The sequence below is a fragment of the Petaurus breviceps genome, unplaced genomic scaffold (assembly GCF_028583685.1).
Source record: "Petaurus breviceps papuanus isolate PSGF00001 unplaced genomic scaffold, PetGlider_PUasm1.0 90779, whole genome shotgun sequence".
Taxonomy (NCBI): Eukaryota; Metazoa; Chordata; class Mammalia; order Diprotodontia; family Petauridae; genus Petaurus; species Petaurus breviceps.
This window is the reverse complement of record NW_027187344.1, coordinates 5,312,639-5,379,892: the sequence shown is the minus strand read 5'-3', so window position 1 is coordinate 5,379,892 and position 67,254 is coordinate 5,312,639. Positions and strand designations below refer to the sequence as shown.

General features: G+C 38.9%; 3 protein-coding genes across 12 annotated transcripts in view; 1 reads left to right on the top strand and 2 right to left on the bottom strand.

Annotated features, from left to right (window-relative positions):
* The window catches only part of AK8 (adenylate kinase 8), a 159,532-nt gene extending 154,401 nt beyond the window's left edge, over positions 1-5,131 (bottom strand). The window contains exons 1-2 of the mRNA XM_069069175.1: positions 5,048-5,131; positions 3,324-3,408 (exon numbers count right to left, since the gene is read on the bottom strand). Coding sequence (XP_068925276.1) covers positions 3,324-3,408; positions 5,048-5,131 — 169 coding nt within the window. The remainder of the gene's footprint in view (positions 1-3,323; positions 3,409-5,047) is intronic.
* An 8,882-nt stretch (positions 5,132-14,013) lies between these two features.
* Positions 14,014-20,412, top strand: SPACA9 (sperm acrosome associated 9). The gene is made up of 3 exons (XM_069069597.1): positions 14,014-14,196; positions 17,465-17,667; positions 20,079-20,412. The coding sequence occupies exons 1-3, from the start codon at positions 14,053-14,055 to the stop codon at positions 20,410-20,412; spliced, it is 681 nt and encodes a 226-aa protein (XP_068925698.1). The 5' UTR covers positions 14,014-14,052.
* Positions 20,413-22,821: 2,409 nt separating this feature from the next.
* On the bottom strand, positions 22,822-61,746 carry TSC1 (TSC complex subunit 1). Of its 10 annotated transcripts, none has more exons than XM_069069283.1 (25): positions 61,510-61,634; positions 60,769-60,939; positions 52,786-52,921; positions 52,176-52,235; positions 46,372-46,558; positions 45,883-45,986; positions 44,739-44,891; positions 42,743-42,887; positions 41,560-41,714; positions 41,005-41,078; positions 40,704-40,879; positions 39,886-39,998; positions 39,409-39,520; positions 38,989-39,101; positions 38,658-38,727; positions 37,990-38,094; positions 37,143-37,701; positions 36,451-36,494; positions 35,647-35,813; positions 33,658-33,840; positions 33,223-33,333; positions 32,456-32,578; positions 29,513-29,700; positions 29,248-29,406; positions 22,822-28,521 (listed from the first exon to the last, which is right to left on the bottom strand). In XM_069069283.1, exons 5-25 carry the CDS (start codon positions 46,475-46,477, stop codon positions 28,002-28,004), a joined length of 3,480 nt encoding a protein of 1,159 aa, XP_068925384.1. In that variant the 5' UTR covers positions 46,478-46,558; positions 52,176-52,235; positions 52,786-52,921; positions 60,769-60,939; positions 61,510-61,634; the 3' UTR covers positions 22,822-28,001. The 10 variants fall into 10 exon arrangements, with proteins under 10 accessions (XP_068925384.1, XP_068925387.1, XP_068925385.1 ...); XM_069069286.1 differs by having other exon boundaries at positions 52,786-52,890; XM_069069284.1 differs by having other exon boundaries at positions 61,539-61,612.
* Positions 61,747-67,254: the final 5,508 nt, after the last annotated feature.

Genomic DNA, 67,254 nt, shown 5'->3' with positions numbered 1-67,254 from the left:
TATGGTATGGTATGGTATGGTATGGTATGGTATGGTATGGTATGGTATGGTAAATATAATGAGTTATTGCTACTATCCCATAAGAAATGAAAAATATTTAGAATTCAGAGAAGCATGGGGAAGACAAATGAACTGATAGATGCAGAATAAAGGAAGCAGAATGGGGGAAGGTGGAAGGGAAGCTATACACAAAGACTGCAACACTGCAAATGAAAACAACAAAAACTGAATGCTATGGAAATTAAATGAGCTTGATCCTTGAAAAGAGAAGAAAAAATGCACCTCCTCTTCTTCCTTAAAAGGGTGTTGAACATCACATATACTATCTAATTCAGTTGATATGCTGCTTAGTTTTACTAAACTGCTTTTTTCTCTTTTTTATTCTTTGTTCCAGGGGATGGTTCCCTGGATAAGGGAGGGGGAAGAGGTATATATGTTCAGAAGGTGCTATAAGAACAAAAAACATCAGTAATTTTTTTCAAATGAAGGAAATAATTTTTGAAATCCCATCCAGGTTTTTTAGTCTATGATGTCAAGTAAAGGGAATTTATAGTTCCTATAGGATTCAGTATCCAGAGTATTATTTTGGTACTTTTTTTTTTTGCTTTTTGGAGGCCAGTTGGGGTTAAATGACTTGCCCAAAGTCACATGGTTAGTAATTTCATCAAGTGTCTGAGGCCGTATTTGAACTCAGGACCTCCTGACTCCAGGGCTGGTTCTCTATTCACTATGCCACCTAGCCACCCCCCTTTTGGGGTTTTTTTGGGGGGGAGGGGTTGGTTTTGTTTGTTTTTTGGTCTTTTTTGGTACTTTTTTTTTTTAAGCAATCGGGGTTAAGTAACTTGCTCAAGGTTACGCAGCCAGTTATTTCTGGGTGTGGTGCTAAGTATCTGAGCCCGGATTTGATCCCCAGGTCATCCCGACACTGGAGCTGATGCTCTTACTCACTGACCTACCTGGCCACCCCTTGGTACTTTTTTTTAATGTGTTCTTGTTTCTCTTCAAGATTGTAAGCTCCTGTAAGACAGGGACTTTGTCTCAGACTTGTCCTATTTCCCATACTGTATAGCACAGTTTCTTGCAGTCATGCTCAGAAAGTGACTGTTGTTGGTTTTTCCTTTTTCCTTTTACTAAGCTGATAACCTCTTTTCTCAGCTTGTCCATCAGGGTAATCCTATTAAAAATGGTAATATCTCACTTTTATGGAATCTTTAAGGTTTATAAAAAATAGGCTAATAGAAGAATGTCAAATACCATTCATTAGGTAAGAGAGACAAACATTTTTGAAGGAAAGAAGGGTGGAACATCTTCTTGTGATACTTACTAGCTGTGTGATCCTAGGCCAGTCACTTAACCCTGTTTACCCTAGTTTCCTCATCTGTAAAATGATCTGGAGAAGGACATGGCAAACTACTCCAGTAACTTTGCCAAGAAAACTCTAAATGGGATCTCCGAAGAGTCAGACACCACTGAAACAACTCAACAACTCCTCCATTCAAAATTCTATAAGGGCTCTTTATTACCTGTGAAGGAACCTTCAAACTCCTTTGCCTGGTATTCAAGGCTTTCCCCAGATATGGTGCTACACTAACTTTGTAAATTTTTCCTCTATCTACTTCTTGTCATGTCTCCTTCCACAAACATGCCCAGTATTTTCCTGCCCCCATGTCCTTTCTCATGCTGTTACCTATGCCTAGAATATTTTACATGTTCCTCTTCATCTTTTAATTTTTTAAGCATTTTTAAAGCCCAGTTCAAACACTACTTCTTCCCTCTGTCAGTAAGTATCCCTCCTTAGGACTCACATAACAATTTACTTTCACACTTTTCTAATGCAAAGACTTTGTCCCATCTCCTAAAGAAGTATCAGAGTATAAATACTTCTTTGCACTTTAGTGAACATATATTGTTCTCTCTTACCTACCCCTTATGTCCTATAAGTTCATCATTTTGGCTTGAGGGAAATCAGTTAATCAGAGGTCTCCTGATAACCCACCCCTCCCCCACACTATACTTTTATCATGTGATATTGAGTATTACAGTTCTCTACAAGAAGTGTTAGGCTCCCAACTAGGCCCTAAATTCCATGAAGTAAGAGATCAGGTCTTATATAAAACTTCAAATCTCCCCCAGTACCCAGCACACAAAAGCTCTGCTCATAGTAGATGCTCAGAAAATGATTATCGAATTGGCACACAAAAACCTTTCTAAGAGGAGTAAGGTTCAGTCAGACCTAAAAGCAGCAAGATAAACTAGTTTCTAGATTAGAAGAACTTTCCTGCCCTAAGAGTATAAGATTGATTTGATAGGTGATGATGGCCTTGGGTTATGCTAGAGGCCTGAAAAGGAAAAGAACTTGGTTTTCTCTTCGAACCACACTTTCAAGAGATATGAAATAGAGTTTGGACAACTGACAATACCAAACTACAATTCCACCTAGGACATCCTGGGAGTACATTTGATTTGTAGGCCAGGCATGATAGAATCAGCTGGACACAATTTGCATGGTAAGAGAATTTCTCACTCTCCCTTGTTCTTCCCCCTTTGCCCACTATTACTTAAGAGCATTTCACATTGACAGCCATCTCAACACCACCCCGAAGCATCGATGCATAAAGCCCCTCTCAGAATCTCTAAGCCCTAATTTCACTGATGCTCTGGTAGGTCTTTCATAATGGCTTATGTTCTGATTTGAAAGAAACATCAAAGCACCATGACACCAGTTCATCCTGACAGCTCATGCAGAACAGAAATGATAGTTCACTTGTGCGTAGCCAAATATAATCTGCCTAAGGGTGAACAGTTTGTAAATCAAATAATTTGAGAGAGTGTACAAGCATTCCTTGTTCCGGGTACATCTTTCCTCACCAATTCATCAGCTTAGGATTTCTGTTCATGCAGATATGTTCTTTAGCAGAAGTGCTCCTAGCCCTGGAACTCATTAACAGATAATGAACTAATCAAAAAAGCAGAGATGCTGCCTATCCAGGTAGGACAGGAAGCCAAATTTACACCTGACAAGAGGGGTAATTAGAGAGCTTTAATGACAACAGGAAATATCTGATGGGGCACCAGAAGCATTAATAATTGATACCAGGCTCCAACATTCTCATTTTTATAACTGTTCAAGTGCATTTTTATATATGCTATCAAAGAAATTAAAGCATCTAATTAATTAACTATTCCAAATCTCACCCATTCAATGCTCCCCTCAAACATAAAAAGGAAAATTAAACTCTCAATTTTTCTAAGAAAGAAAGATCACCATAATTATAACTACTGAGTTGTAGTTGTTGAGACCTTACTCATAACATTGTCCTTACCCCTATCATTGTCTCGTTGTAAGTGATTCAACATAAACTGAATGGGTTCTTCAGGTTGGTGAATCAAGAGTTCCTGTAGCATGATCTGCAAAGAATTGGGGTCAGATCAGAAGGAAGCAAAGTTAGCATCTCATGAGACTGAAAGAACCAGGATTTTGAATGCCCAGCCACAGACTCTGGGAAGCTCTAGTCTGACAGATGCTTCCACAGATATAATTGATCATAATTTTCTATCTTGCTACCAAACTCTCCTCTTCCCCTACCTCCTACAGGCTCACCCAAAATGCCTAGGGCCCAACATGCCAGTTGGCAACTACTTGTGTCTAGATGGGCAGAATGACAAGAGAGATGGCTTTTGAAATTTTGTGCATTTTGGATGAAGTAGGGAAATGGAGACCAAGAGACAAAGTAAGTCTACTTCTTGTCCAGTGAACCTTTTCCAACTTTAGGCCTGAACAAAGTTTCTGAGATCTAGTAACAATGTACACAATATTATTAGTGGGATAAGCATAGGAACAGGGAAAGTAATAAGCAAATATTGCTTTAGATCCACCAGGTCTCTGTCTCTTTCTCTGTCTCTGTCTCTCTGGAATTCTCCTGAGCAGTGCTGTCTACTAAACTTCACTAGTCTGAATGGTGTCTGGTATTACCTAGTCATGTCCAGGAAAAAAAAGAAACAAGGAGAAAAAGCATGAAAATTAACAAAGTTTCTTATGAACGCTGAAAATGCATGTAGGTCAACAAGGATTTTTTTTTAAGATAATTACTAAAGAATTTTAAGTCATATCCTAGAGGAAGCCAATAGGAAAGTTCTGGGGATTACTCTGGCCCCCAAGGCAATGTCCAGCTTTGGACAAATCATTTCTTTCTGGGCCTCAGTTTCCTCCCCTAGAAAATGAAGGAGTTGGAATCAATGACCTCTAAGGTCCCTTCCAGCTTGATATTCAAAGATTCTAGTGTTTCCATAACCATTCTTCATCCCCATAAGTAGTATGCTAAACTCACTGAATATAACATTTCCTAATAGTTTAAATTAGTTCATCTATTTATAAAAGTTGATTTAGCTCTTTGTCTCTTCCCAGTCTTTTGGTGTTTTTCAAAGGTGTTGGCTATTTTTACAAGTATCTGTTTGCAGATAAACTTTTCCAAAGCCAACTCTCCTTTTAACTTGTCAAGAGAAATAAATACAAATTACTGCAAACTTCTAAGTACTAATTACTGCAAACGGGGGGGGAGGGGAAGAACCCCATCAATCCCAATTTCCCATTGGAGAACCTTCTAGGAATCCAGATTGAGTTGAGTCCTTGACGCCCCTAAATTTGGTCCTGAATGTCTCTGATGGGAAAAGCCCTTTTAGTGGGACCCATTCATCCTGGGCCCTTCGCTGACCCTTGTCTGACCCAGGCCAAGGTCAGAGTGAGGGAAGCCCTTCTATTTTCTGTGTCCTGGCCGAAGAGGTGAACGAGGGGAAACAATCCAAAGACTGTCTTCCGACAGACGACCCAGCTGCAGTAATCTCACTCTATAAGGAATCGCGATCCCCAACTCCTAATACTGCGATAGAAGCTAATAAATGATAGATGCCGCTCCCACCCAGTCATTCCAGTCTATCTACGCCTGTCAGGACACACAAGATTTGCGCGGCCCCGAAAGTCGAGATGTTGCCCACACCCAAGTCGAGACAGGGGAGAGATGGGGAGCCCTGAAGGAGCTTCCCATGGCACCTGCATCAACTCGAAGATATGATGGCGTTCCCCATATTTGGGCATTTCCACCGGGATGTGGTGGGGGGCTGTGGTGGCGTCCATGTCGCCGACAGTTGTAGAAGGAAGAGTTTTAGCAACATACTCGTCGCTAAGGACGCGAACGCGCCGTCTAGTGCGTCATCAAGCCGCGGCCACCTCCTCCCTCCCCCGCCTCCACGCCCCCTCCCTCCCCCGTACCCCTCTTTCCCCAGGCTGGGCTGAAGGTTCGGATGGCCGCAGGTGTGCAAGGGCCCTCGAGCCCAGACCTGCGAACTGATCTGGACCTGCCCCATTGGCTCGCACTAATTAATTCCCTTTGCCTTCCGACTGCCCCGCCTCTTCCTTACTTCCGAGTGCCCCGCCCCCTGCTCTGCTGACACCCCCTTTTAATTCCCCGGGGCAAGGGCACTGGTCTGAGCAGATGACCTGACCCCATCCCTCCCCACGACTCCAGGTCTGGATAAGGAATCCTCAACTTTGCCGGCGCTGGACCCTGTACAGTGCAGGAAAAGCACACCATCAGGAGATTTAGTAGAATACTGTTTTTGCAACTCTGCCACTATGAAAACTCAGCTAAATTCCTTTCCCTCTCTGGGCCTCGATTTCTCCATCTGTAAAAGGTAGTTGAGGTAGATGATATCCTTCCAGAGTGACCTTAAGCAAGTAATTTCCCCTCTGAGTCTCAGATTAAATGACAGAGCTGGACTAAGGTACCAGGTGATCTCCAAGATCCATCCAGCTCTAACATTTTAGAATAAAGTATTTAAACCCCGCGCTTCGGATTGACTCAGAGCTCAGGACGATTTTCCTTTTCGGAGGATTCCAGAAAGGGAGAAAGTTTCACGTATCTCGTGGAGGGTCAGAGCTAGAATGAAACTTTGGAGATCATTTAGGTCTAATTCTCTTGTTTAAAGTGTGGTCCTGAAAGCTTCAGTGACGCGCTCAAGTTCACACAGGGAATCCGTGGCACCAGTGGAACTGGAAACTACGTCTCGGTTTCCAGTCCCATTGCTCACAAGTTACATAGCTACCTCAGGAAAAACTATGCTTCGAAAGCCCTTCCACCTGCTCGAATGGAATGGGATCTCCAGTGCACACAGGCGCACAAAAAAAGACCATCCCCTTTCACTACACCCAAATTCAGAAGCAAGATGCTGGAGTAGGGTTGCTTACTGGAAAGGGATTGCCTCGTGACTCAATTGCCATGGTACCCACAGTAACAATAGTCCTCTAACCCCGCCCCCTTCCTGCCTCAGTCTTTCCCCCTCCGTCTTCCCCCCTCCCCCCTCCCACCCCGGGCAATGCCCGGGGCCCACAAGCACCCGTGGGGTCGCAGCAGCTCAACTGACTCCAGGCAGGCGGCCGCAATTTCTGGACATGAAAGGTTAATGAAAATTCCTGGGGGGTGGGCTTACCCCAGAACCGGGCAAGGTCTAGTTAGTCCCCAGCATCAGTTTTCCTTCCTCCTGTCTACCTTACTAGCACAGGACAGGACTGGTTAGATGTATAGGATTAATAAGAGGAGGGGGGTGAAGATGCAGATACATAAGGTGTCCGCAGCTGGGCACTAAATCTCCTCTACTGGGAGCATGGTTTCCATGAGTGCTTTAGACCTGTGGTCTCTGAGTCCTGACCTTGAGCAAATCATTTCCCCTCCCTGGATCTCAATTTCCCAATCCATAGAATGAGGAGTTTGAACTAGATAATCTGGTCTCTAAGGAAGGACCTTTCCCTCCAAATTTTATGGTTCTGTGAATTCCATATATATTAAGGGGATGAAAGTGAAGTCACCGCAGCCTAGAAGTGGCCCTTTTCTGGGGAATCAAGCACAAGATTGGATGTGGTGGCCCCTTTAAGCCTGGGGAGACATCTCAGGGAAAATTAGAACATCTGTTTAAGTTGGGTTTTTTTGTTTTTTTGCTTTTTGGAGGGGGGAAGGCAGGGCAATTGGGGTTAAGTGACTTGCCCAACGTCACACGGCTAGTAAGTGTTGTGTCTGAGGCTGGATTTGAACTTCAGGTCCTTCTGACTCCAGGGACTGTGCTCTGTTCACTGTGCCACCTATCCACCCCAGGGAGAATTAGAATTAGAATCTCTCCAGCCAGTCCTTCTGAGATAGCCATTTGGCTCAATATCCTGGGCAGGGGTTGAAATCTTGGAGGTTTTTAGTTGACTGTTAATGCTTTCTTCCTGCAAAACTTGGCTCCACCCATGGATTTTTTGGATTTTGCAATTGTCAATGTAACTGCTGAGCCTGATCCCCCAGAGGGTTCCATAGGGTCTAGAGTTACCCTAAATCAATTTCAAAGTAGTTTACCCCAAAGCATTCTCTTTATAGTATTTAGGGCAGTTCTTTCATTATTATTCTACAGACCAGCATTTCCCATACTGTTGTTCTAGGAAACTCTGTAATCAATAAATATTCTATGGGAAAAGTTTGATGCTAGTAGAGTCTGTTACCTCCACCCCCAATTTCTAAGTGGAAAATAGTGTACAATGAAATTCCATATTTATCAGGCAGTTTTTTTTATATGAAAATGTTTCCTATATGTAATATAGCCTCTATTTTGTTCTAAAATGTCTTCAACCCTTATTTTTCCCTTCAGGGAAGGGAGGAGGGGATTCCTGGCACACACAAATTGCACTCTTCTCCCCCTACTCCATTTATTTAGTTTGAAATTTTCAGTGCTTTGGGTCTTATGCCCCCACTTCTGAAAAAACTCAAATCCTTCCTGTCACTGGTCTGTTTGTTAGAAACCCATCTACTGTGTGTACACATTACCCCGAGAGCCTGAATTCTAGTCAACCAAATTGTATCTGTTGAGCCTTAGTCAGCAAAGACAGTATGCTGAGAACCCACTGTGTGCAAGACAGAGTGAACACGTTGGGAAAAAAAAATCAGAGAATCAAACTTAATTCCAACCTTGAACTTTAGTTCTGTATCCCAGGAAACACTTTCTACTACAAACCAAATCATGAAGCCAATGCTAAACCATGAACTAAGAACCGAAGAAACTCATTTCACTTCTGGGTTGTGCTATTGTGTGTATATCTATTATGTTTTCTTTTAAACAAAAATTATTCAAGGGATTTAAGAATATGTGATCTATGTTGAGTATTGCTTAAACAATTCAGTAGACCCCCAGTGTTCCCTTGTGTTATTAACAGCTGAGTAGCCATGGAATTAACTTCTTAACTCAGTAGCAGAAGGTGAATTCTTATCTCCAGTTGTGAAGCAATTTTCAATGAGCAGTAGTGTCTGCTGTAATTTTAAGGAGGTTTTTTGGTTTGTTTGTTTGCTTGCTTGGATTTTTTTGCTTTAGATTGTGGTTGTTGAAAACTTTACCTAGGGATTCTTTAAACCTACAGTTGCCACCCCCAGGCTTGGGTCTCTCAGCATTCAGACAAGATTTACAAAAGAGAGGACCCTATGACCAATTCCCCATGTGGCCTTGGGCAAATAAATCACTTCCCTTCTTTGGGTCTCAGCTTCCCCCTCCGTAAAATGACAGGTTTGAATTAGATGCCCTCCAAGCTCCCTTCCAGCTCTGACCAGCTGGAGGTTTGGGGGGTGATGGTCCTGGCTCTGGCATGACTTAAGGAAGACTCTTGACTTCTTAGGTTTTCCGTTTCTTAACATACAGTTTGTCTCTAAAGCTCTTTGCAACCCTAAAACACCATGATTCTTTTTCTGGCAAGCTGTTTTCCTAAAGTGTACCTAACTTTGTGGGTTCATCAAACCCAAATGAAAAGAAAAAAGGGGGAATAGGGGAGAAGATACATACCATTGCTTCCACCACTACCTTTCCTTGAACAAAGAACAAAAGAAAAGCTGCAATTTGCACTGGAGAGGTTCACTTCCCTCCCTGGACATTTCTGAAATGGCTTGCCTTTCTCCTCGTTTATTTTAGGCCGTAGGCACTTTTCATACCATTATTTAATCTTCTTTTGCAGCCTGGAAAAATACAAATCAATTAAAGCCTAAAACCTATTGGGTAATCATTTTTTCCTCACTCACTTCTCCCCACACATCGTGGGCGTTGTGACTTTCATCCATACTAATTTGGTTGCAAGTGACTCTTGTACAAGGAGACATCACTTTGGATAGCTTATTACAGCTGCTCTCTTGACATGGATTCTGTGTGCATGTCATAAGTCACTAGGATCAAGAGCAGAGGCAGCTTTCCTCTCCAGGGCTTCTGGAACCACTAGACAAGGTGGCTTTCACATCCCAAGAGAATTTTACATCCAAAGGAAAACATTGTTGGGACCTAAGCTCTTTATTTGGTAGCCAAACTTGACCCCTGTCTCTTTTAGAGCTGGGCAGTCAGAGGCAAAACATAAGGCAATTCCAATCATAGCTACCATGTGTGGGATTGGGGGGGGGGGAGGAAAGTAAGATTTCACTAGAATTGACTGATAGGGCAAGAAATGAATCCTCTGTGTAGGTGTAGAAGGAACCCTATCTATGTACAGCCTATGGCCTTTGTCTACAGTCAACTGGAGGACCGAAATGACTTTCTCCCCACTTTTGCATTTAGCCCATATAATCCTGGAGGTAGATTTAAGTAACTTTTCAACATTACCACTACTTCTGGGATCCACTTGTACCTGTGGATATATTTACAGAATGAACTCATCTACCTTCATTCAACACACATTAAGTGCTTGGTATGTTGCCACAGTTAGGCTTTAGAAGATATATTCTTGAGTAGATTATAATCTGGTTAGGAAGACAAAATGGGTGTGGATAAATGGAATACAAACTAGAATATTCAGGTATTAAAGTCTGAAATGTTATAGATTGCAGGTTGGGTGTTTCCTTGTTGCTCCTGCACACACACACACACACACACACACACAGTTTTTTGCCTAGATCAGTGAGTTCATGGTGATGGAAACTCCACTAATGCAGAAAGGTCTGCAACTCAGTCTTAGAGAGTTGGGGTGGGAAGTAGAACTAAGAGGTAATAAACCACACATCATACACCTAGTACATAAGTAGAAGAGAAAAAAAGCTGGGTCCCAGTTTTTCTGCCTGCAAGGTCTGGTGTCAATATACTACACAGAGCTGCCTGTCAGATGAGATTTTCTACTTCCTTGTATATATCCTGTTTTTTCACTCAAGTCATCTCCTGTCTGAGAATGGCTTGATATAATTGTTGCTGTTGTTAAGTCATTTCAGTCATTTCCCACTCTTCTTCACCCCATTTGGGGTTTTCTTGGCAAAGAAACTGGTGTAATTTGTCATTTCCTTCTCCAGCTCATTTTACAGATGAAGAACTGAGACAAACAAGGTAAGTGACTTGCCCAGGGTCACACAGCTAGTAAGTGTCTAAGACCACATTTGAACTCAGGAAGATGAATCTTCCTGATTCCAAGCCCAGTGCTCTTCACTGTACCACCAAACTGATCTGACCCTATATATCACCCTTAACCAAATTTTATTAACACCCAGGGGAAAACTGTCTTTTTTTTTTTCTCAATCATCCCAGTATAAAAATTTCCTCCTAAGCTAAATGACTAAAGCATTTAACTGTTACCTCCTTTTGGCACCTGACTTCCTACTTCCTTCTATCTCCTGTCATGAACTTTTCCTGTCTTTATTTCTTATTTGTTTTTATTTTACAGGAATTCTATAATCTTTTCTAGGGCAGGGTCTGTCTTATTTCTGTATAAAGCACAGCCTTGTGAATGGCAGGTATTCAATAAATGTCATTTGATTGATTCATAGCTGACCAGGTCAGTGGAGGTCACCTAGTCACAGGCCTTATCTTGTTCCTTCACTATTTTCTCTTGTTCCAGGGCTAGGGAAAGGTGCAAGGCCTACCATGAGTCCATTTTCCTTTTTTATTATACCCATCTAGCCCCAAATCAGACTCCCATTGCACTTCTCACCAATCTCCCAAGGTCCAACTTCCCTGGCCCACCCCTAACCACAGCCCAAGCCCCACTCCTCTCAACACATACCTATCCTGCTATTAGAACATCACTAGTTAAAACAGACTCCTTCTTGATGCAGGAACATTGAAGTTTCCCTTGTACCCCCCAAAACCAACCACCACCACAACAACCATCCACCTGACACCAAGAGCCAGAGGTTAACCTGAAGCCTAGCTCTCCCCACCAATCCCCAAACTTCAGAGAAGGTGGCATCTAGATAGCATTTCCTGCAGAGAAGGTATTGCTCCCCCAGGCAGCTTGAGGACTTAATGGTTGATGGATTATTCCATTATTTTTACAACAGACTATGGCACATGATCATCAATGTCATTTCTTATTGTTCCCAAGATTCTGGGGAAGTCTATAGAGTAATCTTTAAAGAAGTCTAAAAGAAAGAATCAGAAGCTTTTGTTTTTGTTTTTTAGGATAAGGGAGACACAGAGTGAATGATTTCAGGTAAAAGAGAAAAGGCAGGGGTGGCTAGGTGGTGCTGTGAACAGAGCACTAGTCCTGGAGTCAGGAGAACGTTTGTTCAAATCTAACCCAGACAATTAGCACTTACTAGCTGTGTGACTGTGGACAAGTCACTTAACCCCAATTGCCCTGCCTTCCCCCCTCCAAAAAAAAAAGAGAGAGAAGGGAGTTGCAACAAACTTTGGGAAATATTGTAAAAAGCAAGATCCTGTGGCAGAGAAAAAAGGGGATGCATGGGAGATATAATTGAAAGTATAAGTAATATGGGCGGCTAGGTGGCGCAGTGAGTAAAGTGCCAGCCCTGGAGTCAGGATGACTCGAGTTCCATTCCAGCCTCAGACACTTAACACCCACACACACCAAAAAAAAACAAAAAAAACCCCAAACTAGCTGTATAACCTTGAGCAAGTTACTTAACCCCAATTGCCCTCCAAAAAGGCAAAAAAAAAAAAAAAAGTATAAGTAATAGTAAGGCTATTAATGACTTTAGATGTCTTCTTGTCCAACTACCTCATTTTTCAGAAATGGAAACAGGACCAGACACAGGAAGAGATTTGCCCACGGTTACCCAGTCAGTGGCAGAACTCAAAGTCTCCTAGACCCAGATCTTCTGAATCCCAGAGATCAATGCTCCTTGATTATACCAGTTAGAGGGGTTTAGCCCTGGCAATGAAAAGGATACTTCTTTCAGGGTTGGCTAGGTGGTTCAGTGAATAAAGCACCAGCCCTGGAGTCAGGAGGACCTGAGTTCAAATTTGACCTCAGACACTTAACACTTACTAGCCGTGAGAATTGGGCAAATCACAACCCCAATTGCCCTGCCTTCCCCCCTCCAAAAAAAAAAAAAAAAAAGGATACTTCTTTCTTGGAGAACAGAAGTGGCTACAGGAAGAGAGAGAAGAAAACTCTAAAGACATTATGGGGTGTGCAGAAAGGGAATGAATGAATTTCAAGTTGTACAATCTCTGTATTTCCAGAATAGAGGGTGAAGATATTTGCCAAGAGTGAGGTAAGGGGAAGTTGGGAGTTGGGGGCTAAGAAAGTTGAATCAGATTTAAGAAAGCTTGGGGGCGGGAAGGGGGGGGGTTTAGAGGAGAGGAGAGATAGAACAGGTAACCGAATCCACAGGAGATGAATGACAAGATTGATAAGCAACTGTGAGTCAGATGGCTGCCCCAGAAAGTGGGCAACTGACAAGCAAAGACTAAAGTAAAAGATAATGAATTTGGTATCAGAAGCTTGGGTTCCAATCTTAGCTTTATTATATATACTAGCTATATGACCTTGACTGAACCATGGTCCCTCACTGGTTCTCAGTTTCCTTAAAATGGACTAGATTGTTCCTAAGGTACCTTCCAGCCAAACATCTTTATGTTCTGAGAGCCCTTCTAATTCCAACATTTTGTGTTCTAAAGACCCTTTGTATGCTAGAATGTTATAAAGATGTTTTTTCCTCCTTCTTTCTTATGCAGTCAGCCTTCTCCCAGTCAGTCAGTCTTTCAACAATCCACAAGCTTTTATTAAGGGCTTGTCAGGCACCGTTAAGAAATGGAGCTGCAAAGAAAGGCAAAAAATAGTCCCTTTTTTCAAGGAATTCCCAGTCTAATGGGGGAGGTGACATGCAAAACAACAATGTAGAAACATAAGCTATATAGGATTAATTGGAGATAATCAAAGAGGGAAAGCACTCGCATTTAGGGTGATCATGAAAAGCGGTTTATAGAAGGTGGGATTCTAGCTGGAACTCGAAGGAAGCTACTAGGGAGGTCAGGAGATGCCCATGAGGAGGGAGAGTATTCCAGACAGGGGGCAGCCAGGGAAAATGCACCAAGTCAAGAGATGGAGGGGTTCATTGTTGTTGTTAAGGAGCAGCAAGGAGATCAGTGTCACTTGATTGCAGAATATGGAAGGAGGGGAGGGGGAGAAGCAAGGAGTAAGAAAACTGGAAATGGGAGGAGCGTGGCAGGTCATAAAGGGCTTTGAAAGCCAGATGACTTTGTATTTGATCCTGGGGACAATAGGGAGCCAATAGAATATATCAAAGGGAAGCAAGGGGAGCTGAACACATATAGCCACCATTCATTTCTTCACAAAAATAGAAAGGAAATATGTGTGTGTGTGTGTGTGTGTGTGTGTGTGTGTGTGTGTGTAATACATGACAAGGTAGTCTGTTAGTGTGTAGCCAGCAAATCCCATGAGGGATCACGTTAGGTAATCTTTGTATTTCGCTCCTAGGACATAACCTAGGTTCTTCCTAGAGTAAGTGGTTGTTTACCAAATGGTGCATGAATTTTTAAAAGGTTCAATTTAGCTTCTACTTGCTGTAATCCCCCAGAAATTATTTCTCAACTCCAGAAAACTAAAGTAATGCATTGGGCCTCTGACATTCAGAATTCAGTACCCTCCCAAAAAAAGAGGATGTGGATGATCTTCTCTCTTTGCTTTTGAGCACAGGTGGGGAAAATGCCCACCATGTGAATTCAGGGCTCTAACCAATAGAAGACTCATTCCCTCTTTCTTACAGCTCTCCTAGGATTTTAAGACTTCTTAAATGACCTTCAAATACAATGAATGAGGTGAAAGAATTACTCAGGAACATAGAACAGACTTATAAACTTTTCCAGCAACAGCAGTTCACTTTTATTGCCGCCTTGGAGCACTGCCGAGAGAATGCTCACGACAAGATCAGACCCATCTCGAGCATTGGTCAGGTATGGGGGTCTCTCCTAGGATATGTTGGAGGTGGGGGCAAGGTAATGAGGCAAGGAGAGAGAGAATGAAGAAGCCACAGAAAGTCACAGAGAATAGCCCCAGATCATAAATCAGGCCGGCTCGCAGGTCAGATGTTCTGCAGGTCTGTTCTAAATAGTAGGGGCAATATCTTGTGCAAGCTTGAGGAATCCTGAAGGACCTATGCAGGAAGTCAGAGGAGCAAGATGTTTGTGGTGAGTTCTTAGAACCCTTGGCCAACGTGGTGTTTGCTGGAACTTCACCCATTGCTCTCTTCAGATGAACCTTCTAAACTTCTAAGCCGGAAGGAAGGGACTCCCTTACTGAAGGCTCCATTCTGATTAGGCAGAAGAGATTGGTGGGCTTTGTGCTTGATTTCAAATCTAGAGTTAGCTCTCTCTGAGCTTTGTGGGGCGACAGACCCTTCACAAAGCCTTCAGAGAGTTATGATCTAGTGAAAAGAACAACATAATTGGAGTCCAAGGGCCTAGGGCCACATCTCTCTGTCATGTTACCTTGAGGGTCTCAGGCCTGTCATTTCATTTGTAGACTAAAGGGGTTGAAATAGATTGTTTCTAAGACCTTTTGCAGCCCTAGATCCTATGGTCGGTCTCTAGGTCACTAGAGATCTGTGGGTTTGGCAACAAAGGGTAAGGAAGACTCCCTGTTTCTTAGTTCTATATACCTTGTCTAGGATCCTCTGTTAATATTCAATTAATGTTCAAGCTTATACCAAATTGATGGCCTTCCTAAGTGCCTGGACTTCAGATAGGAAATAGCTATGAGTATTCTTGGTAAGAAATGTTTGGTTCTGTTTCCAGCAATGTTCAACTTGACAAGCCCTGCCTTTCTTAAACAGAATGAGGTGCTTGGGAAACAAGGCCCTTCTTAATCACCACACATACACACCTGGATACCAACAATCTTTCCTTATAGTTACAGGGGACTGGCTTAGGTTCCCCCTTTCACCACCACCCTATTCCTATAGGCAAGGATGTGCTGAAACCTGCCCCAACATGCTAGAGTCTATTTTTAAGTTTTCTGTGTGAACATTTACACCTCCATGGCAAACCCTACAAATCAGGGTTTGCTTTATTGTTTTGTTGATTGCTTTAGTGGTGGGGAAAATGTTAACAATGCAGATTAAATTTTAAAGCGTGTAATATGTGTCCCCACCCTCAGTCCCACCCCTAGCCTGGTGTTAAACTTTCACCAGCACTGCACTGGCTGCAGGTTTGGCAATTGCTTTGTGTTACTATTCCCAGCCCCCAGGCATGCTTAGAGCAGACTAAGATTGGGGCAATGGTCCAAGGTTATGTTCCACTCAAAAAGTAAAATCAGAAGGTAGCTGTTTTATGTGGAAGAAACGAAAAGGTATGATCTGAGGGGAAAACAGCTTCCAGTTAGGAACAAAAGGCAACTGCATCAAGAAACATTGAGGCTAGACTTTAAAGGGAGGACTGGATGGGTGTAAGCTCACACTCCCTAGAGAGGAGTAGGAGTAGAAGAAACTCTTGTGACTCTGGAATGGTGAGAGTAGCAGATCTTTCTGGTGGAAAGAGAAAGGGTTGCTTAAACCCTGGGGTCCTGTCCAACCAGGCCAGCTCCTATGATTGAGCTGACTGGAAAATTTTCAGTGTGAGTGTTTATTCCTCAGAAAATCACACTGATGGAGAAAATGTTAATAAATACAGATTAAACTTCAAAGTGTCTAGTGTTTAGCCAGATGTTAAACATTCACCAGGATTATGTTGCTTCCAAGACTAAGAGCTTTCCATCCTTACACTTCTCTTCTGTACTTATGTTCTATTTTGTACTGTGGTTACTGGTGTTAGGTGGCAAAGCACACCTACCAAGTTGAGCCCCATCTTACCCGTTTTTGTATCATCCCCAATGCCTAACAAAGTTCTCTGACCAGAGTAGGTATTTTACAAGGTTACTTGAGTCTCATTTTAGCTACAAGTGAACTGCTGAGTTCAAACACTTGAAAACTTAATGGTCTTTAGCAAATTTTCATTACCAAGGAAAGATTGTCATCCAATATTACTGTTCAGTAACCGGAAAGTGAAAGTTTCTAGAAATTTTCTAGGGAAAGAGGGGAAAAAGAAAATTTTCCCCATTCCAACTTAAAAATACAAAGCCTCCATTTACTGTTTAAAGTTCTTGGCTCCATTTTGCCAGAGAGAATACCATTATTGCCAAAATGATATTTCCTCTTTAAAACACTTAGAAAACATTGGAATTGCAGGTTGAAATGCTGAACATGTGTATGGCAAAAATGTTTGAAAATTCAGATGATTTGTGGTGTAAAATTAAAACCTGGAGCCTGGATTAAAGAAAGAGTGCCTGCCTCTAGCCCCTTGCCCTAATATGAACTCCAGAGTGCTTCCTCATGTGGACAATCATGTCCTCTCTATGAGTCCCTGGTCCTTTGCTAAACTTCAAGACAATCCCATGACTGAGTTGGCCTAAAGTAGTGGTTCTCAAAGTATAGCCATACTGCTAGAAAAATTCCTATAGCACTCATGGCCATAACATGACAATTTGTATTTTATTCCTGTCCCTAAATAATTATTTGCTTAGTATATAAGAGGTAGATAGGTACATATCAGATGGAAGGCTGAAAAGAACTGAGTTCAAATACTGTTCCAGGCACTGTGTGAGAGCAAGCAAATTATTTACTCTCTCAGCCTCAGTTTTCTTATCTGTAAAATGGAAATAATAATAACAGCACCTACCTCCCAGGTAGGTGCAACAACAATCCTTGTTGTGAAAATTAAATGACAAAACATTTGTAAATCCCTTTGCAAACCTTCAAGTATTATATAACTCATAGCTTATTGTGACTATATTTTAAGAAAAACCTCTCAACTAGCAGAATAATTTATTAACATCTGGGAGCAGAGGTATGCCCTCATAGGATTTAGAAGTAAAAGCACCTTAGAGATAAATTTTACAGCTATGGAAACAAAGACTCAGAAAAGTTAAGTGACTTGTCTAAAACCATTTAATTACTCAGTTACAAGGATTCAAACTCAAGACCTATGACTCCAAAAGCAATATTCTTTCCATTATGACACAAAAGAGATGGAGCCAAAGTTTGAGCCTTCCAATCCTAAGAAATTTCGACTGGAAAAAATACCAGTTGGGTTGTTTCTGGGTGTCCCCTGCTGGGGTGTGGGTGTGGGGAGGAAGGTATCCATTACTGGGAATACCACTGACCTATATCACACTCACATGCTCCTACAGGTGCAGAACTACATGGACCATTACTGTAACAACAGCACTGACAACAGGATCCTTCACATGTTCCTGAAACTCTGCACCGAGTTGAACAAGCTCTGCCAACAATTTGAGTCCCTGCATCCTGGCACCCCAGCCACCAACAACATCTTGGAGAAATGCAAAATCCTTGTCAGCCAAAGCAATGACCTGAGCAGCCTGCGGGCCAGGTAGGGCCTTCCTCATTCCCATCTCTGAGACTTTGTGAGTTTCTGCAGAGTCCTGCAGGACTAGTCTTTGTTCTTTCTTCCTTTCTGAGGTTGGAAGAGACAGGATGTATTCTGAGCAAACCCAAGGATGGTAACTTGTTTTGAGCTAGACTTAAGATCCCTGAATTCAAGTCTTTTTTCTCTGATGTTTACTAGTTGTATAGTCAACTAAAACTCATCAAGCCCCAGTTTCCTCCTCTAAATAAAGCCAATATTTTTACTATTTACCTCCCAAAGTCATGGTGATCCAAGCATTTTGCAAACTTTAAAGACCTACATAAACACTAAGATTACCTGGGGATAATCTCAGAATTGCCAGTCATCATTCCTATTTCTTCCATAGCACTGCATAGTGAAATTGCTCAAATAACTTTCTAGAAAACCACAGGCCAAAGGAGGGACAACTTGGAATCTCAAGATTCACTAAATGAAGCCAGCACCACCCTGAGGGGGAATGGAAAATAGAGGCCTTAGAAGTGCTCAATAGAAGTGCTCCAAAAGGTCCCAGGCCCATAAATGGCAATGCTATCTGTAGATTTCTTGACCCACCCTCATTCTCCTCAAAGGGATTTGTCTATAGAATAGGTTTGAAAATAAAGTGAATCAAAACTAATTTGATCTCCTTTCCGAAATCTTCAAGGTCTTACTAACCTAAGGCATTCTTCTAAGGTTCTGTCCTGGGCCCTTGTCTAATCTCTAATCTCACTTGGTAATTTCAACAGCTCCCTCAGGTTCATTTATCATCTTTATGCATTTCATTTGCAGATTCCTACATCCAGCCATCCCTCTTGAGCTCCAGTCTCCCATCACCAACTCTAGACATCTTGTAACTCAGTTCTCAAACACATGCCCCAAATATATCTTTGCCCCCAAATCTTCCCCTCTTCCAAACTTCCCTTTTGCTGTTGAGGGGCCTATGATCGTCCGGCTCCTCCAGATTCGTGACCTCAGTGTCACTTTCAACCTTAAAGTGCTATAGAAATGCTGGCTGCTATTACCTTCAAAATATCTCTCGTATACGTCCCCTTTTATTCACTCTTACAGACACCATCATAATTCAGCCCTTGCTGCTGCTTCTCCCTTGGCCTATTGCAATAGGTTTCTAATTGGTCTCCCTGACTTAAGTCCCAATCCATCTTTCACTCAATTGATTTCCCTAAAATATAGGTCTGCTCATGTCACCTTCCTACTCATCTTTTGTTTGGCATTCATAGCATTTACAACCTTGGCCCCTTCCTACCTTTCTAGTCTTCTTACATTTCACTCTCCTCCACGTATGCTACACTGGCCTTTCTTGATGATCCTTGCATGTAGCACTCCATCTCCTGACTCTGTCTATGACTTTTCATTGGCTATTCCTCGTGCTTGCAACGTCCTTCCTCCTCCCTTGCTTCAAAACTCAGCTCAAATCCTATGCCATAGATTGTCAGTTCTCAAAGGTCCTGCCTATATCTGCTATACATCCCCTAGCATACAATATACTACCATTCATTTCTTCAAAATGTGTCATTCTTACTACTAACCAAACACCTCTAGTTCCCTGCCCCCACCCAGTACACATGCATCTAGACAATGGATTGGGGAGCCAAATAGAGATAAGGGCCCATGGGAGCAGCTTAGGGCCAGTTCCCTCACATACATTGTTCTTCAGTCATTTCAGTTGTGTCTAACTCTTCACGACCCTATCTGGGGTTTTCTTGGCAAAGATACTGGAGTAGCTTGCTGTTTCCTTCTCCAGCTCATTTTACAGATGAAGAAACTGAAGCAAACATGGTTAAGTGACTTGCCCAGTGTCACATAGCTAGCAAGTATCTGAGGCTAGATTTGAACTCAAGAAGTTTACTCTTCCTGACTCCAGGCTAGCACTCTATCCACTGAGCCACCTAGCTGTCTTCCCTTACATATACCCATTCCTTATTTAACTAGTCAAAGTTCCTCTTGACAAAAGTTTAGGTAACCTAGGCCTTTCTAGCACCCACCCCCACCCCCAAACCCAACCCAGTAAGAGAATGAAGTTGTAGATATGAAACATTTCTACTAGAGAGGTAAAGGTAGTCTTGGAACCAGTTTCATGCTTGTTTGCTATCTATGTGACCTTGGACAGTCACAACTTCTCAGGGCCTTTTTCTTCAGCTATAAAAAATGTCACCCCACATCCAGATCTACATGCAGGACCTGTGAAGCCTTCCCCTGTTCTCCAAAAGCAGGGTTCTACCCAATATGTATAAATGACATAGCATAGAGTGACCTGTTTAATTCTTGAGTGTCAAGTGTCAACCAGGGCTTAACAAACTGTTTGCAGCAAAAGCTTGGGACTGGGTAGGAATGATTGACCCCTGCTTACTGATCCTGCTCTTTTTCCAACCCTACAGATACCCACATGATGTGGTCAACCACTTGAGCTGTGATGAGGCAAGGAATCACTATGGAGGAGTTGTGAGTCTTATTCCTTTAACCCTAGACTTAATGAAAGAATGGATTGCCCACTCTGAAAAGTTACCACGCAAAGCAGTTCAGCATGTGAGTGACCAAGAGGGTGAAAAGAAGAGTACAGGAGGCAAGCTTAGCCGCCACCCAATTGCCATACAGACTTGGGCTAGGAAAGAAAGAAAGAGAGACCCTAAGAAACATTACAAATCTAGAGGGAAGATTCAAAGGAAAGTTTCCATTCCTCCTTGGAGACCACCTGGTGGGCCTAACCTTTAAAAATTAAAGCCAAACATTTAAAAATGGATAAGTCTTATTTAATTTGGTATCCACTAAATTTCCACTTCTATTGCCGCTCCCCCATGGTCTCTTACCCATTAAGTTTCCACTTTTATTGACGCCCCCCCCCCCCCGTGGTCTCTGCCACATCTTGACTTGAAAATGGGCTGGCCCAGATATTACTATGAACCACTTCCCCTTCTAATCTAATGTTTCCCTCCTACTTTCCCTTTTCCCTGCCTATGAATCAAGTCACAAGCCAACAGAAGAGGGTCTCAACTTAGGTGAGGAATAGTTAGAATAGGTGGTATAATGGAAGGAGCCCAGGACTAGGAGTCAGGGGGCTTAAGTTCAGTTTTGCTATTAAGCATTTGTGTGACCTTGAGCAAGTCACTGTAGGCTTTAGTTGAGGAGGCTCATTCTATGAATACATTGGAGGAAAGCACGATGATGGGAGTGGTATTCAGAATAAGGGGAACAAGGTGGCTCCATTAAAACTTGACTTTGTGAGCTGCCTTATCTTGGTCTAAAATTCCTCCCTTCCCATACAGGTGAACAAGTAGGAAAGGAGGGAGTAAAGTTTTTCCCACCTCCTCCACTAGATGTACCTGGTGAGCAGAAGCACCTGGGTTCTGCTCTCTACACCATGACTAGCATGTATCTTTAGTCATCACATTTTTTTCTCTGCCTTTGGTTACCTGCCTGTAAAATGAAGATGTTGCTTTGCTTCTCACTTTACAGGAATGTATGTGATGTTTGTTGTAACCTTTTAAAGTGCTTTTAGTTCTTTGGAATAAAACTAGTAACTGAACGGGATCATTTCCTACTACCTATCACTACTGTGTCATATTAGCAGATTAACACTGTTTTGGAATCATTTGTGGCCCAACATTTTTTAAATGTGTCACTAGCATCAAGCCCTACCAGTAGTGATGTCTGACTGTTGATTTTCCCTTTACAGGGGGCGACTTAGCTTCTGTACTCTTGCTTCCTCGGGGGAGACACTCAAGAATTAAAGTGCTCCACCAGCTATCTATCTGGCTTGGTTTTATTGGGATTTTCCCCTTACTGTACCCTCAATTTATCCTAAAACATCCAAGGACATCAAACTGTCACCAGACAAGCACAAACGATTAAGCCATGCCTTTTCGGTGTAATATAGGTCATTACTTGCCCAATTAGCTTATCTTATTAAACTAGCCACAAGTGTAAACAAGAAAGAATACTAACTTTAGGTTAGCTAGGGTAAAAAAAAAAAAAAAGTGGGGGTAGGGGAATCATTGATTTAAGAAAAAATAAAAGTCTTAATTTTAAACAGTAGGGCCACTGAGGGAGTTGGGGAGGTAGGAGGTGGGTGGAAGAGAATGTACCTATATTTTACATTTTAAGATGCAAAATTTGCTGAGATCAGAGAGTCACAGTCCCATGTCTTGCATAAAATTTCAATTTTTAGATGCCATTGTTAGGGTGGTAGTGGCATATAAGTAACTCCTCATACACCTAGGGGAAAAGAAGTCCAAAATGGTCACAAAGGCAGAAGAGTTCCTTGTTAAGACCTTTAAAAGTTGTCTAACTGAGCTAAATTACTACACATTTGAGTTGTCAGAATTTTGGTTAACTTCAGTTAATTTATGTTACAAAATCGCAACATAAATCAATTCCTCCATAATCTTTGAGGTCCACAAAAGAAGTCTTCTGAAAGTGATAAACAATTCTTCCTAGGATAAGAAGCCACAAATATTGCAAATATTTTTCTAATCACTGGTGTTCTGATTCTATCCAATAGGCCCTAAACAAAATAAGGACAAAGGTAGACACAGAAATAAAGTACATTTTAATATATTATTTTATATTACTATTGTTGTTTTATTAGTCACCTTGTCTCACTCAAAACTTCCTATGAGCAAGGCAGAGTACTCAACAAAAATCTGACAACTCAAACATATATAATTCATTTCCCAAAAGTATTTCAGATAAGTTTTGAGAAGTTCATAACCTTTGGATATAAGGCTGACACTCCCATTTTCAGCTAGTTGTCTACTGTTAATAGTGTTTACACCAAGTTATCCATTCTTGTCTGGTCCCTTTTTGGTCATAACCAAGAGGTATGATCTAGGTACATATCTGTGTCTCTGCTATATTCAATTAAAATAAACACTTATTAAGTATCTTTGCGTGAAACCCTGGCCAAGGCATTAGGTGTTAGCAAACCCCAAATCTTGGACTTGATAACATACTGTCCCTAGCCAAGTTTTCAAGTATCTAATACTGGTTAAGATAAAACTGAAAAGGATTTTGTAAGTTAAGGAGAATTCAAACCCTATTTTTTATTATTTAAAACCTATAACCTTTGCCCTCATATCCTCAGAGGCTAGCATATGTTCCCCATCTCAGTTTGACACAAGAAAGTAGTGCAAAACAATAAATTTTTATTTGTTCACAGTTAGACACAAGCAACTGCCTTGACATTTTTAGAACATTCTAATAAGGACAGCAAAACCTTTTGATTCCAATTCTCATTCACTAAGATTGTACCATTTTCCCTTGCAGTTCATATTTATGGCATTTACTGTGGATTGTTTTTGACATGCTTACAAGCGTGAGGCAGGGAACGGATTGAACCTTTTTGACAAAAGATGACATTTTTAGATTTGAACTAAAAGCAGTTAAAAAAGAAGTGTTGCCACTTTGCCAAAGGATCCCTTTAAACTACAAGTTCATTCTATTATTCTGAAGTTTCGTGGTTGAGGTTTACAAAACTAAATTATGTCCTTAGCCAAAAAAAAAAAAAAATCTGTTCCTCCATAATCTTCGTGGTCCATAGAAAACAAAAGTCTTCGGAAAGTGATTCCCATTCTTCCTAGTGTAAAACACCTGGTGTTCCTGGGTAAACCCATAATGGAGTCAACACCATATGACCCTGCTATAAAGAACACCTCCTCCCTCTTCTCCAAACATGGCACCAGGATTCAGCCTACAAGTTTCAAATTCCCAAAGGCATCTTCTGAAAGGAGATATAGCTCAGTAGGTAAGCCAGTCTGTTTACTCAAGGATAATTTTTGATGGCAAAGTTACATTTATCCACTGAGCAATGGGGAAAGAAGGGACAAAGAAAAAAACTCTACCTTCATTAACTCATCCCAGCATTAGCAAAGTCATGAAACTGCCTATTTAGTGGTGCCAGTGGTTTGTGGACAAACCAGAGTTTCACTTTCCCTCTCATATTAGCACATATAGATTGTAGGATTGTTTTAAGAAAACTGAACCGTCATGTTTTCATTAAGCACACATGTAGCTAGACAATGGATTCTGGAGCCAAGGGCACACAGCAGCAACTTAAGAGCCAATTCCCTTATATAAACCCATCCCTTATTTAGCTGGACAAAGTTCCTACTGGCAAAAAGCTTAGACAGGTGCAATTAATTTGCAAGTGGGACTATTCTGAAAACTCCTTACAAAAAGATATACACACACAGAGCTTTGGATAAGATAACAATTTCAAACAGTCATTATGGGGCCACTATAAAGAACGTACCATGAAGAGTAAAGAATGCAACTGGCTAAATTCCAGAACACTCACTTCTCCATTACCTACTTAAAGCAGACCATCCTTGCTAAGACCAATGATCCACTCAGCCCAGTATTTTGTCTGATAGTGACAGTCAAAGGCCACTGTGAGAAAACATGGCTAATCTTACTGAAGCAACTTCAAAAGGCTAGGGACATGCCCCACCCCTAGTTTCTTTTAATAACCTATTATGGATCAACCTTTCATAAATTAATGTTAATCTTTCTTGAACCTGTACTTTTCCCCTCCAAACCACCTTATTATCATGTTCCAAGTTTGCTAGGCACTATCAAGGAGTACTTAAGCTTTTCTAAAATCATATCTTTCTAGCTTCAAAGAGGGTACCTCTTATTCTAGTATTCCAAGATTATGTGGAAAAGACCGCCTTTTCCTTTAGTAATTTTCCATAATTTTATAAATTCTGACTATATCCGCTCAGCCTTTCTTGCCAAATTTTGCTTTTCATTTTTGTCTGTCCTTGCAAAAACTCCCATCATTACCTGCCTTGTTCATGTCACCCTGGTGTCTAGTGCCTGGCTTTGTCCTTCCTAAGCAAATCAAATGGCATATATTGCATAGGCAGACGAGTCATGGTTTGAATGTTTTTTCATTTTGTTTTCAATCCCTTCCTAATGAAGTTAGCTTCCTTCTGACTTTTCAAGTTACAGTAAAATTGTCCTCAAGAAAAAAGTAATGATTCTCAGATTTCTCTCTTAGATGTTAACAGCTCAACTTTTAAAGTATGATTTAGAAAAAGTATATTGACACTTGCTCACACTGACGTTCATCTATCATCATTTTTTCCCCACTTAGATCTCATGAAATTTTCCTGAAGCATATCCCCACAGGCATGTTATTCTACTACCCAGAAAAGTTGAATGTCACCACAAACCTTGATATTTATTTCATTTGTAAAAATGTTAAATGATTGCTTCTAGAAATCCTGTTACTATCCTATCCACAGAAATGACCACTGTCCCTTATACTTTGGCTAATATCTCTAATCAAGCTCCCCCTCCATGGCAAACATTCTTCCCTAATCCAAGAGTAACTCAGTTTTCAACTTTCTGACAAGACCTTTGTCAAAGGCATTGGGAAAGCCTAAAATTTACAACTTGAAATTTGAGCAGATTCAGGCATGATTTCTTCCTATTGTTAGCATATAATTTCCCTTCCTTCCAACTCTTCCCCAAAAGGTCCACAGGATTATATTTATGTTCATGTTACTATCCTTTATAATGGATTCCACCAGTCTAGAGTTCAGTCTCCCCAGGGAATAGGAATCAGTGGTAATCTAGTAGTTCTCTGATCTGGTGAACATTTCTAACTGGTTGCACATTGTTTGTTGATAATGCTTTGATTCTTAAGAAGATTCCACTCAATTTGTGATTTATTTATACTTAATTTTATATTGGTCTAGGATACCCTGTGCTTGTACCACTATTTGTTCAAATAATTCTGACCCATAAACTTCAAGAGAATTTAGGAATGGAATGGAAAACCTCTCTTCTATATCCTTCTCATCACCTAAAGAACTTTTTGGACTGTGATCCAGTGTTCCCACTGATTTTTTAGCTTCACCATGTAATTAAAGAAATGCACTATTGGCTTTTAAGTCCTTCAAAAAATATGTGCAGAATGACTGCTTTTTTTAAAGCCTATTTTATATCTGATCTTCACTGAAGACTTAAAGTTTTATGTAATTACAGAATGTTTGACCTGAATGGGACCTTGTAAGTTATTTAACCCAACTTCCCTCATTTTATATAAACTGATGCTCAGAAAGAGGAAATTACTTAGCCAGTCATGGTTTAGTCAGTGGCAGAGCTGGGAGTAGAACTTTGTTCTGACTCCCAGTCCAATGCTTATACCAGATTATCTCCGTTTTAAAAATGATGATTTATACAGTCTTTCCAGAAAGATAAAAATCTCTTTTTTTCTCCTTCCAAAGGCCTTCTTTAATTCACTTATTAGCCATATAGGCTTCCGTGCAAGTACCTAGTATTTTTCAACTTTTAGCACATGTTTTTCCTGGGCTTTGTAGAGGGTATTTCTAGGGTTACCAAAACTTTTCAGTTAGAAATGGTATTTTGGCTTTGTTGCATATCCTAAAAATGAATAATTTCTTATTAAAAGTTTGGGGCTTTCCTTCTCCAACCAGAAAGATCAAACTATGATGTGTGTTGTGATATTTACTGAAACAATGGGTCACCCATGAATAAATCCCAGACAAGTTTCAGCATACTACTCTGAAGTTACTCTCTAAGTCAACTCATTTAAAAACAAAGGAAAAAACACCCACAAACAACAACAAAATCCCCTTACCTCCACATCTTGTCCTGATGAAATATGCAGCCAAATTAGGTGTGGATATCAGAAGTCCCCAGATTATTAGCCAGCCTAATTTTACCAATTCTAGTCTAGTCATCTCCCGCTTAGTCTCAACATGGGAAGGGAACTAGAATTAATTCTTATTACCACTTATTTTTATTATTTAAAGCATGGAGTTTCCTGTACTTCCTTGCCCAGTAAGATTTAAGAATCTTCATCTTCTCCTGGCTTCCCCCACACCTCTATTCTTTTTACAATTGTCTATAGCCTGTGGGTCATCCTCTAGGCTTCAAAACATTACTTGTAATTCTGGTCTTCATTTGCTACCTAATATTCCAATTGAACTATTTCTTAGGTTTCTAACATTTTCGAAGGCTTTGGCAGAACTGGGTTTCCTATCAGTTAGTCAGTGGCAGTTGTCTGAAGCACACAGTCATCCCTTGTCCACATGTGTCACCCAAATGAGACCTGTGTTCATCCATATTGGTTACAACTTTCTCAGATTCAAAATCCATCACCACTGAAACTTGGAATTCAATAGTTCCACCCTACCTACAAACCAAGTACCTAACATACAAAGTTATAGTATGGAAAAAAGCTGTAGCTTTGTTGGCCTAAGCCATACTGAAGCCAGACCTAAGAAAAGATGGTCATATAGCTACATAACAAACGACACTGAGGAGATTTCTTTGGAACTTCTGATCATTAGTGGTGCAGTATTAGAGAGTGAGATGAACAAGAGAGGAATCATGAAAAGAAATGGAGAAAAATCAGAAGGAAAAAGGTTCAGTCAGCCCAAGACTTGCATGGGGATGCATTAACTCTTCCACAAGGGTTCCTTAAGTAAATTTCCAGTCTCCGTTCTTTCCCTGCCCAGAGTTTGGGTTTCATCACCTGCACACCCTCCCCCCCAGTTGTAGTCAGAAGAGTACCAGCTTTTCAGCCAACACCAAATAAATAAGAGGTAGAGGGGAAGGAGGGATGGTGCTTCACCAAACCCCACAGTTCCAGCTCCAGTTCTTTGAAATGGCCGAAGAGTGAGTTCACACCAAACTTTCTAGGAAGCATTATCAGAGCCTCCAAAGAACATAAGGGCGAATAACACACAACTTTTTTCTTGATCCACTGCTTTGGGTGCTGAACTTCAGAACCAGAAAGCAGGGAGAAAAAAAATATGCATTTAGAAGTCTTCACTTGAAGGCAATTGGCTCTGTAAACTGCATCCTAGAAAGGAACAAAACCAGACTTACCTGTACCACCACCAATTAACTGGTCTGCACTGAAAGCTGGGCAAGCTACTTGAGCTTCAGTAAAGCAGAAAGTTGTGTGCATTAGATTCAAAGGTTAAATTTGGCCTCATATTGCACAGGTTTATAGGATGTAACCATTTGGGGAAAGGAGGAAGAAAATAAAGATACTTATGAATGCAAACTGGCCCTTGGGTTAGCACACACTGCTAGGAAAAAAAAGGAGAGGTTTAGGTAAGAGTCAAGAGAAAGGTCAGAGGCATTTCACTGCCAGATCCAAACACCACTCTGCATTCAGTCTTTTGTCAAAAGGAGCTCAGTCCTATTTCCAGGGCAGGAGCTAGTGACTCACCACCTGGAAATATGAAAGCTTTTACCCTTGCATTCATGCCTCCCATTCTATGCCAAGAATATGAAAGTTAACACTGATTGACCATCATTCTTTAACTGGGTTCATGCTGAGTCTCATTGTAGTCCATGATACGAAGCTGTCCAACACTTTCCTGGTTTTTGGGAGAGGGGTGAGGGTTGTCTAGGCCCAGGGGGGCCTTTGCTTCCGTGCTTGGATCTTTGTACAGTTCAGTCTTTAGTGTCTCAGAAAGGCTGCTGTTGGTCAACCCGTCCTCATCACACTGGCTCTCACTCTTATTACGAAACAACTCTCGAGCCTTTATGGCCAGGAAGCTCTTTGAACTGGGAAGTGAGCCAACAGTCACAGGGATGCTGGTGGAAGGTTCTAACATTGTTTCCCACCGACTGCTGAATGGCCCTACCCTCTGGTTTGGGGGTTTCTCAGGGGTAGAAAGCTCACTGCTGCTGCTACTACTTCCTCCACCTCCTCTGCTGCCACCACTGCCCCGGCTGCTACTAGACTTGGAGGTCTTAGTTTCACCATTGCGGCCAGCGGCCTCTTCACTGTGCCCTACCAGTGAATCAGGGCAACCTTCATTACAACAGTCAAGCCTGTTAATGACAAGAGAAGGTAGGGGGAAAAGAGACAATGGTTATGATTTGAATTGTCATCTAAAAGATAACTGTTATAACAGCAACAATTCGGAAATGGCTGTTGGTTCAGATCTGCTAACCCTAGGCAGTTAGGTGGTACAGCGGACAGAGTACCAGTCCTGGAGTCAGGAGGATCTGAGTTCAAATCTGCCCAGAGTTATAGAATCAGTATATGTCAGAGGCAGGATTAAATCCAGGATGTCCTGACTCTGAGGCCAGTTCTCTATTCATTATGCCATATTGTCTCTCTGAACACTATTTTATAAAAAGATCTAGCTATATAAAATTAAAAGCAATTTTTTTATACAAAAACACCCCCACAAAAAACCACCGCCAGGGAACTGAATATCTAAAGATGCAAAGAAAAAACAGATTATGGTTTATCAACTGTTGCAATATTTAAATGAGGAACAAAATGCGGGAAAACAAAGTAATGTAAAGTGAAGAATTAGAACAGGACACACTATGACTATTAACAAAATTAGTACACAGATGGAAAAGATATGAAAGCCAGCACAAAATTTAGTTAAGTTATTTTTTGTTAAAGCATTTTTAAGACTATGTGGTTTTTTTGGGTTTAAAATAAACTGCCTTAACTCTTTACCACCAAATATAAATTGATATAAATGTCAAGTCATTACTTCCAGAACATGGAATCTCACTTTCTTCCCAACCTGTCCTTACCTTTCCTCAGCTGCCTCAGCTGCTTCTGTTTTTTCTTCAAGTTTTTTCAGGAGGCCATCCTTCTCCAGTCTGCCATACAAATCTAAGATTTCTAATTCAAATGCCTGGGCAATCCTTTTCTGAGCCTCATACCTGCTCTCTACTGCCTGTAGCTGTCCTCTGAAATAGGGTAAAAAAATACAAGAAATTACCACAAATTTAAGAGGCTTCACTTACAAACAGCACATAATACTGCTAATGCAAAGCTTCTTTTAATTGAAGCTACCTAGCCTGAAGTTTGACATCCTCCAGATATTTTTTCTGTTCCAACAGAAGATGGTCTTTTTTGGCCAGATGAGATTCTAGCTCCAGAATCCGTTTTTGGGAAGTATCAAGTCTCTGATTCTGCTGAAGGAGATGGCTTCTATTTTTCTCTAGTTCTTTTCGATAAGAAGCCTTCATCATTTCCACTTCCTTAAAAACAAACATAAGGAAAAAAAGTTTAAGTCAATGCTCATTAATGAATTAAGGCTTTTTTTTTAAATGAAAGAGACAGATCTTGCTTATGTCATGCACTAAAAAAGCTAAAAAGTAATTGTAATACCAACTAAAACAAAGATTATACACTGGCTTAGAATGTGCTACACCAACTGGATAGGTGGGCTCAGGTAAAGCATTTATGGTATTTTTAATCCAAAAGCTTTAGCAAGAATCCTTTTCCAAATATGCTGAAGGAGACAGTGTGACCTGTTCATTTTAGATAAATCAGCTAGCTTGTAATAACCACTATGAAACAATTATAGAAGTATGGGATTCTTAGGGAAAATAATGCAAAGTTTTCTAAAGTAAAGGAAACTAGTAACAGAGAAAAAAAAATCTTCAGTGATACTTTAGGAGTTATACTATCTGGAATGTTGCATATTAGAAAACTTCTAGAAAAATGCTTCTCTGAGATTGAATATATTCTAACATCTCAGCACAGAACTATGCCTATGGAATCTAAATGCTTCTCAGCGGTAGTCTACTAGCAAGGACTCAAATAAGACACTTATGCTAGTTTTACCTTTTTGACCAGTACAGATGGATTTGTTAAAGGGCTCCAAAATATTCAGATACATGCTCTGGGGCAGTCCTGAAAGGCTGTCCTAGGCCCTCTTCTCATTCCACTGTAGCACCTCTCTTAGCAACCTCATAAGCTCCCACAGGTTCAATTTCATCTTTATGCAGATTATTCTGCAATTTATATATACAACCCTCATCTCTACCCTGAACTACAGTCCGACATCACAACCTGTTTCTTGGATATCTTGTAACAAATGATTTCTAGGCATCTCATACAAAAGATGCCCCAAATGGAACTCATTGTACTTCCACTTATCTATTCCAAACTTCCCTAATTACTGTGGAGGGCATCATCACATCCAGTCACCCAGGCTCACAACCTCATCATCTCTCGATTCCCTCCTACAAATACCTGCTTGTTTTTCATATTTAAATGTTTTTCTTGGGTTTCTCATTCAACTCACATATTCATCTCATTGCCAAATCTTGTTGTTCTACCTCCATAATATTTAGTATATTGTTCCCTTCTCTCCACTTTCACAGCCATCACCCCAGTTCAGCCCCTCGTTACCTCTTCTTACCTGGACTATTACAATAGTCTTCTAATTGGTCTCCCTGACTCAAATTTCTCCCCACTCCAATCCAGGGAGCTGAGTTCCACTCAATTGCCGAACTGCTTTTCCTAAAGTGTAGATCTGTTCATGTCACTTCCCTATTCAATAAAGTCCATTGGCTCTGTATTAACTCCAGGATCAAATAGAAAGTCTTCTGTTTGCCATTTAAAACCCTTTGCAAACTAGCTTCTTCTGACTCTTTTAGTCTTCTTATATTTCATTATTCTCTACTGATTCTACAATCCATCTACACCTGCCTTCTTACTGTTCCCTACACAAAGCACTCCATCTCCTGACTTTGTGGCTTTTTTTTTTTTTATGGCTAGTTCCCATACTTAGAATATCTCCTGGAATCCCTGGCTTGCTTTTAAAGTCTTAGTTCATATTCAGGTCTTTTCTTATCTCCTCTCACCTACCTTCACCCCACCAAGCACTGGCTAGTGCCTTCCTCAATGAGATTAATTCCTGTCTACTCTATATATCTTACATGTATCTAGTTTTGTCCATGTGGTTCCTCCATTACAATATGGCAGGATCAGCTTTTGTCATAGGGCTTGGCACACAGCAAGTGTTTAGATGTTTGTTAGTGTTCGTTTTTATTTGCAGCGTAAATGACTCCTGAAGTTTCACTTCAGTGCTTCTAATAACTAGCATATCTAAGTATAATAAGTACAACTGAGACTGAATACATGAAGTTCTCTAACACAGCATCTCCCCAAAGCCATTTTTCCCTCCTGTGAGTTTTCCAAAGTCATTAAACCATTCAGATAAGAATTCAGTTTATTTTTCTAAAATTAAGACTGCCTTACTTAAAATAGTTTTAAAGTTTGTCATTAAGCAAGTGGCTGAGATACAGTAGAAGGCAAGTTGGCCTAATGTGAAAATTATGTTCCCAAGACTATGTCAAAGGACAGAAAAAAAGTTAAGCTTTTCAAAGCACAGTTCTTCAAATACTAAACAAGACTGTGGATGATGAATAACTTGGTGACAGAAATCATTTTAATATTTTCTATTAAAATTCTATTCAATGCAAAAACATTAATAACATTACTCAAATCTATCTATAAAGTTAATATAAAACATTTGCTTTTACAATACTGATGAGTCACAAATTAACATAAGGCCAGGATCAAGATGGTCTTATTGACAAAAGTAAACTCAACAACTTATCAAAATTAAATTCACAATTAAAAAGAAAGGAAAATGAAAATGCATGCAATTACTAAGAAAACACATAATCCAGCATGTACCCATATGCCCCCAGGCCTGACATTTAATAGAACTGGCTCTCTTTTCTGTTCATTTTTTTTTCTGGCAAAGGGTATTTGTAGTGGTACAAAAGCATTCCTGACAACTGGAAAGTGCTTGTGTTGTTAGCCTAGGGGACATGGAGGAAAAGCAGATACTAGAGTAGGGAAAATAATTCTATTACATAGACTCAGGCCATCAATGAGACTGATTTTCTCAACAGCATTCATTTTCAATGCCATCTGACTGAATTACACATGTCAATATTCTATATCGAGTTTTCGTTTCTGCTGATCCCAACATACCTGTGTAGTGTCTGCATGCTTGTTCTGCAATTGCTCCAAATATAGCTCATTGACCTCCCCGAGAACTAACAGCTGCCTGTTCAAGAACTCCATCTGCTGCTGGACTGACTCGCTGTTTGAAAGCTAACCAAAACATGAACACATACAAATAATCAGGTATATATTCTGCAGAGCTGAAAACTACTAAACAGAACCTACAAAGCAGAGCATAAGGTAGACATACTATTTTCAAGAATAAAAATCAAAGGCTTGAATTAATTACTCTCTTGGTTGACACCTCATCAACACCTGACCTCTGAAGTAAGGGATTAGAAGGGAGGCCTACTACATGATAAAGATAGGAAAAAATGCATGTCAAATAGTTGATGCTCAAAGAGTAAAAAAAAAAAAATACAAGTAAACTGTACTTGTACATAAACGCATTCAAAACTGAAAGGGGAAATTGCAAGGGATCAATCTCAAGATTTGGAGAAGAAAGTATTTAATTATGTACAACCACCCCCAGCTGGGATCTATAGGCCCAGTGGAGTAACAAAGCTAGAGGGAAGACTCACCCACTCCTGGGCAAATGGATGTTTTCATATCTGCAGTGAACCCCAAAGGAAGACACACAGCTCAGGAACCTAAAGGTCAAACTTATTCCTTTTCTGTAAAAGGGTGTAGCACTGCAAGCATCTTATGGTGGGCAAGGGAGGCATGTCTTCAGTTGGGAGGAATGGTGCTGGGCAATGCTGTCAAAAGGGCTAAGAGTTTACTGTATTTCCTACCTTTTGAGAAACTTGGCTGAGCTGCAACTCTCTGTGACACACTTTATTATTGGCCTTCTTTAATTCTAACCTCAGATCTGCAATCATATTCCGGCAGTCTTCCAGCTTTGTCTGTCCAAGCAGATGTTGGCAGAAGATTAGATAATGACTGACTGTGAGACCAGATTGTGTACCTACTCCAAGGGCTAGCCAACCTTCAAGTAGTAATAATCAATTCTTCAATTATGCTATTATCCTTTGTTCCTTAAAATACAAATTCTTGGCTTCAAAAATTGCAATCCATTTGACTTACCAGTCCTATACTGTTTTAAGAACACAGATACCAAACAACTGGATAACTTATATGTGTTATCACCTTGGAAAAATAGTACTTTTATCCAGTTTTTACTTTGTGCTGTTCCCCCTGATTGAATTTGTTCACATTGTGATTTATACCTGCAATTCCTGGCTCTGATTGTAGAATTCTTCCCGATCATGTTGCAGCTGTCTGATCTGGCTGTGGAGCTGGGTCACCACAGTGTCACGTTCCTCTTGAAGCTGATTGTATCTAGCCTGTTCTTTCTGCATGCTAACCTTCCACATCTGGATGTCCTTCTCTTGTAACTTCAATTGATCTTTCTATCAAAAACCAAAAGTGGCATGAAGTTTTAATTGCCTATCACAGGGCTTTGCACACATAAAGTGCTAAAAAAAATTTTGTACTATAATGTTTTTCCCCAAAAGGTTACAAAAGCTAAAGGTTTCCCAAAGTAGATGTCCATCAAATAAAGAACACCTGAACAAACTGTGGTACACGAAAATAATGGAGTATTGTAAGTACTGTAAGAAATGATAAATATGATGAATACAGAGAAACACGCGAAAAAGCATGAGCTGATACAAAACGAAGTGAGCAGGATTGGGAAAACAATGTATACAATGGCTACAAAAAAACGAAGTAAGCAGGACTGAGAAAACAATGCATACAATGGCTACAAAAATGAACTATGAAGAACTGGGAAAACAATGTATACAAAAATAGAACAAAATAACTGAAACTAAAATGCTTCAAACTTACAATGCAACAGTCAAGTTTAGCTCCAAAGAAGAGATATTAAGGCACCTCTCCCTTTACTTTGCAGAAGTAGGGGACTATGAATATGAAACTTTTTTAGACTTTTTCAATGTGGTAATTAGTTTTGCTAAACTAGCTTTTCCTTCCTCTGATTTATTCTTTATTATAAAGAATGGCTCTCGAAGGAAAAGAGGGGAGAAAATAATGAGAAACATAGGTGATATAAGACCAAAAATTAATATATATATATATATATATTTTTAAAAGCTCAAGTTTTCTTACTCTGCAAATACTTCATTTAAACAATGGGTAACCAAAAAAACTTAAGAGTTGGTACTGATGAGGGATTGTAGACTTCTTATCTTATCTGATAGCCTCACATGACCCAATTCACACTTGGAAAGCTTTTAGACTAAATACTTCAGTCACTGTACTTAGACTGAAGATAATTTGCTTCAAGAGATTTTTCAAGGTGATTTTCTTTTAGCTTTTCAAAACTCAAAACTACTAGCCAGGGTTTGAATCTAAAGTTTTTGTTTTAAATAACTTCAAAGACAGAGAAATAATTAAGTTACCTAGGATTATAAAGTGCATCATTCTAACTATAAACCTTTTTTTTCAACCAAGAGGAAAATCTCAAATATTATACCATCACATTAAGCTTTATAACATGAAAATAGTTTATTTTCAAGGTATCCTTTTAAGAAACCATTCTCACACTCAAAAAAATAAATTTTTACCTTGGAATCAGTCAATAAACATTTATTAAGCACCCTCTGTGTGCTAGGCACAGTGCTAAGCTTGCAGACTAAAGATCTGCTGTTCTGTCACTAAACAGTACAATAAATAATCTTCAACTGGTAAATATACAATTTTGGAACTCTAAGGACTTTGAAAATTATTTAATCCTGCACTCCCACCCCTAGTCCTCCTTTTGGCTGGATTTTTTTTATCTCATTAATGTAAAAAACTCCCACTAAGGAAACTTTCTACTAATGCTAAATGGCAACGATTATGCAACTTACAGTCTTAACAAGTTACCTGTGGCACTGAGAGGAAGACCCAGGTGACCTTCCCAAGGGTCAAAGTGCCTAATATTGTCAGAGGCAAGATGATTTAAAATGATCTCTCTATGGACTAAATCTCACTGCTTCCACTTTTTTTTTAAAGATAAGAACACTAAGGTCTAGAGAAGTGAAGTGATTTGCTCCAAGTCATGAAAGGAATGATTACCCAGCCAAGACTAGAGTCGAATGATTACCCAGCCAAGACTAGAGTCTAGTTGGCTGACTCCTAGGTCTCATGCTCTTTCAAGTAGCCCACTGCTACTGCATATTCAGACCAGGTTAGGCACCTGCACAAAGCCTCACCATAGCAGCATTATGTTCCTCCAGAGCTGTGGCTTTGATCACCTTCCGTAGGAGCCGTCTGTTCCTGAGAGCATGCTGCTGCCTTTTGAAGCGCTCATAGAGTAACTGGTTGTGCAGTAACAGCAATTGGTTCCGAAGGGTGTGAATCTCATCTGAGGGTGGAGAGCCTAAGCCAGGAGTGAAAGGTAGGAAACAAATGCTGGAGCATCTCTTTTGAACATTTCAATCTTGAGCTAACCATGAAGATTTGGTACACTTTAGTGGCAGAGAAGCTTAGGGAACAAAACTAAGCACATAATCTTTAGAAAAATCCCACTGCCAGTGAATTCACTGGTGAGACTTAACTGTTTATCAAGTACCTATGTCCCCTTTCTTAAAAAGACTAGCTAGGCAAACATAGGATACTCTTTTGAGGGCATTTTTTTTTGCCTATGAATACTGCAGCTACACATTTAAGATTCGTATTCTACTTTTTCAGACATTCCACTGGTGTACTCCATGTTTATTCTGTGAAAATTCTCCATATGACATTTTTTCCCAGGAAAACCTACAGTGAATATCTGCTATAGCCCATCAACTTTCCTAATGACTGAATTAGTGGCATTTATCACATTTCAAAAACAGGAAAGGCTTGCTTTGCAATACTACAGAAACTCACTGCAAGTCTGATGACTGTATCTTAAGGGGTAGAAGTCATCATCACCTTCCTACAATGTACTTCTGTGACAGAATAAGTGCACAGAAATATCTAGGGACTTTTGAGTTGGTTATTTTTAGTCTGGGTTTAAAACAAAATAAGTTTACCTCCAAAGTGGGTCCAATCGACAGATTTACTGGGCAAAGACAACCTACAAAGAAAGATTTTACTCAAGTGACTGTTTAGACTAGAAGCTAAAATTAAGTACCTTGCCTTTAGGAGACAATTCTCCTGGAACATCTATCTTATTTCATCACTCTGAAGTTCCCCTTTCCCCTTTATTGAATCATCCCTCCTATTAAGAATTCCCAAGCATAATATTTAACTCATTTTTTTTTTAGAAATTGCCTTATCAATAGTAAATAGCAGAGCCCCTTGAAACGTAAGGTTTACTGTTTATGAAGAAGTATCCCATTAGAGATTACTTTTAATTAATGCAACTGTTGTCAATTCTAAGCACTGATCAGCCTCAACATCACAATCTGTTTTTCAAATGTCTACAGTCACAGGATGATCAAACATACTAAACTGAAATCAACAGACTCAAGACAAAGAAATAAGTAATGAAAAAGCGTGATTCAATAAAGTTTAAGGTAATGAGTATCTAATCTATTAGGCCTAGTGGACCTCTAGAAAAGAGAGGCTTGACTTATTTTCTATTCTACATAAAGTTCTAGCCCATAAATTCAACTCAGCTTCTCCAAACTTTCACCTCCTTTCTGTCGCTCCTCACTCTTGGGTGGAATAATCCCAATGAAGACAACAAAAGGGGGTTTAGAAACAAGTTCAAGTTACTTACTTGTTCAGCTCCTTTGTATGTGCATCTGCTCCCTGTTGTATCAGCCTATCCAGCACCTCTACTGGGGAAGTAGAGGGCATATAATCTTCCTCTGTGTTTCCTTTCACTTTTTTTAATAGCTCTTCAGTCTTCTTGCTGACAAAATGGTAAGCAGTCTTTGGCAGTGCCATCTCAAAAAGGTGATCATATGGGGGAGATTGTCCACTTCCAAAACCTTCTTTTCTCTGAGATGGAATTTTACAAGGGCTAGGTGTGAAGATGTTTGTCTCCAATGAAGTCTGGTTTTCCCTGCTACCAGCAGAGCTTTCACTGGCACACCCACCGGGCCGATCTATGGGTGTAAAGGCTTGCTTTGGTGTGTCAGGCCCAAGCTTGTCCAGAGAGGAAGTTAGAGGTTCAGTGCTCACACTGGGACCTTGAGTGTTAGAAGATGTTGAATGGGACTTTCTCTGAGAATATGGGAGACTGTCTCGATAGAAAGGAGAGTCAAAACCTCCTCGAGGCACCACAGGCTCAGTATCTGCTGTAGTGATCTCAGAAAGTTCCTTTGATATTGCAGCTAAAAGGAAAAGATAGAAAAAGAAAATCCAGAGAGTTCAGTGACTGTAAGGCTGGACAGTTTTAGGGTATATGCTATAATTTGCCAGTGTTTATGTATGGCTCAGGATGGGAGACTAGTATCAATTTAACCAGTGGAAGACCTGAAATAAAGTGCTTTTTTCCTAAGATAAAATTAAGTGGGTACATACACTAATATTAAAGCAATTTTATGGCAGAATAAGGTCATTAAAATTTTGCCATGTAAGCATCACTCATAGTTAAAAGACCAGATTTCCATATGTCTTACCTTCTTCCTTATCTTTCTCAACACTATCTTCTTCAGAGTCTAGATCAACTAAAAACCCTGGAAGATCCCTTAAAGTGACAGAACCCTTATTGTCAGATGTTTCTTCTAAATAAAAAAGGGACAAATTAGTTTACAAAGATAAAAACACTGACAACCATAAGTCTACTTTCCAGCAAAAGAACTAAGGATTTGCAACATCTATCCTACCTGTTTGAGAAAGCAAGAAAACACACTTTGGAACGAATCTCTCCAGAGCTCCCCATGCAGATTTCTAAGAACTTTAAAAATTATCTAGCTACATTGTTTTCAAAATTAGTGATTCAACACTAAATGAAATAAACTAAGATTAGGCTATAAAGAGAGGTAAAATACAAGGTATCCATGTAGCTGTGTTCATTAAACTACTTAAAACAGTTCATTATAAGTAGTTGAAAATGAAGTTTATGCTAGACAAGTTAGACTTGACTTCTGTTAACTTACTATGGTGTCCAATGTCCCTAAAAATTCAATGTTGTGAATTATTTCAAATTTCATTTGTCTTTCACTTGCCCCAACCCAAACCCCCATTTTTTTAACTTTTGGAACTACACCTCTCAAGAATCTGGTTTGACTCAACAGAGGGAAGATAAAACTATAAAAATCGACCACTGCTGAATAATGAATTTTACCTAATCCTCTATCATTAGAAAGGTGTTGTTGTCTGTGTAGACATGGTCTCACAGAATCCAGTCTGTCCTCCTGAAAAAAAAAAAAAGACAATTTCAACAAAGAATAGGTTTATGTATACACTCACAGATGTTTTGAGAGAAAAATCCATAATTACACCATATAAGTAGGGAGAAAATTTAAAAATTAGCCCAGCTACCTTGACTCAAAACTGACAAAATATCAGGCTAAAGTCATATTTGGTATAATTAGGCTTTATAAAATCAAGTTAAAAGCAACTCCTCATGATTAGGCAGGAGAAAAAGATGGCAGCTAGGCAAGCCTGGCATTTACCTTCTTGGGGGGCATGACTATAGCCTGAGGGGGAGAAATGTGCACGTAGTCATCTGAATGGCAGGGAGGAGGAGGGGAGGTTGCTGGTGTTCCCAAAGGAGTTCCTTTCCCACCTGATCAAAAGATAAGCACAGAGGAGTTATGAACCCTTTGCTAAATTCCTTATGTGAACTGCTAATTATTTGTAGCTTCAACTATTAGCCCACAGTTAAACTTTTATAATTCAATTCTTCTTTTGGGAAAGCCTGTCAGCAGTCATCACATTTGGAAGTTCAGTTTACATGCTTTGAAAACCCCAGTAGCTTGATTTACCAATGTCTTAGAGATTCACTTCTCAAATCTGCAGCAAAGCTAAGCATATTAGATATTTATAAAGTTAACTTTTACTAATCTATAAAAAATAGTCTCAAATATACATACCAGATGTACCAAAGACTTTGCTATAAGGGTGTGACAACTCAGGTGGGACATTTCCAGGTGAGGTTGGAGGAGTGGTCATACCACAGACTGCAGAGGGGCTCCATATAGTAGCCTAAAAAGTTAGTAATATTAGATAACTATAGTAAAGAAGTAGCAAATCTGAAGGTATGACATGATCGTGGTGTGTTTATTAAAACATTGTCTGTACCTTCTAATAACATCAGGTAACCTTGACATGAACAAGACAGAGTAGAGTAGTTAAAACTCAAAAGGCATATTGTACTAAAACAACTCAATCAAAGTATTATTATTATTTGGTGGATTTTTAATTGCCAAAACTAACAAAATTAGATATTTATGCCATGAATCTTAAGAATAATTTCTGATATCGGTGAAATACATTCTATTCATACACTAAACTTCTAAACCAAATGAGCCAGCTTCAACACAAAGAAAGGTAGAGAATAGGCACCATACTTGTGACGGCTCAGTTGACAGCCGTGTTGTGGAACTCAGAAGCTGAGGTAGCTGCCCTGGCGTGTTTAACAACGCCAGCCGAGAAGTGGAATAAGGGGTAGAAGTAGCACTCCCTAAAATGAAAGACATAAATGGGATTAAATCTAGTTTTAGATCGCTTTAACTGAACAAGCTTCTCTTAAACCTTCCAATTCTCTATCCCCAAAAAGATTCTGCTGTTTCATTAGAGATAGAGTGCTGATACTGTCTGCCTAACATTTAACAAGTCCTTGAAAATAGATTTTATAAATGGGATTTAGTGGTATTCAGTTCAGTTAACCTTCAGGACTCTTCGTTATGAGTCTAATGAAGATGGCAGTTTTGATTAGTGCTATTATATAAATATAGTTTAATAAATTCCTTCTACAGGTATTAATCCTCTACACTAATTCTACAACCATATTTATTGTGCATAACTGGATAAAATTATTTGGAAAGTAGATACTCCCTTGTGCATAGGAACAAAGTTGTTTTACATTTAAACATATTTTCTTCTAATAGTCTAAGATATTATTCTTGAGTCTGGTGACATCACTGGTAGTCTGCCACATATGGATCAAAATATAAGACGCTAAAGTATAAGTGCTACAAAAACATTAACATGGGATTAAGTTAAGGGAGTAAGGAAGTTGGTCTGAATTAGAAAGCTTTGGGAAGAATACCCAAGTCTTTGATAACCCTTATCCTAGAGAAAAAATGAAATCACTAGTAGGAGTAAAGTGTTTTCTAGAGAACAAAGTTTTAAAGTAGATAAGTACTAGAGTTCTCTCTCTTTTTACCATAGCTATTCTGTGTGTCAACATAAGGGCTGACGGTGGCATCAGTTGGACGATGATGAAAACGTGTTGAGATCTGCTGAGACACAGAATAGCCATCTTCATATGAGGCTTCAGTGGGGTCCAGAGAAATTTTGGCACATTCTATTACAACATCATGAGTTTCTAATCTCTTCCACCTGTAACAAGAGAATTGAGTCATTAAATACAAGTGACCCAAAGGATTTTCTTCCTAGAAAAAAGTGTTCAATCTCTAAAGTACTACTTAAAATGTTTGTTATCAGTCAGCTTAAGTTTCAATTACCTTCGAGGGTCCAGTTCATGGTCCTTGGATCCAGTCACTAATTCTGGATGAATTCGAACATGTTCCATCATTGGCTAAAAGAAAAAAGGTTCTATAATTCTGATGCTTTCATGTGAAAAAAGTTTATCTCTGTGTAGTCAATTCTAGGAGAGTCTCAAAGTGTAGTACAAAACTCAACTTCTTTAAGCAATAATGCCCACACACTTCTCAGAAGTATCCCTATCATTTGAGGAGAATGGGCCACAGTTGAAGATAAAACTACATACAATTTATTTTATCTAAGTAGACCTGAGACAGCAGGTGGTGCAGTGGATAGAGTGCTGGGACTGGAGTCAGGGAGACTCATCTTCAAATCCAACCTCAGACACTTATTAACTGTGTGACCCTGGACAAGTCATGTAACCCTATTTGCCTCAGTGCCTCATCTGCAAAATGAGTTGGAGAAGAAAATGGCAAGTATCTTTGCCAAGAAAACCCCAAAAATGTGGTCACAAAGAGCAAGATATGACTGAAACAAATGAACAACAACAAAAAGACCAGTAAACTATCCTTTACCTTTACCACTTCTTCAAAAGTCTCCAAGTTTTCCTTCATACTGTAGTGAGAACGTAGAAAGGAGACAAAGTTGCAAGGGTACATTCCATAAAGGCGATGAAAGAGAGCATAAACACTGGCGTGAAGATGGACGAGATAAATTTCTGTCACATGACCTAAAGAAATTAGACTCTTTAGAAAGTTCTAATAGTGAGGCACATGAGAAAAAAGCAGATGATACACACATGTGTCAGAAAATCTTGCTGAACCAGGAGTTTTGACTGAAAAGCACCAACCTTAGAGGCACAAACCTAGAACAGACAAGAGTCTTCCATAAAAAGGGGCAAACCACACAAAATAATGATTCCCAACTTCAAAAGAATATTACACTAATAAACAAAAGCTGGCATCATGAGAGCTGCTTTCCACATGTTTAGCTGTGGGAAAAAAAACACTCTATTCCTGTGTAGGATATTACAACGTACAAATTCAAAGATGTGACACATTCTATCACCACAATGCTAATGTCTCACACTGGGACTGGCAGAAGACTAAGAATTTATCACATGCTCATAAGCTTATGAGTCACTTTGATGGAGTTATGCTACCTGCAAATATGTAGAAAATCCTACAGTTCTTGAAACCAGATCTCCAATTAGTACATACCATTTCTCCCCTTGTTCTCTCTACATATACAAATAAATATTTCTTAGCATTAGAAGGAAAGGTTTCTTCTAAGGGTATCAGCAGGATAGCACACCAAAAAGGCTCAGAGCTGAGTCTTCCATACAGTACAAAAATCTAGAGTAGTCTCAATTAACCTCATTTTGTAATTTGATCAACAAGCATTTATTAAATGCCTACTGTGTCAGGCACCACTCTAAATGCTGGAGATCAAAAAACAGTCTCTGCTCGCAAGTTAGTCTATTACACCTAGTTTAACTACTAAAAAAAAATCAGGTATCTTATGCTATACCACAGACGTCTCTTCTGACACTTAAACCATTCTGGAACAAAGAATTATAAAAGATAGGACTCTCTCAGTTGCTTATCAGATGTGTACCTATAGTTAATTTACAAGAACATTTGTAAATCACTTAAATTAAGCTCAACAGATGAGAGCCCATTTATCTAGAATAACAATAAAAAAAAAACCTCATATGCTCCACCTAGTGTCTGATATGCAATTCAACAAGAATCTTACCTGGGTTCTTCAGGCACCATGATGAAAGACGGCCAAAAATATCAAAGAAGTCATGAAGGTATTGTTTGCCTGACTGTGGAATCATTGGCAGCATGGTTATTAAGACTAAAACTCCTGTTGTGAGTATTACTACATCTGTATCAGTCTGCAGAGAGGAAAAGCCAAGTGAGAAGGGTGAAGACAACTTGCCAGAACCAAGATAGCATCAGCATTATGTCCTACCTGATGAGGATCTCAATGAATGAGCTTCATACTAGAAAAGCATTTATTACTAGCTTCAAAACTTTTAGGATTTGGAGATAAACTCAAGAGAGACTCAACATAAATAACTTTTAAAAATGTTTTAACTTTTAACAGTTCTATGCTAATCAGTCTTAAGCTCTCATCATATACCTCTATAGTTTTTAGAATGAGTGGTAACATCATATAGTGAATTTCAATTCCTAACTCCTTAGGACTTATCTATGGCATTTAAATGAAAGCATAAAAAGTTGCTTTTCACCAGTAGGCCTTTCCAATGTTACATCAAAATTAGATTATATGTTGTTCTCTTGTTCTCAGGATTGGTCTACATATCTTAGATCGTAGTCAGTGAAATACTAAACTATGTAGTAGTACTTTATTCCAAGTTCTTTGGTGGTGGCAAATATTACCAATAATAACGAGGTCATTTATCACTAAAGAAAAAAGACATCATAAGATCATCTAAGAAGAAACCAATTAGACAAAAAATAAGTCAGGAGAATAAGGCTACCTCTGACAAAATCTATGGTTTTCCTACATCACCAAATAACTCAAAAGAGAATAGTATTTAACTGAACTCAAAAGAAATCAATTCAGAGTATCATTGTATCTCAGATGAAACATAATTACTATATAAGTTATATGCCAAGTAAATGAAGTTAAATATTCAAGTACTCTAATGATCTCTATCGTACTAAAAAGTTCTGAATTACATTCCTAAAATCACAGATGTAGAGAACCCAGAGATCCAGAGCTCAGAGATCACTTAGTACCAAGCCTTTATTTTACAAATAAGGAAACTGAGAACCAGAAAGATTAAGTGATCTGTCCAAGGTCAATAAGCAGCGACAAAGTCAGGATTCAAACCTAGAACCTCTGACTCCAAATCCATGGCTCCTTTTATTATACTACAATGTCTCATCTAAAATCTCCTGTCTTTTATTACCAGAGAGGTATTAAAAAATGTTTTCCCACAGTCCTAACTAGATAACTAGATCTTTGTGTATATAAAAGGATATACTGAAATTCATCAAGTCGTGCCATTAATAAATGTGAATAAGAATAAAACCTGGATAATTAACCCAAGTTGTGAATATATAGTAAATACTTCAGTAAGGTCTTTTAAACTATTTTATGGTTAGTCCAACAGAGCACCTAGAAAAAATGTCATTTATTTTAATACAAAGGATAAAAAAGATAGACTAACAAGCCAGTTTTTAACAACTTAAAGAGTATATAGCTTAGAATGAAAACTGCTTTAAGTTATAAACTTTTGAACAGAGATAACTAATAAGTTTTATTATACATGGCTAAGAAAATTCAGACACAAAGCAACCATAGTATTCCAGGTATCATAAAATTCAATGAGCACAAGACATGTTACACTATACTTGAACAAAATTGCTGAATTTTAAAGAACAGTCTGGCTTAAAATAAAACTATCTTATTTTTACAGTTTATGGTTTACAAAGCGCCTCGTATGCATTTTTATTTAAACTGAATAGTCCCTTAAGATACATAAGGCAGATACTGCATTTATACAGTTGAAGAAACTGAGGCTTATAGAGGTGAAGAGACTCATTACACCAGTACCAGAATTGGGACAAAGATCAAGGTCTGACTGACTCCAGAAAGCTTTCAACTACAATTCATTATCTACTAAAATTATTAACGAGCTCACTGGTTGCAAGTTATTCAGTATTTCAGAGACTAAGCTCTGAGAACAAATCATCCTAATGTTCAGAATGCCTACCTTGAGACACTTAAGCAAAGAAGGCAAGAGAGGCGCTTGAGAGAGCTTATGCTTCCATGGGGGTTGCAGTCTTATGACATGCCCCAGTAAGGAGAGGACGGGTAAACGAGTAGCAGCTTTGCCCACATATTCATTAATTTTGTCCATGAGGTGCTAAAAATGGAAAAGACAAAGTTTATTGCATACACTTAGATAAGAACTAATATAAGTGACACCCTTAGAAAAGGGCTGATTCTTATTAGCGGTTTTCAAGTGTCTAAATCATTCTAATCTGTTTTTTGATGCAAAAGACAAGAAAGGGAGAGAGTGTAATGATTAAAAGTATGATTTCTTTGACCTTCATTTTGGGGACCTATTTCATATTTTAACCCCAAACAAGCATCATGAATCAGAACAAACTAAAATGACAAGAATATAAAATTTCTGCAGTAAAAACTGACAAAAATGACATGTTATTTGAATCCTTTAGAAAATATTAGAAAGTTTGCTCACACCCCAAATCACAAAGTTCCAAGTTTTGAAAATACAAAAAAGTTTTTATATTCTACTAACCAAGGAGAGGGGAAATAGGTATTGATACAGTAAAAGAGTCTATGAATGAAAAATTATGAAAATTTGAATTTACAAACAGCAAATTTAAGAGATGATTTACTCTGTACAAAAGAATCCTAAGATTCCTCCAAATAGCAAAGGCTTTAGTGCATTTTAAATTAAAAAGTTATTCCTGCATGTACTGATATCAGTCACAATTTCACCTGTGATAAGTCAAATGTGAAACACAAAGTGTACTTACTGAACGTAATAATAATAATGGCAAACATTTACATAGCACTTACTACATGCCAAGACTTGTGCTAAGGCACTTTACAATTATTATCCCATTTGATCTTCACAACAACCCTGGGAAGAAGGTGTTATTATGATCATCCCTATTTTACAGATAAGGAAAATGAGGAAAACAGAGGTTAAGTGATTTAAGTGATTAAGTGAAACCAGGGTCACACAGCTGGTAAGGATCAGAAGCTGGATTTGAACTCAGATCTTCCTGACTCTACACCCAACCTCTATCCACCATGCCACCTAAAAATTTTGTCATTATTTAATAATTTCATCAACATTCTACCATCAAATATCAAGAAGTTACCTTATCATGAGGCTCTTGCAATGTAGTCAGGATTCGCAACACCTGTTGAGAATTGGTTTCCAGATAATAATCCACCAATGTGTTTACAAGCATAGGACCACGGTCTAAATAAAAGGAAATAAGACATAAATATGGCTTGCTTTCTTAAACACCTTAAATATACCTCAATATCTTCTCTCCCCACCAATGTGAAATAAGCTCGATTATTTAAATTTTATGAATAGCTGTGGCACATTATCGTGCAAAATTTTGTGAAATTTATGCTACTTCAATTCAGGTCATATAAACCAAATCAATTTCAGGTTTTTTTAAATTCTAAATTAAGTAAGTGCCTAATTGTTTGCCCCCATAAAAGCCATGAATCCTGAATCCATAAAGACTCTAACTTAGGAAGGAGACTGTAGAGGAAGGTGTTTTCTCTGGCTTGGCACTAAGACATGAGTCTGGGAAAAAAAACAAAAAACTACACTATCCACACTTGTCACTTACCAGAATTGAGGTTCTCTTTAAAGACAGTTGTTATGTCATCTAACACACCCAGAGCCGAGGAATCCAGCATGGAGAGGAGTTCACTAATATTTGCTTGCTGTGCCATTATCTTACATGTATGTGCTCATGCTAGTTTTGGTACACACATTAAAATTTCCACAGGTTCTTCATTTGTGCCTCTACCAGACTGAGGAAAAAAGAGAAAACTATTCATGTGATAATGGTGCCACGGCCCAGTAGCTCCTCATTCCCAAATGATTGCTGAAACACAAAACTGGAGCTCATGCCGAATAGGTAAGAGAAAAACTATTGATAATCACTTTTTTACACGACACTAGGGTCTGTTTGATTTCTTCATTCTTATCAATTTTATGACCAAATATTAGTTCTAGTTAATGAAATAACTAGAAAAAGATCATCAGTGTTAGGATAATTAGTTATTGATGACAGAAATTTACAGATGGGCAAGTTTTTCCTTGGAGAGCTAGGTGGCACAGTGGATAAAGCACTAAGCCTAGAATCAGGAAGACTCATCTTCCTGAGTTCAAATCCAGCTACAGACACTTACTAGCTGTGGGACCCTAAGCAAGTCACTTAGCCCTGTTTGCCTCAATTTCCTCATCTGTAAAATGAGCTAGAGAAGGAAACAGAAAACCACTCTAGTATCTTTTACCAAGAAAACCCAAAAAATGAGGTTACAAAGAGTTTGACACAACTAAAAATTGATTGAACAACACAAATTTTCCTTTAACATCTACTCCAAGCATCTGTGCTTGGTTCCCCATTGGTTAGAACCTAATGATACTGAGACCATGGTCTCAGGTTAATTGGGTCTACTCATTTTTTTTTTACCTCATTCTGTACACTCTTAACCCTCCCTCTTCAACCATCTCAAAACACACCTGTTGCTGGCCAAAGGAGACAAGGCAAGAAGATGAAAAAAATCTCAATGCTCACAACTTATCAAAAGCCCATAAAATACACATACTATAAGAGTCACTACAAACATCAATAATCATACCTGCCTGCTTTAATCTTTAAAGTTGTCTGGTACCAATTATTGTATCTTATATAGATTTGCTAATAATAAAAATACAGCCAGAATATATTGCATTGATTCCTTGAATGAGCCAAGAAGAGTAAATGGCTAAAACATTAAACCGGCTTCTCTGAACAACAATGCCATTTCATATTAATGTTAACTTGTAAAACAGTCAGTTGTAATTGACTACAACTAATGAGTATTCCAATGCAACGATGCTAATCCAAGAGTCCAAATCCTCTAAATTCTCAAGCAAAAACCTTTCCGCACTCATTGGTTTGTTCCTCTGAAACAGGAGCTTGGAAGACAGAAAGTCAATTAAAATATTTAGATGTGTTCTTGACTCCAAATCAAGATATGGGAAGAAACTTAAGCCCACTGAGAAAAGCGATCACAAACCCATGTCACAACTCAGAAATTATGTCAGATAATCAATTCAATAAGACTCAGTTGCAGAAATGGTTCTAAAAAAGCAGTAACTCCATTATAAATGGAATACAAGACTTATATAACTTCTAGGTCACTCATTTCTATTCTGAAATGTTACAATGGAGACTTGGAAAGAATTGCCAAAAAGGCTTAATTCAGGAGCCAAGGAAAAAAAAAAGATCTTACTCAAGTCATCTAGAAATTTTTGAAATGGGAATTTATTTCTGCTTTCACCAAGACAAGCATTTGGGTAAAGCAGGAAGAAGTCAGTTCTTAATTTTTAAAAATCTACAAACTTAGAAACAAGCTGGGTAGTCCAAGTAAGTTAGCTCTGACTGCAGTAAGCAAGATAACTGGATGCTTGCCATCTTTGTTTAGGGCTTTACTGATGTTTTTCTGTGCTTTGGGACTGAATATATTCAGAAGAACAAAACTAACAGCATTTCCTTTTCATTTCACATATAAAAAAGAAGCCCTCAAATCTAATTTAAGAACTATAGAATTAAAGTACAAAATTAAGTCAACAATAGCACTGAGCAAGTCAATGTACACCATCAAATCCAGGAACCATAACACAAACTGGAAAACAATCCTGAGATTTATCCAAAAAAGAAACAAGAATCTCATCACCATAACATTACATTTTGAGGGCACAGCATTTATAAGACTATCAATTTCGATAGCATGGAGAGATCACAACTGGCACTGACAGGAAAGGTAGGTTTAGTCACCAGGGCAAATGCTGTACCATAGAACAGTCACCTGAAAGTATCTTAAGTAAGGGTTCAAAAATTACTGATACTTGGATATAAAACTTTTAGAAATGAGGCTTAAGAATACCAGATAATCTTTGTAGGCATCTAACCTATTGCTAGCTAATCCAAATATATAACTAAATCAAAAGATTATCCTAGCCTTCAAATTTTCCAAAGCATAAATATCTAAATTTTATGAATCTATGATTCCAAATACTACAAACATTACTGAATTTCCTAAAAGAATACAATGCTATTTTGGGGTTTGGTCCCAATTCTGCAAACTTAAATACTAACTTAAAAGCAGAACATCTGTTGAGTATTTCAATAAAGTAAACAAAGCCAGACAATCAAATTTAAGTTTAAAATACTTACAGAGTATAGTAACCAAGGAAAAAGGTGAATTTTCTTTTTTTGGTCTTAATAAAAAAAACTAGTATAAAAATCAGCTGAATTTCCCTATGAAATCAAAAGCACACAGTATTTTTAAAAGCTGATTGGTAAATTCCTTGGTCACACAAGAATCTGAGATTCACAGATAACACAAAAAAGCCTGGAATTTCAAGGGCTCTAAACTTTAAAACCTGATGACTGTAGACTTGAAAGATTTTAAAACTGAAAGGGATCTTATTGATCATATAGTCCAAACCTTTATTTCACAAGATGGGGAAAGTGAGATCCAGTTACAGAAGAGACAAAGCAGGAAATGGAAGGTCTTTTGACTCTAGACAGAATGTTCATTCCATTAAACCTCACAAATAATAAATATTCATTTTTATAACAATATTCATACCCCTGAAAATCAAGTGCTTTCCATATTATATTCTATATATAGCCCCCCTTCATAGCTACAAGTATACCCTAAGTCTCAGAGATGAGAAGAGACAACATGACAAATAGCATGTGACTTGATCAAGATTTTTACATTATTCATTTAAGAATTCCATGGTTGAAGAATGCTCAAGTCTAGTACCCAAGTACAATGATACTTACTGGGCTCTTAATCACATATAATTAGGGAATCATAAGATGCTGTTTAGTTCAAAAGAAAATGGTTGGCTATCATGAATAACTAAATAGTAAATCAAGAAATATTTGTGTGTGTGTATGAAATATTTACTTAAATCAATAAACCTCTTTCAGTTATTGGAGAACAAGCTGGAGGTAGAATACAGGATAAGTCAAAAGACCTAGTTCTAGGTCAATAATGTTTTACATATCTGAAAGCATCTGAATTCACTACCACCAACTGATGAGTGTATAGCAGAGTGCCAGGTTTTTTAGGTTTACCTTAAGTGAGTAGTCAAAGTTGCAGGTAACTGATTAACTCAGAAAAATCTGACAATGCTACATTATTTCTGAACACTTCGTTCATCTAATTATAGCATTCTATTCAACTCACCGTCTACAGGAACAGGCCCCTTGCACCTAGGTTTAGGTCTTATTTTTAAGTCCTAAGTAAAAAGATGTGAAGATCATGTGCATTACCTAACACTTAGCCCCAGCTAACACACATATATAAAAATAACTAGAATATTTGACTGATCTTCATTGTATTAATAGTAAAAACACAATTATTGTTGTCCTGAGGATATAGTTTGGACTAGGAAAGAAACAACTCCATTCAACTTTTAAGAGAAGGAAGATAAAATAAAAATAGGCTAGAAGTTCTTTTTCAGTGGGGTGTTTAAACCAGTTCTAAGAAGACAAGCACTCAACTCCTATGGCTGTCTATCAAGTTTTTTTAGACCACTTAATTACTTCCAAAATGTTCCTCTTTGTCCCTGAGACATCAACAGCTAGGTTAAAAAGTAGTCAAGTATATATAACTGATTTTCCTATTCACAGAAGCCTTTTAATTAGGAAATGAATTTTAAATAAATTTTAATGAAATAAGACATCTGTAAAGTGTTTTATAAATTTTAAAGCACTATTTTAATATACCCTTTGAAACCTTAAAGCACTATAGAAATGTTAGCTATTAGCTATTATTATTTTAAATATATCCTCCTTCCATCTCATTATCAAGGCCCTCCTTAAACATGTTTTCCTTCCAGTGCTCTCCATTACACTTTTATAACACTTACTGTATGAACTCTCTATTTGCTACCATATAATGGGTTTCACTGAGTACTTTTCTTTGTATATATTTTGTTTACCTATTCAGATTGTAAACTAAAAGACAGAAACTATTTCTTTTATAAACCTGTCCCTATGGTACCTAACACAATTTATATATATATAGTTGGTATCCAAATACTGAATTTGTTATTGAATTTGCTTTTTGGTGCTTTTCATTCATTTTTTTTTAATCTCATTTTCCCCATCCCAAAAGAATTAAAGGTAAGAATTAAAGCCTTTGGGCCAAATATTCTTTGTAAATCAAATGGAAAATAGGACTGAGTTTTAAGTTAGCTACTTGTCACCTTGTTGACTCTTCAGAAACAATTCCTACTAGCATTCTTAATACTTCAAAGATTTGTGATTTTGCTGTTGTGAGCTCTCCCTTCACTGATTCAGACTTCAGACTCTCTACAGATATAGAATAATGATTTCAGGAATTTATTTGGCTGAAAAATTCAACAGTTTGCAGCCAACCTGCTCATGAGTATCAATCTCTACTAGTAAAAAAATGACCTTTTCTGAAGCACAGAAAAATAAGAGGCTTGAAAATGGAAATGACAAAATTCAGAGAAGCTTCTTTATTTGACAAAAAGAGAAAAATTTTCACCTATTTTCACAAGGGGCAGATGGGTATCACAGAGGATAGAGTACCAGGACTAGAGTCTTCCTAAGTTCAAATCTGGCTACAAACACTTACTAGCCTATATACCCCCAGGCAAGTCACTTAACCCTGTTTGCCTCAGTTTCCTCATTTGCAAAATGAGCTGGAAAAGGAAATGGCACACTACTCCAGAATCTTTATCAAGAAAACCCCAAATGGGTTTATGAAGAGTTAGACACAACTGCAAACGATTCAACAATAAAGATTTTCATAGGATTACAAAGTTGGAAGAGATCTCAAAGGCCCTCTAGTCCAACCTTCTCTTTTAACAGATGAGGAAACTGAGGCCTAGAAAGGTCTAACAGGTACTGAGAGATGGAATTTGAACCCCTGTCCTCTAACTCAAAATCCAATGTTCTTTTCACTGTACCACAGTGCTTTTCTTAATCTATAATCAACAAAATCCACATAAAAAGCAGAAATTACTAAGGTAAAAATATTAGGTTACCTCAAAGGTTTGTCACTATCCACCTGAGCTTAGTTACATGACGGTAATAAATGTCACAACATTCATACTACTGGATGACTCATATTAGCCAATTATCAACATAAAAATTTCATTCTCAACTCCTCAAAATATAAACACACTATTCGGCTACAGATGACACCCTTGCTGTAGTGGTCAGCAGAATAATAGGTCAACTATAAGATCATTAAGCCTATAATCACCTCTACAAAGGTAATATCTAAAATGTAAAACATACTGCACCTTAATGGAGCAACTGAGTCAAAACTGACATTAAGCATTTTGCCCCCAAATGAGAATTACAAACAACAAGAGATTATGTTCTACCTGTTCTATGGACAAGTACTTCAGTTTCCAGTGCTGCCAACCTGGTGTCTTTCATGATCTCTAAAGGAAAAAAAAACAACAAAAACTAGATAAGTATAAACACTAATCTTACAATAAAATATGCTCACAGAATATTAGAGTTGGAAGGGACCTTAGAAGTCATCTACTCGAATAAATCTAACCTTTCTTCCAGATAAGTCTTCTAACAGTGGAAACCAGTTACTATGCCCACTTATCTTCCAGATAAGTCTTCTAACAGTGGAAACCAGTTACTATGCCCACCCTTCTTGCCCCTAGTTTCCTCTTGTCTAGGCTAATACCTAAGTTCCTGCAACCATTCATTACCTGACAGGTTTTCCAGACCCTTCAAGGCTCTGGTGCTCCTTTTTTGGACAAGATCTAGACCTTCTTAAAATGTGACACCCTAAATCGTTCACAATGCTCAAAATATTGTCTTACCAGTGTAGTGTATAGTAGGATCTATGTTTCCTTTGATATAGATTTTATTTCTACTAGTGTAGCCTAGGATTACATTTGCTTTTTGGTCAACCATGTGACATTGCTGACTTAGCTTCTCTCCCCTCCCCCTCTCCCCCATCTCACCACTTACCCAATGAGTTAAGGCCTGAGGGGCTCTCACTTCTGAGGTCTGGCAAAGTGAAGAATGAGGACTTTGACTGGGGCACTATACCCACCAGACTGCAATGCAGGTATCCTAAGGCAAGTTCAGGGAGGACAAAAATAGCCTATGAAGCAGAAGGGCAAAAGCTTACTTGGTGTATATTTATTCAGTAGGAATAAACCACTGAAAGTGGGGCTCTGTGAATGATATTCTATATTTACCTAGTAATTAAGCCTTGAACAGCAGTAGGTTAGAAGCAACTAAGTTATTAAAAAATAGCTGATCTTGATCAAAACTAAACTGACTGCAGATCTTTAACCGTTTTAAACCTATTGACCCAGTTGATAGGAAAGATTGTACATCAAGGTTATACAGACATTTTCTAGTAATCAAAATTCATTATTACTAGATGATGTACATAAGTTATTCTATAATGCTATGAGGCAAGTCCATTTCAGTAGAGTAGACAAACATTCAGATAAAAGAAGGTTCTATCACAGGTCACTCAACCAAGTAGATAAGAAAGATTAGCATACAAGACTTCACATTTATAAGAAGCTTAGTCAACTGCTTAGTCTACTCTAGTGAGTCATATAGACTCCTTATTTATATTAATCCCAGTCTATATTATCAACCTAAAAAAAGATTGGAACAGAAGGATAAAGTTGTGATCATTTATATATCACACCCAAATCTTTTCCAGTTTTGTCTCCTATAATCCTATCTATATCTCTTCCTAAAGCCTTCTAACTGGACTATTCACCACTATCAATTCATCCTGTCCTTCCCTGACTCTGTTAATGTGGTTTCCTCTACCTAAAAATGTCCTTTACATCCTAACTTCTACCTACCTTTCAAGGCCTAGCTCAAATGTCATCTCTACCACAAAGTTTTTCTTGATTTTCTCCCCTCTAGCAATCTCTCTCCCTCTTAATTTCTATATCCCTCCTCTTACTGCACTTACTATACATTCACATTATACTTAATATAATAATCATTGCCTTATTCTCTTCTACAAGACTAAGTTTCAAAAGTCAGGGATGTTGACAATCTTTGAATCCCTCATGGTAAGTACATAGTGCTTTGTATATAGTAAGCACTCAATTTGTTGTATCAGTAAATTATAGAACAGTAAAACAACTATTTCAGAAGTTCTTAATCTTTTTTGTGTCATAGACCCCTTTGGAAGTTTGGCAAAGCCCAAAGTAATGTTTTTAAATGCATAAAAGAAAACATATAGAATTATAAAGGAAGCCAATTATAATGAAATAGATATAAATATAAAGAAAAAGTTCATGAAGCCCCAGGCTAAGAAGACCTAAACTCTTTATTGAGTGCCTAATACATGTAAGGTACTGAGGTAGGTCTTAGAAGTTTTTTTTTAAAGCAATTGGGGTTAAGTAACTTGCTCAAGGTTACACAGCCAGTTATTTGTGGGTGTGGTGCTAAGTATCTGAGCCCGGATTCAATCCCCAGGTCATCCCGACACTGGAGCCAGTACTCTTACTCGCTGAGCCACCTGGCCACCCTGAGTAGATTTTTTTAAAAAAACTCAATATATTGTCTGTACCCTCAGAACCTTGGGTTTTAGTAACAGAGAAGACAACTATATTATAATTTATAATGTGAAGCTATAATAAGAGAGATGTCAGCAAAGTACTATGGGAGGTAGGAATGGATTGGGGAAGAGTAATGAGTTCTCTAGTTTCAGAGCAGCCTCATATGGGTTTCATTTCTGGGGTTCATGAGTGGATTGCTTTCATATCTGAATACAGAGTAGTTATGAATTCTAAGGTAATAACTATTTACTCATATATGACCTAAGTATAATCTTGGGGGGGGAGGTTGGCTAGATGGAAGAACAGCTCATAACTCTGAGTTCAAGTGACCCATCAACCTCAGTCTCCCCCAGTACCAGGGATCATAGGCATGTACCACCACACCTATCTAATAGTATGAACTTGCAAAGTCTTTTTCCTACTTCGTTACTTATGAGAAGATATTTTTCAACTGCAAGAGTTAAGTAATAGCTATGAATTTTGAATCTATCAGCTATCATTTGCAGTTTAAAAAAAGGATCTAAAATGCCTTAAAAAGTATTTTATGTGGAAATACTGCCGTGGAGCTTTTAGGATTCAAGGAAGAAAAGTTTCATATGTACACTAGAAAGAACTATTTGTCAAAGTTAACAGTAACTAGAAAATAATTATGAGGTAGTCTGGGAATGGTTTTACAAATAAAAATGCAAATTATAAATGTGAACTTCACTTTTCCCCAAAACCTTGCTTCTTCCTTTCTTGCCAAGTATAAATATAAAAGAGCAACTCACTTAATAAAATGGGTTAAAATGATACAATGGAAAGGAAGGTAAAGTTACTTTATTATGTTAATATTTCTATTATGGCCAAGGCAAATTTGGATATACTATGGCAATCAGTGTGTTGCAATGTGTACAAAGTTCTCTCATTTTCTTTAGCAAAAAAGAATGCAAAAGCATAAGCTATCATTTGCCCTGATTATATTCCCAAAGACACCAAGTGTCCTGAACAGCACTGAATGATCTAGGAAAAAGAGAAGGAAAAAAGAGAACACTGCTTGCCAGAAAGTAAAACAGCTGTTAGTTAAACCTGCCAAAGTTTTCAGTCATATGTTAAGTTGTCTCTTCAGCTGTAGTATCTTCCAAGGTCACATTAACAGGGGCAGTAGAGAGCTCCAACTTGCCAGTTTCTAGGTTCAACAGTATACATTGCCATTTTAGCCCAGTAATCAGTTTTGCTCCCTATATTATGAACTCAGAAACATACTCCATCAACTGTCTGAAGGGACAGGAACTCAACAGTTTTTGTCATCGTTTTACTCAGCATTGTCACACTGACAATTTGCTAGCACCAAGAATGCTTCATCCCTTCCTCTCAACCCCCCCAAGCACTGGACAGGTGACTACTGTATGAACTTGAGAGGTTATTTAGCATTGTATCCCCTGAGTGAGACATAATAAATCCTGGAGATCTTATAGAATGTCCACAGAATCAGAAATATAACTTATCATTTCATCAGCATGTTGAACAAATACTAGAGAAGTGCCAAGGTTAATGAACATTAAAGAAAAAAGGTTGAAAGCAGGGTACTGGAAATATTAAGATAAATACTTGTTTTTATGTTCAAGCAAAGAAGAAACTCAGTATTGTATAATCTTGAAGAGTAGTCCTGCAACATTCAAATACACCAAAAATGAATTGGTTTTCACCAAAAGTATACTGTAAAGTTTGACAATTATTTAAAAGCTGTGAAACAGATCCTATTCTTGAAAGGCAGACCCCCAAGTTCTTTACTTTTAAAAATATTATTTAAGTGGCTAGTTGTTTAAAAATCAGGAGCATAACCAAAAATTTAATTGCCAGGGAAGAGTGAATTAATCTTTTAGTCTAGGGGCTTAACCAAAGTGGTTTACAGTCTTTGTGGTCCATAGGGCCATCTTTTAAAGAAAGTTGCCAGCTACAAACCAACTGGGAACTTTCCAGTCTGCTAATCATTCAAGAAATTAGTTTATTAGAACTTGCCAATTTTTTAAAAATAGTAATATATCTAGAAGTTATTATTAAAAAGATGCAATAAGAGTAGAAAGTATACTTGCTTCTTTAATCTATAGTATTAAAAATACTTCTAAAAATGTCTGTAATAATTTAACACGAATACACTTCTGCATCTTTACCATTACACGGTGTAAACAGCTGAAGTCAAAGCAAGTAGTGGTGGATTATTACAGCATGCCTGAACATATTACTTTCCTAAATCTGTTGCTAGTTATCTTTCATCTTCTCCCATACCAGATCTGACACAATGAACATCCAAAATGTACCTTGTTGCTCAAACACAAGATTTACTATTAAGCTACCATTCTATTTGCTTTATAAGACCCTTACCAATGGGTTTGAATAACTACCATGCCTGGCATGTATCCAAGTTATGTTTTTAAGAGAATGTGGAAGTGCAATGCTGAATGCCTTCCTCACTCTTCTGACACAGAAGCACTTTTTACTTTATGACTCCCTTTTCTGCCCTTTATTGATACTGAAGCCCCTACACAACAAAAGACAGGATTACATGAGTTAAAGGACATGGTTTTGTGAACTTTTATTGACACTTAAAAATGACTACTAACGTGTCGGCTAGGTGACACAGTGAGTAAGAGCTCTGGCCCTGGAGTCGGAGGACCCAAGTTCGGTTCCAGCCTCAGACACTTAACACCCACACACAAAAAAACTAGCCGAGTAACCTTGGACAAGTTACTTAGCCCCAATTGCCCTCCAAAAGGCCAAAAAAAAAAAAAGACTACTAACTTAACAGCATTTAGATTCTAGAGGTTTAGAAAGGTAAATTTACCCCTTATTTATTTCATTACCTGACACAACCAACAGATGTTAAAACTAAGAGAGAAAATGGTGATCATGATATTGTTTAAGATTAGGTCTGTTTTCAGGTCAATTTAAATAGAAGCTTCTATATTTGTTCATTTTTGCCCATGTCCTTTAATATAAAATGAAAGTCACATACCTCTGTCCAGGCAAGTCATTTGGGCTACATTTTGGCTCATTCTGGAAACCTGATTTTAGGAAAGTCACTGACAAGCTACAAAATAACCAGAATGATGAGGACACTCAAAACCACACACACACCATATGAGGATCTGTTAAAGTACTTTGAGATGTTAAGCCTAAAAGATTTAGGGAGAAGATGATTGCTTTTTCCCAAGTATCTGAAAAGCTATTAAGAAAAAAAGTGGGGATTGATTTCTTTTGCTTGGTCTCAGAAATCAGAACTAGGACCTGGGAGTAAGGAGAAGGGGAGAAGTCATAGGAAGGCAGATTCTTTTTGATAAGGGATAATTTTCCTAAGAATTAGAGATAGGAAGCCTTAGTAGGGAATGGTTTCTATCACTTAAGGTATTTAAGCAAAAGCATAGCTACTAAGAAATCTAAGGACAATGAAATGACTTCTGATGACTCTTCTAATTCAGATTTTAGAAAACTACATTGTATTAATTTGTGAATACTCATGGAAAAAGGAAACTCTATTTGAGTACACACCACATATAACCATACTCATAATTCCAACAAAAAAACCAACAACCAGTCCCTTAAAAAATAAACACTGCAAAATAACATAATAAAGAATGAACTATAAGGAATTCATAAATTAGTAAGAAAAAAAAGTTAAGTAATAAGATTTTACAGAGGTTCAGAGCAGTGAATTTTTCTAGGTTATTAAATGCATAAAAATATCACCAACAAGTCTAATTGTTTAGATATAATAAAGTCATTAGCATTTTGATGTGGCAAACTAGAATCAGGGACTCCTTCAAGTCAAGAAGTCAAGAAGCATTTTTTTTTTGCTTTTTTTTTTTGGAGAGCAATTGGGGTTAAGTGACTTGCCCAAGAACATATGGCTAGTTTTTGTGTTAAGTGTCTGAGGCTGGATTTGAACTCAGGTCCTCCTGACTCCAGGGCCAGTGTTCTATTCACTTCACCACCTAGCTGCCCCTCAAGAAGCATTTATTAAGCACTTACTATGTGTCATGCAATGTACTAAATACTGAGGATACAAAAACAAAACAGTTTCTGCAGTCACAGAGCTCACATTCTAGTGGGGAAGACAATATGCAAATAACTATGTACATACAAGAAACAGACAAGGTAATTTGGAGGTAATCTCAAAGAAAAGACATTGAGGGACAGGGGTGACCAGGATCTCCTTAAAGAAGGTAGGATTTGAAATGAGTATTGAAAGAAGTCAGTGAAGCCAGGAGATGAAGAGAAAAAGTATATCAGGCATAAGGGGGAGCCGGTAAAAGGCAGAAGTTAGGAGACAAGAGTGCTGTGTGTGAGGAAAAGCTAGAAGACCAACCTCAGAAAAAATTAAAATCACAGAATCTTTGAGCTGGAAGGAACCTCTTTGTTGAACTAAACATAATTTGGCCCAACACCCTTACTTTAAAGATGAGACCCGGAAAAGTTAGGTGACTGAATAAGTTCACACAGCTAATAGGCTTCAAGGAAAAATTTATTTATTTCGTTGCAAGGTTTCCAATATGCTACTGGATTGACTCTTTGGGGTACATATGAACTTAAGATAATACTATAAGAATATGAAAAAGCTTTAGTCCGCTGTGGCAAGGTAATAAAAGTGTACATTTGCACCTTGGCAGTTTCCTAGAGGAGTCTGAGATAGTGCTAGGTTTCCTCTAGCACCAAGTTTAGGATAAATTAAAGAAAAAAAACCAACTCATTCACAGTACTCTGTATGCAACAGTCACTTATTAAATGTCTGTTGAATGAATGAAAATCAAAGATTAACCTAAATAAAAGGCAAATGCAAACCCCAAAAGAAGTCATGAAACTACTACTGTAGGCATATTGGATAACTATCAAGTTATTCATTTGCTCTGATATACTGATGAAATTGTGCAGTTTCACTGGATAAATAAGACACTTAAGAATCAGAGTCTTTCCTAGTAATACACTGCATAACCACTACACAATGTATATACCAGAACTTTGTTTGGATATATTTGTGAGAATGCAAAGATTCACATGATGAGACAGTTTATGGGTTCTCAAATCTAGAGTGAACAGGTTAAGGAAGCTGACAAAGACATTCTAACTAAGGGTTTAAAAACATACCATGTGCTTCATGCCACCAAGAAATGCATGAAGCAAGAAACAGTGACATCATCTGCCTTCTCAGAAATGACATACTATAGCTGTTTTGTGTTTTGGATAAGATATTAACTTTAGTAGGTATGGAGACAGTGGTATTTTCCATTTATATCTACTATAAATACCCTTTAAGCTTACACCAGGTGGTTATAAGAAGATTCTGTAGCTCCCCAGGGCAATAGCAAAGAATGTTTCAGTGTTGAGTAGCCTCATTTGCCTGATGCATGACTGTTAAAAGTATATTTCCCTATACAGCCCCAAATCAGTTTATACATTTGCATATTCAGGGTTTATTTAAGGATGTTCAATTTAAGGATCACAGGTGTTCACTGCATAAATCAAGAGTTCTCAGAAGACTGGGTTTAATACTGCCTCCTGAAATTTACAATTCCATTTAGCCAGGATGTATTTGAATTTCGAAGACTACAAGTTCATCCCAAGATTACAAAAACAAAACATCTCAGATTAAAATTCTTCATATATTAGCAAATATGTATCTTGATTAGCTATCAAAGTCTAACATAAAAGCTTTTTTTATCTTGGAGAAAAATATTCTGTTTGGGAACCTAAATAGTCTAGCATAACTATACCTTGCTACATTGTTTTTTATACTTCAAGTCAACAAACATTTATAAAGTACCTATGACCTGCTAGGCAATGGGAATACAAGAAAGAAAAAGGACAATCCCCACTCTTACAACTTAACAGGAGGGATAAGTATAATGTAAAACATGATAAGATAGGGCAAAGGAGGCATCCTGACCCAATATATTAAAAAGGTCCTGAATGTTTTTAACATGATACATACTTACGTAATATATACATAATAACAATGTTTGTGATATTGCCATTTTATGCTTTTGGTGGAGGAGTAGCTTATTTCTCAGGTTAACAGTTAATAAACCCCACTCCACCCCACCCCGCAAAAAAAAAAAAAAAAAGAAAGAAAAAGAAATCCAAACTATTAACTCCATCTCCTCTGAATGACAAGAATGGGAATGTGGACACAAGTGAATGAATGAGCTAGATTTAGGAAACTCATTAAAGGTTTCAGAACTAGAAAAACAACAGATTCACTGACACCAAAGTAAAATCCTTTATCACTGCATGCAAAGAAAATGTTTTTAATAAAGCAGCCACCTCCAGAAAGAGGTCTCTTCACCCTCTGCTCCTTTAAATGAATGAATGGGTGACCTGTACTTGGTTTGAAGTCACTGCAAATAGCATTTTAAGTATTACTTGTGCTGACAGTTACCTTAACGTCATCATCAATTAACGGGCAAAAACCACTTCTCCTCTCAGGCCTCAGTTTCCTCATTTGACAAATGAGGGGATTAGACTAGACGATCTCTAAGGTCTCTTCCAGCTTTAAACCCTGTGAATGCGCTGAAGCTCCCAAAGTGCAAAGCACTCAATTAAGATCAATCTCAACCGAGACAGAGTGGGGGGAGGAAGAGAGAAAATAAGGCTGAAGTAAGTGCAACAGGACACTTAACCTCCGTCCATTCATTCTCTCTTCGACCCTTCCAATAGGGTCCCCGGCCCTTTCCCCTCTCCACCCCTCAAGGAGTCAAGAGCCCTGATCTCCTCAGAGAAGCCATAAGTATTTCCCACCCCCCGGGGAAACCGTCACCCCAGAAAGTGAAGGAGAGAGGAGGTTCAGGGAAGAGGGCCCATCATCTCGGGGCTCCCCTCGGCACCGGGGCCTAGGGGGTAAGGGGGCCTGGGATCAGGCGCGGTGCGAGGGGCAATCCAGGGGGCCCGCCCCCCTCTTCCTAGAGAGCTGCCAATCCCCGCAGGGCCCGATCCCCAAAGAGAAAGAGAAGAGAAGGGAAAAGAAAAGAGGGAGGGGGCCGCAAAGAAGCCCCCCTCCTTCCAAACGTCCAGCACCAGCGCCCCCTCCTCCTGCCAGGACCCTCCCTGACAAGCCCTCCAATGCGCGGGCCACCCCCGGAATCCCCGGTGAGAAGGAGAAGAGCTACACCCTTATACTCACCCGCCGCCTCCTCCCCCTCGGCTGTTTACCTCTCACAGCTCCTCCAGCCTACAGGGCGCCGCCATCTTGGACGTACAGCGCCCCCCTCCCCCTCCCCTCTCTCGAACGCGCGCTGCGAAAGCCTCTGGAGACTTCCGCCACGGAAAAGAGTCCCCGCTGACACCCCCCCAACTGCACACATACACCTTCCCCCAATTCAACCGCGGAGGTTTACCGTGAACATCCTCCGATCCTTAGACCTCCCACAGGGGATGAAAAATATCTCTGTGGAATGGGAATGTGTCTAGGAGAACTAAAAAATGAGAATAAAGTGTGCTTGTTGCCGGGGGGGGGGGGGGGCGGGAACTGGCGGAAGGATTGAGAAAGAAGCCCAGGGTAAAGTCTTGTGACTTTGAAGGCGGCAGAAAGAAGCACCGGCGCTGCGGGAGGAGCCACGAGAAATGGGGCGGGGGGGAGGGGGGAGTGGCGTCACGTGACTGATTCTTTCCGAGGTGGGGGCGCTGCTTAGGAGGGATAAACAAGTTCATTCTGTCCGGGTGTGGTTTTTGCCAAGGGTTCCTATTTTCTACCATTCTGTTTGTTTTTGCCTCTCCTCCTTCCTGCAAAGCTATAGGATTTAGTGCTGGAAGGGACCTGGGGACTACTTGTTGAGACCCTGTTCCCAAGGGAATGGAGAGACCTGGGCCAGGCACTGCTTGATACAGGCCTGATTTTGAACCTCAGAGGAAATGGTAGCTCAACTTCCTCAGTAACATCCCTGCTCCCCACATTTAAAGGACATTGTCAGCCACGATTCCATCTAATTTATCTAACTCCCTAAAACAGCATTTTACAGAGGAGGAAAGAAAGGATATGAAGAGGTATATACAGACTTGCACAATACATAAGCAAAAGAACAGAGACTGGAACCCCAAACACCTTTGTCCAACTCCTCAGGCTTGAGGAACCCTTTCAAATGATTTGCCTTTCTCTCCCACCCAGTTAGATTAATGTCTTTAATCACTCATGTCACATTCTTTTATGGACTGGTTCAGATGTTTCACTAACCACCTTGTGGACACCTCCAATTGGATATCTCATAAGCATTTCAAACTCAAGGTGTCAAAAATGAAACTCGTCTTTCCCCCACAAACCTTCCTTTTCTTCCAAAAATTTCCCTATTATTGTTGAAGGCACCAGCATCCACATAAGTTACAAAGGCTGGCAACCTTGGTGTCATCCTCTACTCACTCATCCCACATATCTATTCTGCCACCAAGTCTTGTCCTTCCCACTTTCAAAACATCTCTTACACACATTCCTTTCTTTCTATTCACAGAGCCACTATCTTGGTACAGGCCCTCATCACCTCACAAGTGGACTATTGAAATAGCTTTCTGGTTGATTTCCCTTCCTCAACACTCTTCTCACCCCAGTCTATCCTCCTTTCAGCTGCCAAGATGACTTTCCTAAAGCTTGTTACTCTCCTGTTAAATAAACTCCAATAGTTCTCTTTTACCTCCAGCATCAAATGCTGTCTTTAATTTGATATTTAAAGTCCTTCACAAACTGAACCCTTCCTACCTGTCTAGTCTTATACTTTTACTCTTCAGCAGCTAGTCTGTGATCCAGTTACACTGGCCTACTTGCTTGACACTTCCCATATAACACTCCATCTCCTGGCTCTCCAGACTTTTCAGGCTCTTCCCCATGCTGAAATGTTCTTCCTCAACCCTACCACCTGGTTTTTTTGGCTTCCTTCAAGCTTCAGCTTAACTCCCACCTTGGGCAGGAGACCTTTCTTTCCCAGTCCATTCTTCCTTGTTCTAGTGTCTTCACTCTGTCAATACCTTTCATCTATGTTGAATATATGTAATATATATGATATATGAGTATTTTATATAGATATATAAGCTGAGAGAGAGACAGAGAGACAGAGAGAGAGAGAGAGCACCCACTGCAAGGCAGACAGTTCTTTACAAGTTGTCTCCTGATTAGAATGTAAATTCCTTGAGGGTCAGAATCTTTTCCTGTTTCTTTGTATCCTCAGTGCTTAGCACAGTGTCTGACACTTATTAAGTGCTTGTTGATTGACTGAAGGTATTCCTCCACTAAAGTGTACACTTTGTTTGAACTTTTATTTTGGAGATTAGGAAAAGATGAAGAAGGTAGGATTTGAGACAGGGAGGCAAGAAGAACCTGTGAATTTTTAAAGCACTTCACTAAAGGAGTCTTGCTATAAGGATACTACATACATATAAGTATTTGCCATTTGTTGAGGGAAGAAAAAGGGACGCCTGGATGTGAGCCTCTTGGAAATTTGCCTAGCCTACTTTGTAAAGATAAATTTACCTTTCTTTTCCCTTGATCACAATTTGTGGCTGTGAAATTAGTTATTTGTTCTACAATTATTTATTGTACATCTGCTATATAAGCCCAGAACTGTGCTAAGTATTAAGAGGGATTTCTAAAAAGAAGGCTAAAACATGATCCCTCCTGTAAATGCTTAAAATGTAGTTGAAGATACAACTAAAACCCAAATTCCTCAGTCCAGTACTCTTAACCACCAATAATATAAATAAAATGTAAGGCTCTTGAAATCAGGACTCTTTTTTTTTGGTCTTTTCATCACAGTTCCTAGCATTTAGTAGACTTTTAATACTTGAATATAGAATCAGAGGAGTTGTAGCTCTTGTATGTGAAACCTATAATAGGACTAAAATTCCCATTTTCAGATTTTTCTTCTTTTCATTACCGTCAATGCTATGAAAAATGACCATTCCCACATCTGATGCTTGTTTGGAGTCGATTAAGCATTTAGTAAGGGCCTACTATGTGGAAAGCACTTTACTGGGGAAGAGTTGGGGGAGAAGATGAAACTCAAGCAGTTTTTATAGTCTAGTAGGGAATGTTACACAAATTAATACCAATTAGAATAAAATAAATACAAAGGACAGATTAGAATATGATAACCATGACACATTAAGCCCCTAATATGCAAGGCACTGGATATATAAAGCAGACCCTGCCATCAGTTAACTTCTACCATGGAAGATGAAACACATACACAAATAGCTAAATACAAAGTAATGCAGCGTAATTTCAAAAGAGATATTAACTGAACATGTGAAAACTGATGAGGTCATCAAGAAAGCAAGAAAAGAGAAAGAGGCCTTGGACAAAGCCTGGGGGAATAACTATACTTCTTTCTCAAAGAGGATCATGACATTAGGAAGATGATGCCATGACTTGCAAATGAACTGGATTTAAGTGAGGGAGGGCTGTGCAAAGTCACCAGCCTCACTTTCTCCTTCAGAGCTATCTGGGTTCAGTGGTGTGGTACAGATCAGGATGACTAGAGATGGCCCAGGATGCAGTGGGAAACCTTGGCCTTCAATGTCTCTAGATGACTACAACAATCGTTTAGTTTTGTTGCCACTCTTCTTTGTTCATCTTTCAGCTTGATTGATTTTTATTTTCTTGTGAAGTTTTGCAGTCATTTCTCTTCTCTTTGATGTTTCTAGTGTTTGTTTATAGAGTAGATGAGAATCCCAGCTTTCTTCAAGTCTCTCACTCCACCATCTTGATTATCTACTCTTTAACTCAGGTTCCTAAAACCAATGCAAACAGAGCACAAGGTCCTGCACATCCTGTTTGGGTTGGGAAGGTTTTGAATATTGGCCTAGTGACAGATTATAGTTCTGCCTTGTTTTAATAGAATGGCCATCCATTAGTAGAAAGGGTCATCCCAAGAAGGTTAACCAAAGGACAGATGGGAAGTGGGGAGGGGAGGATAGAATGACAGTACTTAATGAAGAACACCATTTCACTTTTAAAGGTTTGGAAGGATTTCTGTGGTGTGGAGGGAGTATCCAAAACAATGAAATCATAAGTCTTTTGCAATAGTCAATTATTTATTGTTAATAAAATTATTTTTCATTGAGGGAAAATTTTAAAGAAGTAGGAAAAATAATTCACTCCTGAATATTGAACTGTATGCTTAGTGAGAGAGAGGAATCTGAAAAGGAATGGCCAGATATGGAGAATTAAGGAAGCAGGAAATTTACAGGAGGAGGAACTGATCACTGATATCAAAAGTTCTCCAGTCTTCTGATTCCTTACTCACTTCCATGTGCTCTACAATCCAGTGACTCTGATCTTCTTGCTATTCCTCTAACACCAGGCTCCATGTCTAGAATGTTCTTACTCCTCATCTTCACCTTAACTCCCCTTCCTTCAGGTCAAAACAAAAATCCCACCTTCTGAAAGAAGCTTTTCCTATTCTTCCTTGGTGTTAGTGCCTTCCCTCTAAGATTATCTCCAGTTTATCATGTATCTTGTTTGCACACAGTTGTTTACATGTTGTCTCACCTAGAAGAGAGCAAGGAAAGTTTTAGCCTTTCTTTGCACAGTGCCTGGCACATAGTAGGTGCTTAATAAATGTTCTGCCATACTGAAGAAAGGTCAAAAAAAATAAGAACTAAGGACAGACCATTGGATATAGCAGTTAAGAGATCACTTGGGGAAGCTAGGTGGTACAGTGAATAGAGCACTGGCCCTGGAGTCAGGAGGACCTGAATTCATATCTGGCCTCAGACACTTGACACTTAACTAGCTGTGTGACCTTGGGCAAGTCACTTAGCTTTGCCTTCCTATTGCCTTGCCTTTCCCCTCCAAAAAAAAAAAAGAAAAGAAAAGAGAAGATCACTGGTGAGCTTGGAAAGATTTAAATTGAGTTAGGAGGCCCCAAAACCAGATTGCAAGGGATTGAGAATTAAGTGAGAGGTGAGAAAATGGAGGCAATAAGTACAGACACCTTCTCAAGGAATTTGACTGTGAAAGAGAAGAGATATAAAACAATACCTGGAGGGAATGGTAGGATCAAATGAAGTGTTTTTAACAATTGAAGAGACCTGGACATGCTTGTAGGCAGCAGGGAAGGAGCCAGCCAATGGATGTTTTCAGTTGTTTTTCAATCATGTCCAACTTTTGGTGACCCCATTTGGAGTTTTCTTGGTAAAGATGCTGGAGTAGTTTGCCATTTCCTTCTCCAGTTCATTTTACAGATGAGGAAACTGAGGTCAACAGGGTTAAAGTGATGTGCCCAGGATCATACAACTAGTAAGTGTCTGAGGTCAGATTTCAACTCAGGTGCTCCTGACTCCAGGCCTGGCCATCTATCCACTGGGCCACCTAGCTGCCCTTAGCCACCTAACCGGTGGAAAAAAGTAATATTCCCAAAAGCTATATCGATACTAAGTGAGAGTAGAGAAGTTAAAGACAAAGTTGATAAATAATTCTAAACTGGTCTCAATTTACAATTCCTAGAACCTTGCTAAATCTATGATCAGATTCCCTTCCAGGTCACTTAGTAATCATAAAAGCTGATATTTATATTTCATTCTTTGTCTGGGATTACATAGCCTTTAGGTGTCTGAAGCAAGATTTGAACCCAGATCTCCCTGTCACCAGATCTAACATTCTAGTCATTATACCACACAGAACACATCAGCATTTCCAAGGGGAACATGAGAATCCAAGGCTATTTCATACCAAGAATATTTGACGATTCTGAGGATTTCTAGCCTAGAGAAAAAGAGATTTAGGGAGTGGATTAAGACTTGATTACTGCCTTCAAACATCTCATAGGCAATCATATAGGGTCATAGATTTAGAGATGGAAGGGAACTCAAAAGCCATGGACCAAAATGAGGACCAATTGTAGCAGCAAGCACCCCAAGCGTCCTCAGGGTTTGCAGCTACCAC

Coding starts and splice junctions, on each gene's coding strand:
- SPACA9 (XM_069069597.1), top strand. CDS start 14,053: ATGAATGAGGTGAAAGAATTACTCAGGAACATAGAACAGACTTATAAA. Junction 14,197..17,464: donor CCATCTCGAGCATTGGTCAG/GTATGGGGGTCT, acceptor ATGCTCCTACAG/GTGCAGAACTACATGGACCA. Junction 17,668..20,078: donor CTGAGCAGCCTGCGGGCCAG/GTAGGGCCTTCC, acceptor CCAACCCTACAG/ATACCCACATGATGTGGTCA.
- TSC1 (XM_069069287.1), bottom strand. CDS start 46,477: ATGGCACAGCAAGCAAATATTAGTGAACTCCTCTCCATGCTGGATTCC. Junction 44,892..45,882: donor TGCAAGAGCCTCATGATAAG/GTAACTTCTTGA, acceptor TTCCATTTTTAG/CACCTCATGGACAAAATTAA. Junction 38,095..38,657: donor TTCTAATGATAGAGGATTAG/GTAAAATTCATT, acceptor TTTTTTATTTAG/AAGAAACATCTGACAATAAG.